We start from the raw sequence: 72089 nt of genomic DNA on the forward strand, positions 1-72089 counted from the left end.
TGTGGAACAAGACCTGTTTCTTGAATAAAGTGCGTAAAAAGCAGAAGCAGCCCCGTTCCACACTATTCCACTTACTCTTTGGAAATTATCACATGTATAAGGATCTTGTACGCATTTTCATAGATTTCTTTTGTTGGGTTCCAATTATTCGCCTGTGAATGTGGTCCCGGAAGCTGTTCCGTGTCTGTGCATTTTACTGTAGTGTCAGTTGGACAACTGCTTGGTTACTGGCATGTGTTTAGAGTAGAGTATTGAAGTAATACTGTGTGCAATATTTGTTCATTTGTGTGAACAGGATTTTAAGATATGACCTTGTGAAAAATTATAAGTTTCTTTTTGAGGCCAGTTTATATATTGACGATGTAAATCAATTTGACTATGATGTAAGACGATAAAAAGATGATAAAAAGTGGCGTATGGCCGATACGTCACTATGAAAAACACAAAATTTCACTTTGTAACGATACGCCAAATTTAAGTTCTGATATTGACATCAAGAGAAAGTGTTTACAATGTACCGTCGGGTACCTCCAACTATTCTTTCATGTTATGCTTAAGTAGTATTTGTAAGGACCTGTTTAAACGTTAACTTATCATGTCACTGAAGGAATTTAGGTATATGGGATGGTCAGTATGGTCAATTATGGTGTTTGAGTGTGTGCGGGGGCGTGTTGGTGTGGTGTGGGGGTGAGTGTGTGGAAGGATTTATGTATGTGTGTATGTGGTGTTTGTTAGCGTGTAGGAATATATTACCGGTACTTATTTTAGGTGACAGTTCTGAGTACGTACGTGTGCAAGTCAAAGGTAAAGTCGGGTAAATGTATGCCGGTGCAATATCCACCATGCCCCCTGAACAAGTCAAAATTCATGAAAATAATTGTTAATCCAGAACAAGGAAAGTAAACAATTACCCAGCAAACACAAAACTTTTTTTAAGCTGGTTATATTTTGGGTTCGGGCTTAAGGGGTACTACACCCCTGTGGTAGATTTGTGACTATTTTTGCATTTTTCTCAAAAAATAATAACACACTGGTAACAAAAGTTATGTATATTATTGGGGCAAGGATTCCAATTACTACACTGAAATTTCAGTGCCTCAAGACAAGCGGTCCCGTATATATGATAAGAAATGAGGTACATCCTAGCGGTACCTTATTTCTTATCATAAATAACGAACCGCTTGTCTTGGGTCACTGAAATTCCAGTGTAGTAATTGGATTCCTTGCCCCTATAATATACATAACTTTTGTTACCACTGTGTTATTAGTTTTTGAGAAAAATGCAAAAATAGGCACAAATTTATCGAGGTGTGTAGTACCACCTTAAGTGAAAACGTTTTAATAACATTAAAATGTCGGGTTATATAAAGGTCATGAAATTCAGCAAATAAGTTCATCAGGATTGTCGGTAAAATATATATTTGAAGGTTTCTTTGTACAAATCCAAATATTTTGGTTGATGTTATGTAACTCAATGACAGTTTCGGCTGCTTCCGGATGGAGGTGGCGTAGATGGCGCTGTTAGGACTGTGAGGAACGTAACATTCTGCCTTCAAATATTTATGTCATGAAAACATTGTGTAGTAAAATACTACAAAAACATTTTTGAAATGTTGTCAAAAGTTTATTGTAAAACCAGTGGTGTAGCGACGGGGGCACGTGCCCTGGGCGCCACCCTTAGGGGTGCCGAATTGACCAATTCAGCATCGATTCCGCGCCCCTCCAAGCAATGAATGTCAAAATGTGCGCGCATTTAGGCACAAGATCATTTGAAAGATCAATTTAAGATCGATATTCAAGTTAATTATGACCAAAATTAATTCGTGGTAGGCCCTAATTGTCCAAATTTTCGCGCAATTGTTTCAAGAATGGGGGCACCATTATGTATTTTAGCCCTGGGCGCCACAACCACTAGCTACGCCACTGTGTAAAACATTTTTGAAATATATTTTGTTAACATTTAGATAATATTATGATACAAGTTCGGCAGCAAGTTTTCAAATATTATTTTTGAATGTTACGAAGGCATATAACCAGATATTTTCATGTTTTCTGTCAGCCTTTTCTAACCTTTTGCGAAAAATGTGAAAAACGTTTTGTGTTTGCTGGGATATTAGTCAGGACGGCAGCTCATCGCAGTAAGTATATTTGAGTAGTTTATTTAGTTATCAATTTTAGATTTATATAATCATCATTTTACAAGATTTTATGCATCCCTTAAAAGCTTCGAGACCCATTGAACTATAATTGTAACCTCTGCCATACGACGCGTGTCTAAGACGCGTGTTTGACGTACTCAATTCCTCAACACGTGACAAACACACGATTATACAGGTATTAAATAAAACACTCTCAAACGTCATTCCATGAAAGAAGAATATGTGACATGATCAAGGGAAATGAGTCGAATGTCGCTAATATTGATTTTGAGATATTGGCAAAAAAGTGTTAAAATTCTTTTGTTTTATATTGTTTTCAGCGATTGATGAATTGATGTAACTTCGCAAAGAAAAGTCATATCAACATAGGGTTTTTAGTTTCTGAAAGCTCTAAATGTCCTCTTTGGAAACATGTAAAACTGATTTTCGACCAGGGTCGACATGTGACTCATTCCCCTTTATCATGACACATTATATAGTTTTAAAGCAACACTTATCAATATATACAATACTTATGGTTAGATATTGGGCTTGAACTTTGCACTAAAGCTATTTACGGAATGAAACATGTATTTCACAGCTTCACAACTCATAAGTCCAAATCAGCAGACATCGTACCTTCGTTAACATTTATTAAAAATCGTTATGTTCTAAATGTTGCATGCAGATACATTTTTATGGTCGAAGCACATAGACAGCAATATGCTGAAATACAATCCAAAAATAAAATGACCGTATCCGAGTTGGTATATATAACAATAACAAATTATTAATTCCATTGTCCAACTGCTGAAAATCTATGTTTGTTTGTTTGTTTGTTTGATTGTTTGTTTGTTTTTGGGTCGACCCATTTGGTTCGATTGAGTCACATTAGTTATTTCAGATTTCAGATTACAGTTGGGTTAGTAGATAGGAGTCGCACCGGTTGTTTATCTGTAATGACTGCATTAATGATCAGTTATATGGTAACGTATAGACGAACTTAGCAACCACCTGTTGTTGTTTTCAGACGTCCAGATTCAATATCACCATTAACGTATGCCAGACACACACCTGGTTTATGATAAACCTGAAAGAGAAACCGATAATGAGGAAGAGTAACTTGTTTTGACATGAATGCACCAATCATGTATAGAAGGACAATGTAAGCTTCAAGCCAACAAACCATCTGGATACAAAAGATACAATAGTGTGTCTTTACATGTGGATAAATCTACGTTCATGAAGCACACGCGGACTCAGTTTTTAATCTACTTTTCCTGCAGATGTTTTATTATTAAGTATTACATTCGAAGGACAGAAAGTGGTACTCGTATCAAGGATTTTGAGTAAGCATGTGAAAGGGTCCGATATGCAATACGTTTGGAAAGGGAAAGGTGTTTAGTATTCAAGGTTGGTGTCTCCGTTAAAGATCGTCAGAAAATCAATTTGCATAGTAAGCATAATGAATAATCTTTATAATCAGGCTATATGTACACATACTATGGTCTGAATAACTACTACCACTGTAGCTGAAAAAGTCAAGATCTGAATTTAATGATACTCTGCACCTGAGTAGCTGCACCACCTACCCGACATCTTCTTCTTCCTATATACGCGCTGTACGAGGGGGTATCAAAAGTTTTAGAAATCGCCCAGAAGTGAAAGAGCTATATCAATGAAATTTTGTCAGTGCAATCACTGGTCCTTATGTACACTATGGTCCAAAAATGGTCTCATAAGTATGTTAACTTTTTTTACAGGAGCTAGATGTCACTACCTGCCTATGTAACCGCATAACCAGCAAAATGGAGAAAATTGAGGCATGCAGCATGATTAAGTTCCATTTTAAGGGTTACAGTGCCCAGAAAATCTGTGATGATATAAAAATTCCTTTTCCAAAAAGCGACAGTGACATATCACAATCACCACCGAAGATAACTTTCATTTCATCATCAATTTTCACTGCAACCCTTCAAAGGCAGGATCTTAATAATGCTGCTTGCCTCAATTTTCTCAATCTTGCAGTTTATGCGCAGTAACTGGGGCAGCAGGTTATTGGCATCTAGTGCCACCTGTAAAAAAAGTAAACATACCTATGAGACCATTTTTGGACCATAATGTACATAAGAACCAGTAATTGCACTGACAAAATTTCATTGATATAGCTCTTTTACTTCTGGGCGATTTCTAAAACTTTTTGATACCCCTCGTATCTAAATTTTGAGTCTGTATTAAGTGCACAAGGAGGGCTTTCAGAGCTACTTCCAGAAACAATTTTTATGTCGCAATTTTGTCAAAATATATCCGGGGTTTTTTTTACTAGACTAAATGCTCGTGTCAGGAGTCGGAATAACTATTGTCTATACTTATCAATCGCAAAAAGCATTAACCTATATAAGAACACAAAAGAGAGAGATATGAAAGCGACCATAAACATAGCACAAGGACACGGTTTTGTTTTAATAATATTGAATCTGAGATGTAATTCTTTATTGTTGTCTACAAACGATTCTTTATTTTTTGTAAGAGAAAAATAACCCTTGGTGGTTTCACACGAAACCCTCGGTTCCAAACAAAGCCTATGACTGATTGCTCCTGATTTCGTTTCGCCAGCTGAAAATTCTAATTAAAACACACTATGCGAATTTCCTTTAAGATGTATTTTATAATGTCAAAACGTAGTTTTTAGAATGATTATTAAAGTTTTAAAAATAAACCTTTTTACCTATTTTACAAGCTACAAACTTGACATTTAATATGGAATAATTTTTCGCAAAATTCCAAGACTGGTCTGGACGGAGTCTGCATAAACCTCACGGGCTAAATATTAATTGGAGTGTGTCGGGAGATGGTGTAAAATAATTGTGTGATAGAAAATGTGCTTTCCATAAGTTTACATTATGGTGCTCATAATGTAGTGAATTTTCGTAAAATGGCGGATTAAAGGAGGCTGAATTTGAGCTTTGTCAGTGGAAAACAATTGCGGACTTTATAAAACATCGTTTTGTTATTATCAAATTTATAGGGGTTGTGGTGATATTTCTTAAACTTCGTCAGCAATTGGCATTCATCACAGCTGAAATACACTTGCAATGTACCAATTTGTTTTAAATAACATGGGAGGAGCTTAAAAATAGGGTTCTTAAAAGGCCCTCTGGGTCAAACGTTATAAACTTACGGTACAAAAACAACTGCGCGGTTTCCTGGTTGCTAGGTGTTGCAATTGGTAAACATGTCTTGTATCGACGAGAATATTAAATAATCCGCAATGTATGCTATAATCATTTTACAATATTACACATTACGAGAGAGTGCAAAGGTCGAAGCATGTAGTTATCATGTTTTAAATAATTTTCTGCCGACATTCCCGGAAGTCGATCATACAAAATATCACAAACCGAAGTTTACATACACCTGCTAATTTCCTTCATTTTGAACTTAGTTATGGGTCTGTTTCAAATCGAAATACCACAAAATAAGATGGTGGATCTTATAACGCAAGAATGCAAGATGGTACTTATCAGTCAAAATCCAATGGCTTGTTCACAGTTTCTTCTCTCAATAGATTACATTTTTGATATCAAATACTTACTAATTATACACACAAAGAGGAATGACGTGAATCAAATGTTTTGTTTGTCTCTATAATCAAATTTATGATTCGACTGAAATATGTGTCAAACTCCTCTTGCATTTCAGTCTGTATTTTGAAAATATTTATAGAGAGTGAAGCTTCCCGGAATTTCAACAAAATGTAACCTTTAAATTGGCAAGATTAAGATGGTACTACACCCCTTGATAAATTTGTGACTATTTTTGCATTTTTCTCAAAAAATAATAACACACTGGTTACAAAAGTTATGGGCAAGGAATCTAGTTACTGCACTGGAATTTCAGTGACTCAAGACAAGCGGTACGTTATTTATGATAAGAAAAGAGGTACCGCTAGAATGTACCTCATTTTTTAACATATATAATGAACCACTTGTCTTGAATCACTGAAATTTAAGTGAAGTAATTGGATTCAGTGCCCCTATAATATACATTTTTTGCTACCAGCGTGTAGTTATTTTTAGAGAAAAATGTATAATTAGTCACAAATTTATCAGGGTGCAACTGATTTTTTTATTTCTTCTTTAGTAATTAATTATATATATTGTGGACTAATAATAAATTTGAATATGAATCTCAACTTAAAAAAAATATACCAAGTGACAAAATACCTAAATTTGCTTCATGCACATTCCTGCGATAATATTGAAGAGACACCTGCAAATGAACAGACGTCATTCAATTGCAGACAATTTTATGCATACGTACTTACAGAACATTGCATCAGCTGCAACATGTTTCAATATTGAACGAAGCCATCAAATCCTTTTCAGTGTTTCAGTTAATGATGTCAGTTTATTGTCTTCTGTAGTTAATTGATTTGCGGTATGTGTGTGCTTTATTTTGATAAAATAAAAAAGAATGTCTGTATCTAGCGCCATATGAGGCAAAGCCCAAAGCAGGGCGCCAGAGTAAATGAACATTAATGTCGTCTTTGCCGATAAGGGGGCTCCGTAAATCATACATGCTTATTTCTAATTTCGTTACCCCAATGTACACAGACATACATTTGAAACTCATTCTCAACAATATAATGGATAATGAAATGTCAAATTGTGACATTCCATTCAACAATGTACAGTCATTTGCGTGCCATGTTATAAGAGGCTATGATGGTTTAGATAGTTTACACCGTGGTCAATATACTTCTAACCATAAACTATCTCACCCGTATCTGCTTTGATTTTAGAAAAATTAAGATGAACCTATTTTTCGTCAGGCTATCTCCTATTAAACGAAGATTTCAGAGAAATCTGTGCTTTTTATGATCAAAATCAAAACTGTACACCGATGGTAAATTTAGTAGTTAACCTACATAAATACATATTTGTAATCACTGTAACAGTTGAATTCATCGGCTTTGAAAAAAAATACAAAAATATTTTTAGACCACACAGAACTACTGAGAGCTCTAACCATGGAAGTATATCAAATTTTCATTGAAACAGATGTGAGTACAATCGTTTTGCGACAATTAGCAGTACCTAGATATTACTTCGGAACCGAGAAGTCGCGGCACTATTTTTACAATTAAATAATATTATGAGTCAACCTGACTATATTGACTGATAAGTTGAAATAAAATGAACGTTATTAATATTTATTCATTTCTCCGTGATGTCATTCATTTCTCCGTGAAGTTTCATGGTAAAAATAGAAAGCACGCATTTGTAATCACTGTAAAAATGTATGGCCTTATAAAACCTTTTTTAGAAGTCGCGGTACTATTTTCACGATTAAATAATATTATGACCTGATTATGTTAACTAACAGTATGACAGACAGGCAGACACACAGACAGACAGACATACAGACAGACAATGAACACAAACATGTGAACTGCTCAGATTGTGCACTGATGATCAAGGATAGAAAAAATCATAATTCAATAACCTAGTATATGATTCGTTTCCCGATATGCAATCGACGCTGCACACAATATCTGCTATCAATTACCAATGTTTTGATATCATTTGATTTCAACCAGTCTAATACAATACTCTAATTCAATCAAAATGTAATTTGATGTTCATGAAATCAGGTAATGCGAAATATTATACTAAATAAATGCACATTGATAACATATCTCTAAGCAAAACTGATATGTCTTCCGTTCCCGGCTATGTTTCTCCGTCTTAAAACATTGAAGGTCAAGTTCAAGAATGATGTCAGATATCAACACGATGATTTAAAACTAGATTAATCCGAATTGCGTTAATGTAGATCATCTTCTCTCTAAAGTGCTTTATTAACTCGCGTTGATTTACATTGATACTTTTAATGCGAATTGCGTAAATCTAGATCTTTTGGACTGCCGACAAGTGCTTTATTTACGTCGTGTCACATTCGTTCTTTAGAGATGTTTTTATTAGTCCAAAGTGAGCAAATCTACAATCCTGGCGAAAAATGTTGCCACACCAGAGCGTTAATTGGTCAACATCCTTCCCCGCTCCCCTATTGCAATGTTTATTTGGACAAAATCGTCATCATTTCTACATTACAGTCTCCCAACATTGCATAATGAGTGTAAGCTGAATGTGCATTTGCGACTATTATACAAAGATAATGCGTCACTATCACATACTTACCTCCGATTGCGTGCCTTTAACACCAGCAGCACGTGCTGGTGTGGCAACGAATTTCCGCTAGGATTGTAGATTAGTACTCTTTGCAAAGCTGGTTCATTTTAACACCGGCGTTGGTCACATTCGTGTTGGAATCTGGTAGAGTATTTATATAATGTACATACATGTATAACAATTGGTACAAATTCGAAGGAGAACGTTACCTAAAGTCTGCACAAAAAGTAACTCAGCTGTTATAAATACGCCTATAGCTTCAGAACTAATAATTATGTTCACACTATTTCAACATAAAAAGAAGGATGATTTATTTACGCGCATTTTGATACCCAATTTGTCCAATTTTGTTCAATATTAACAATATAGCAGTGTTTTGAAAGAAAGATACCCGATTTTAAAAGTTGCAGCTATTTGTATTGATTTGAAGTCAGTGCAAAGATAATAGGGGGGGGGGCTTTACGCGCTAACAGTGCAGGCATATTACCATTGATCGCTGTAAACTGCAACTTTTAAATTCGGGTATTCTTCTTTAAAATCACTACTGATTTGTTAATATTGAACAAAATTTGACAAATGGGGTATCAAAATGCGCGTAAATAAATCATCCTTCTCTCTATGTTAAAATATTATAAAAATAATTATTAGTTCTGACGCTATAGGCGTATTTATAACAGCTGAGTTACTTTTTGTGCAGACTTTAGATGTAAATAAGTACCATTTGCCAGTTGAAAGGATGCACTTTTACATTAGTCACAAAAGTGTATTGGCTACATCAGGTATTATCAGATTATACTAACGAATGTACCAAATGCATCAAAATAAACAAAATAATCATGACATTGGAAGAAACGGAATAAAGGGAGTAGAGGACGAAGTTTTTGGGTTAACTACCAGAATCGATCATGCTAAAACAGGACGACCAATAACAAAAGTGCGTATCACAATCTGTGCAAATATGGTAGCGCGCAATCCAAATACGGCAGCCAGCGCGCGCAGTTTGTTCGACGCACAACAACACGCAAATGCCGGTCAATTGTGTGCGACATTGGAACAATTACGCATTTTGCGGTCAATTGTGACATATTAATGACCTCGATTTGCGTTCGCGTTTTCACAAATAATTAAATGTAATTGGATCGCACGCATCGCGTTTATAAATGAGGTTATGAATACCTCTTGGTCTCGTTGTGTAGATACATGTAGTAGATCTATATATTGGCGATGTAAATCAAATTGACTATGATTTAAGACGTGTATAAAAAGTGGCGTATGGTCGATACGTCACTATGGAAAAACAGAAAATTTCACTTTGTAACTATAGCCAAATTTAAGAGGACTTGTCCAGGAAAATAGACTTATTTTTCAAATTTGTGGCAAAACGCAAAATCACCAATTTTCTTCATATTGTGTCAATCAATGACACTTTAGGGTGATGTATCAAAAATAACATTTATAGTGACACCAGCTTCTTGTTGCCATGGAAACGGCTAATTGTTCTTTTCCCCTTAAATTGAGTGATTTTGGCAAAATTATGTGTAAAATTTTCTGTCAATTCGATATCATTCTGGAAGAAAGTTAGAGCGGGTTCATTAAAGTTGGTGAGGGTAGAATTTAGGTCAAGGTCTTGTCTGTGTTTCAGGACCTAAATGGGAACTGAGGGCCTTTTGATTTGGGAGATACCACTTTTTCTAAGAGGGGTGGTTTGTATTATTTTGAAAAGTACATAAAACCTGTATGGTTGAAACGGTTGTAAGTATCATGCCAACGCTTCCATTTCAACAAACTTTTGTTTCCTGGAAGATTAAAGTATGCTTTAATAATTTATAGAAAAAATGGTTTGGGGAAATCATCTGTATGCTCACAGTGTTTCTAGAAATTTTCCTATTTTTACAATCTCTTATAGTCTATTTTGCCTTCATTTGTAATATTAGCATTGGGAAAATTACAATTATTGGAGATTGTAAGCCTAATGTATTGCAAATATAAATATGAAATTACAGAAATATCAAAATGCTGAAAATACAGTGTTTCTATAGTATTTTGTTTTTAATCATTCATTTTTAGTTCAAGATAAATTAGTTCAGGGATAATCTTACTAGTAGAGAACAATTTTGGATAACAAAGTATTTTGGTAGGATTTGACAATTTATAAAATACTAATGAATAAAAATTTCTCCAAAAAAGCAGTGTTTCTATTTTAAAAATTGGAAAATTGCGTTTTAAGTGTTTTATATTATTATTATTATTATTGTTATTGTTGTTGTTGTTAGTGTTATTATTATTATTATTATTATTATTATTATTATTATTATTATTATTATTACATTCATCGAATTTGGGAGAAAAAAATCATTTTAATTTACCAAAAGAAGTAATGTAACCCCCCCCCCCCTAAATTTTGATACCATTATATTTGGTACCAATGTATAGCTACGGGTCTCCTCTACCCAGCAATACCAAAATAAGTACAAATATTCCCCACACAATGTTGCTATGATGTCATAATGTGAGGGTGCCCATTAAAAGTTGGGAAATTCTGCCTATGTACAAAGGTATATAGGCAAAATTGATTTTGGGCAAAAAATTCTACAAAAATGCAATTTTAAGTGAATAATCTCCTCAATATAAAAGGAAAAGACACACTATTTCAACCTATAACTAACAAGTAAAAAGTCAGTAGCTCTTAGAATAATTTAAGAGCAAAATGAACATCATTGATTTTACTATACAAACCAATGGGTGCCTCACCAACCCCCTCTATAGTCATCTTTGACGGTCGGTTCTACCCGGTTAAGATGTTGGGGTAAACATTTTATCACTAAAATGAGCACAAAGGATGGATCTACGACTAGCTTAGGTCGTTTGGGCGCAGGCACATGTGTTTTTTATGACAGATAAAAAATGTTAGGAGAGGGGGTTGTTTTTCGTAGTTCTAGCTATAGGGGTAAAGCGGTTTTTAGTAGATAAACGGTCAAAAACTAAAGGTAGAAAATTGGTATTTAATGCAAATCTAAATAAATGGTCAAAATATTGAAAATGTGCACATTTTCAGAATTCACCATATAAATTTAATAGGGCATTAAGGGGTACTACACCCTCCATGAATTTGTGTCTATTTTTGCATTTTCTCAAAAACTAATAACACAGTGGTAACAAAAGTTGGGTATATTATAGGGGCAAGGAATCCAATTACTACACTGGAATTTCAGTGACCCAAGACAAGCGTTTCGTTATTTATGATAAGAAATAAGGTACCGCTAGGATGTACCTCATTTCCTATCATATTATACTGAACTGCTTGTCTTGAGTCACTGAAAATTCAGTGTAGTAATATACATAACTTTTGTTACCAGTGTGTTATTATTTTTTGAGAAAATGCAAAAATAGTCACAAATTTACCACAGGGGTGTAGTACCCCCTTAATGTCACAGAGCACTCAAACCTTGAGTGTTTTACTCAAAACATTTTATATTTCAGGAATATTATACAAAGATGCCACTAAGTTACACTCAAAAAGTAAAAAAACCTGAAATAGCGCGTAAATTTAGAATAAAAAGTCCCAAAACGGGCTGAAAATATATAAAAGTGCGGAAACTTTGACTTCATAAAAGTAGGAATTCAGACAAAAGTAGGAAAAGTGGCATCTCTGATTATAACAAAGGTTGATTTTATGAACATTCGGTAACCTGCCCTTGAAGGGAGCACACCACTAAACCAATGCGCCATTTGTGTAACCCTAATGAGTTCCGGTAAAATACAAAAACTTTTTGAGGTATTTGGGCTGCCCTTTAGACAAATAATCAGAGAGATTAGCGAATTATATCTCAAATAAAGTGTAGAGCCTATGCATGAATTTCAGTCGCCAAAAAAGGTCGCATTTTTATAATTATCGAGAAAATAGGTCCGCGAAATAGTCTTGAGCATATCAAAAACAGTGAGGGCGCTGTTTAGTGCCTCGTACCTGGGAAAACGAGGTTGAACTTCAGGCTGCCCATACATTGAAACACATGTTAAACTTTCATCGATTTGCAATCGACTGGTTGTCATAAAATATCTCAAAAGGTGCCCAAAAGGCCTCAAAACGAGCAAAGAAGACCAGAATTTTTACACATATTTCAAGGGGGGATTAAGCCTATGAGAAACTGAATACAGAACTTTCAACTGCAGATATTGTAAATATAATCCAAATATTATTATAATAATGTCAATTTTAGTTGTATGCAGCTATTCATGACAAGTCAATATCAAAGTACGGTTTATTATTAGTTCATCATGAACACCATCAGTGTTGCAAGAATGTGTTTAACTTTTTACAGATGTAGTACATTTTTTGCCAAAAAATGGCAACACTTACATGCGGAATGGCAACTCTGCTATTTTTTTTTTATATAAATACATTATACAAACTACACTAAACTATTGTACACGATAATAGTACAATTTTATACAAGTATTCTATGCGAGAAACAGCTTTATTATGCACCTAAATCCATTTACAAAATTGAAAGTATGCAACATTTTCTGGCAACACCCCGTTTACCACATGATTTTCCCCAAACTAATTTGTTCCATTTTCAATGTAACAATGTCCCATCAAGTCAACCCTAAAATGACAAATCAAATGAAGCGTTACCATACGGGTTATGAAGCCCAGAAGTTAGGCCTAAATGGGAATATTCAAAATTATCAAAAACACCCTATTTAAAATAAATGGTATAGCCCAATTCTGACCCCATTCTAATTTGTTATGCAATGTATTTGCTACTAAGCCTTCCATCTATATCGGAAAAATTATAAGAAAATATTGAGAAATTTTATGTGTGAGGTACAGTTACTCTAATAAAAGGGTATTTTACTGCTCGAAAGTGTGACAATTGGTTAAATAGGCTAATAATGGAAAAAATGTCCGTTACTATGGCAACAAGATATAAATTGTCAAAATAAAACCACCAGTGTTTATATGAGACAAAGGCCTCTTACCACTCAACTTATAAGGAAAATCTATTTTTGGCCGTTGCCACCCAAAAGTCGAATTTCCTGGACAATGCCTCTTAAGTTCTGATATTGACTTCAAGAGAACATGGAGAAAGTGATTACAATGTATACCTCGGGTACCTCCAATAACCTAACTATTCTATCATGTTATGCTTAAGTAAGGACCTGTAAGGACCTGTAAGGACCTGTTTAAACATTAACTTATCATGAATTTAGGTATATAGGATGGTCAGTATGGTCAACTATGGTGTTTGAGTGTGTGCGGGGGCGTGTTGGTGTGGTGTGGGGGTGACAGTTCTGAGTAAGTACGTGTGCAAGTCAAAGATAAAGTCGGGTAAATTTATGCCGGTGCAATGTCCACCATTCCCCCTGAACAAGTCCAAATACATGAAAATAATTGTTAGTGAGAAATCCAGAACAAGGAAAGTAAACAATTACCCAGCAAACACAAAACGTTTTTAAAACGTTTTAAGCTGGTTATATTTTTGGTTCGGGCTTTTTAACGTTTTAATAACATTAAAATGTCGGGTTATATAAAGGTCATGAAATTCCGCAAGTAAGTTCATCAGGATTGTCGGTAAAATAGATATTTGAAGATTTCTTTGTACAAATCCAAAAATTTGGGTTGATGTTACGTACCTCAATGACAGTTTCGTGCTAAGACTTAGCACTTTCTCATATTGACTGACCAATTCCTGCACATCGTCGGCTGCTTCCGGATGGAGCTGGCGTAGATGGCGCTGTTATAGCAGGACTGTCATTGAGGTACGTAACATCAACCCAAATTTTTGCATGTGTACAAAGAAACCTTCAAATATCTAAGTCATGAAATTGTTTTAAAACAATGTGTAGGAAAATACTACAAACACATTTTTGAAATGTTGTCAAAATGTTATTGTAAAACCAGTGGTGTAGCGACGGGGGGCAAGGGGGCACGTGCCCTGGGCGCCACCCATAGGGGTGCCGAATTGGCCAATTCCGCATTGATTCTGCGCCCCTCTAAGCAATGAATGTCAAAATTTGCGCGCATTTAGGCACGTGATCATTTGAAAGATCAATTTAAGACCGATATTCAACTTAATTATGACCAAAATTAATTCGTGGTAGGCCCTAATTGTCCAAATTTTCGCGCAATTGTTGCAAGAATGGGGGCACCATTAAGTATTTTAGCACTGGGCGCCACAACCACTAGCTACGCCACTGTGTAAAACATTTTTGAAACAATATTTTGTTAACATTTAGATCACATTATGATACAAGTTCGGCAGCAAGTTTAAAAAAAAAAATTTTGAATGTTATGAAGACGTTTTATACCCTTTATATAACCAGATATTTTCATGTTTTATGTCAGCCTTTTCTAACCTTTTGCGAAAAATGTGAAAAACGTTTTATTTATTTATTTATTTATTTATTTATTAGACTTTATCACTGGTATATACAATAATTATAATATAACATCAAAATATATTGCACATGAATATTCAAAAGTACATACAAAAAAAAAAGGAAGTGTAGATAAAATTTTGCACCAGTGAAAGGCAAGGACTAACAGGTGCAAAGCACCTCTAGGACAGTCCCACCAAGGATCAAAACAATGAGGACACCCCCTCCCCCTCCCCCTCACAAAAAATTTGAGGAAAAAAAAAAAAAACCCTACACAAGCCTACAACCAGAACACTGGCAACATGTAACCCAAGAGCATGTGTTGTAAGGATCAAAACTCTCCTCTAGTTTGTTCTTGTACCACTCAGAGAGCTGGCTCTTAAAAGAGCTTTGTGTTTGCTGGGATATTAGCGAGGACGGTCAGCTCACCGCAGTAAGTATATTTGAGTAGTTTATTTAGTTATCAATTTTAGATTTATATAATCATCATTTTACATAGATTTTATGCATCCCTTAAAAGCTTCGAGACCCATTGAACTATAATTGTAACCTCTGCCATACGACGCGTGTCTAAGACGCGTGTTTGACGTACTCAATTCCTCAACACGTGACTAACACACCATTATAATACAGGTATTCAAAAAACACTCTCAAACGTCATTCCATGAAAGAAGAATATGTGACATGATCAAGGGAAACGAGTCGGATGTCGCTAATATTGATTTTGAGACATTGGCAAAAAAAGTGTTAAAATTCTTTTGTTTTATATTGTTTTCAGCGATTGATAAATTGATGTAACTTCGCAAAGAAAAGTCATATCAACATAAGGTTTTTAGTTTCTGAAAGCTCTAAATGTCCTCTTTGGAAACATGTAAAACTCATTTTCGACCAGGGTCGACATGTGACTCATTCCCCTTTATCATGTCACATTATATAGTTTTAAAGCAACACTTATCGATATATACAATACTTATGGTTAGATATTGGGCTTGAACTTTGCACTAAAGCTATTTACGGAATGAAGCATGTATTTCACAGCTTCACAACTCCAAATCAGCAGATATCGTGCCTTCGTTAACATTTATTCGAATTGCCTTTTTCACTATTAAAAATCGTTCTTAATGTTGCATGCAGATACATTTTTATGATAACGCATAGACAGCAATATGCTGAAATCCAATCCAAAAATAAAATTACCGTTTCCGAGTTAGTATTATATAACAATAACAAATTATTACTTCCATTGTCCAACTGCTGAAAATCTATGTTTGTTTGTTTGTTTGTTTGTTTGTTTGTTTTTGGGTCGACCCATTTGGTTCGATTGGGTCACATTAGTTATTTCAGATTACAGTTGGGTTAGTAGATAAGAGTCGCACCGGTTGTTTATCTGTAATGACTGCATTACTGATCAGTTATATGGTAACGTATAGACGAACTTAGCACCCACCTGTTGTTGTTTTCAGACGTCCAGATTCAATATCACCATTAACGTATGCCAGACACACACCTGGTTTATGATAAACCTGAAAGAGAAACCGATAATGAGGAAGAGTAACTTGTTTTGACATGAATGCACCAATCATGTATAGAAGGACAATGTAAGCTTCAAGCCAACAAACCATCTGGATACAAAAGATAGTGTTATTGTGTGTCTTTACATGTGGATAAATCTACGTTCATGAAGCACACGCGGACTCAGTTTTTTAATCTACTTTTCCTGCAGATGTTTTATTATTAAGTATTACATTCGAAGGACAGAAAGTGGTACTCGTATCAAGGATTTTGAGTAAGCATGTGAAAGGGTCCGATATGCAATACGTTTGGAAAGGGAAAGGTGTTTAGTATTCAAAGTTGGTGTCTCCGTTAAAGATCGTCAGAAAATCAATTTGCATAGTAAGCATAATGAATAATCTTTATAATCAGGCTATAGGTCCACATACTATGGTCTTAATAACTACTACCACTGTAGCTGAAAAAGTCAAGATCTGAATTTAATGATACCTTGCACCTGAGTAGCTGCACCACCTACCCGACATCTTCTTCTTCCTATATACGCGCTGTATCTAAATTTTGAGTCTGTATTAAGTACACAAGGAGGGTTTTCAGAGCTACTTCCAGAAACAATTTTTATGTTGCAATTTTGTCAAAGTATATCCGGTTTTTTTACTAGACTAAATGCTCGCGTCAGAAGTCGGAATAACTATTGTCTATACTTATCAATCGCAAAAAGCATTAACCTATATAAGAACACAAGAGAGAGCGAGAGAGAGAGAGAGAGAGAGAGATGAAAGCGACCGTAAACATAGCACAAGGACAAGGTTTTGTTTTAATAATATATATCTAAGATGTAATTCTTTATTGTTGTCTACAAACGATTCTTTATTTTTGTAAGAGAAAAATAACCCTTGGTGGTTTCACACGAAACCCTCTGTTCCAAACAAAGCCTATGACTGATTGCTCCTGATTTCGTTTCTTCAACTGAAAAAATCTAATTAAAACACAAAATGCAAATTTCTTTTTAGATGTTTTTATAATGTCAAAACGTATGGAATAATTTTTCGCAAAATTCCAAGACTGGCATAAACCGCACGGGCTAAATATTAATTGGAGTGTGTCGAGAGATGGTGTAAAATAATTGTGTGCTAGAAAATGTGCTTTCCTTAAGTTTACATTATGGTGCTCATAATGTAGTGAATTTTCGTAAAATGGCGGATTAAAGGAGGCTGAATTTGAGCTTCTTCAGGGAAAAACAATTTCGGACTTTATAAAACACCGTTCTGTTATTATCAAATTTATAGGGGTTGTGGTGATATTTCTTAAACTTCGTCAGCAATTGGCATTCATCACAGCTGAAATACACTTGCAATGTACAAATGTTTTTTAACATAACATGGGAGGAGCTTAAAAGTAGGGCTCTTAAAAGGCCTCCTGGGTCAAACGTTATAAACTTACGTTACAAAAACAACTGCGCGGATTCCTGGTTGCTATGTGTTGCAATTGGTAAACATGTCTTGTATTTCTTCTTTAGTAATTAATTATATATATTGTGGACTAATAATAAATTTGAATATGAATCTCAACTTTAAAAAATATACCTAGTGACAAAATGACTCAGCTTGCTTCATGCACATTCCTGCGATAATATTGAAGAGACACCTGCAAATGAATAGACGTCATTGCAGACGATTTTATGCATACGTACTTACAGAACATTGCATCAGCTGCAACATGTTTCAATATTGAACGAAGCCATCAAATCCTTTTCAGTGTTTCAGTTAATGATGTCAGTTTATTGTCTTCTGTAGTTAAAAATTGATTTGCGGTATGTGTGTGCTTTATTTTGATAAAATAAAAAAGAATGTCGGTAGCTAGCGCCATTTGAGGCAAACCCCAAAGCAGGGCGCCAGAGTAAATGAACATTAATGTCGTCTTTGACGATAAGGGGCTCCGTAAATCATACATGCTTATTTCTAATTTCGTTATCGCCAATGTACACAGACATACATTTGAAACTCATTCTCAACAATATAATGGATAATGAAATGTCAAATTGTGACATTCCATTCAAAATGCACAGTCATTTGCGTGCCATGTTATAAGTGGCTATGATGGTTTAGATAGTTTACACCGTGATTTTAGAAAAATTAAGATGAACCCTATTTTTACTTATATTAAACGAAGATTTCAGAGAAATCTGTGCTTTTTATGATCAAAATCAAAACTGTAGACCGATGCTAAATTTAAAAGTAGTTATCCTACATAAAGACATATTTGTAATCACTGTAACAGTTGAATTCATCGGCTTTGAAAAAAAATACAAAAATATTTTTAGACCACACAGAATTCTACTGAGAGCTCTAAACATGGAAGTATATCGAGAGTGTCTTCACCCTTCATTGAAACAGATGTGAGTACAATCGTTTTGCGACAATCAGCAGTGCCTAGATATTACTTCGGAACCGAGAAGTCGCGGCACTATCTTTACAATTAAATAATATTATGAGTCGACCTGACTATATTGACTGATAAGTTGAAATAAAATGAACGTTATTAATATTTATTCATTTCTCCGTGATGTGATTCATTTCTCCGTGAAGGTTTATTGTAAAATAGAAAGCACGCATTTGTAATCACTGTAAAAGTTTAATTTATGGCTTTATAAAAACTTTTTTAGAAGTCGCGGTACTATTTTCTCGATTAAATAATATTATGACCTGATTATGTTAACTAACAGTATGACAGATAGACACCCAGACAGACAGACAGACAGACAGACAGACAGACAGACAGACAGACAGACAGACAGACAGACAGACAGACAATGAACACAAACATGTGAACTGCTCAGATTGTGAACTGATGATCAAGGACAGAAAAAATCATAATTCAATAACCTAGTATATCATTCGTTTCCCTATATGCAATCGACGCTGCACACAATACCTGCTATCAATTACCAATGTTTTGATATCATTTGATTTCAACCAGTCTAATACAATACTCTAATTCAATCAAAATGTAATTTGATGTTCATGAAATCTGGTAATGCGAAATATTATACTAAATAAATGCACATTGATAACATATCTCTAAGCAAAACTGATATGTCTTCCGTTCCCGGCTATGTTTCTCCGTCTTAAAACATTGAAGGTCAAGTTTAAGAATGATGCCAGATATCAGCACGATGATTTAAAACTAGATTAATCCGAATTGCGTAATGTAAATCATCTACTCTAGAAAGTGCTTTATTTACCCGAATTGATTTACATTCATACTTTTAATGCGAATTGCGTAAATCTAGATCTTGTGGACTCTCGACAACTGCTTTATTTACATCGTGTCACATTCGTTCTTTCAAAATGATTTTATTAGTCCAAAGTGAGCGAATCTACAATCCTGGTGAAAAATATTGCCACACCAGAGCGTTAATTGGTCAACATCCTTCCCCGCTCCACTATTTCAATGTTAATTTGGACAAAATCGTCATAATTTCTACATAACAGTCTCCCAACATTGCAAAATGGGAGTGGGGAAGGGAAAGTGTAAGCTGAATGTGCATTTGCGACTATTATACAAAGATAACGCGTCACTATCACATATTTACCTCCGATTGCGTGCTTTTAACACCAGCACATGCTGGTGTGGCAACGAATTTCCGCTAGGATTGTAGATTAGTACTCTTTGCAAAGCTGGTTCATTTTAACACCGGCGTTGGTCACATTCGTGTTGGAATCTAGTAGAGTATTTATATACATACATGTATATTAATTGGTACAAATTCGAAGGACAACAAATAAAGTAAAAAAATGTGAATAACTACCATTTGCAAGTCTGCCAGTTGGAAGGATGCACTTTTACATTTAACTCACAAAAGTGTATTGGCTACATCAGGTATTGGTAGAAGGCATAAAATGCATTAAACAAAATAATCATGACATTAGAAGAAACGGAATAAAGGGAGTAGAGGATGAAGTCTCATAAATGATTTATGGTATAGTTTGATAGCAAATTGATAAATTGATGAATATGACACTAAAACCACAAGTATATTTTGGATTAACTACTAGCATTTCAAACTGCTCACTACATAACAATAACGTTAGCCATTACTAGCTTGTGAAAATCTGGATCTGGATTGGTTACCTGCATCTCAACAGAGGTTTGGACCTTTGAATTCCTAAGCTTGGTGCGCGGTGCAAAAAATATTCATGGAGTAAAATGGGTCCGGATGACAGTCTTGAAGGCCTTGAAGTCAGTAATGTCAAGTATGCTGTGAGAGAGGCTGTTCCAGTGAGGTATTGTCCAAGGGAAGAAACTGTTTTCGTAGCTGGTTGCTTTAACTTGAATTTGCATGTAGGTTGAAGGGTGATGACGTCTAGTTGGTCTGGTTGGTTTGGTCAGATGGTCTTGCCAGTCGATAAACACGACTTTTGAATCATTTCACACATCTGCTATTTTTCTCAGAGAAAATAATAATATAATTATGAATAAGCCTCCCATGGTTCAAAGCACTTCATTTATGCCTCAGGATTATAAAAGGCATTACCGCTCTTATTCTGCTGTTGTATTTTATAATGAAATAAAAGATGGATGAACTCAATATGGTACCTTAGAGCTGGTCGAGTAAGTGGACAATCATAGACCATAATGGAATAACACATGTTCAAATCTGAATTAAGAGGTATTGACAACGGTGTTTAAAACGTAATCTTTGTGGTGTTAACGTTGAATGACCGAACAGAGTTTCAACTCACTGGCTTAGAAATGCCTTCTTACTTGTGAGCGGAAATTTAATTGAATGAAATTAGTGCTTAATTTCATCGTGGAACGTAGATTGAATAATGGATGAAGGGATTGTTGGTCAGCTCGAGCTGTTCGTATACATACAGGTTGTCGCAAAAAACCTTAACACTCAGATTACGAACAATTTTTTGCAAGTTTTTGGTCAAACATATGCAGTATTTTATCTATTTTATCAGGTTGATCTATAGTATTGTATAGCTGCAAACCCCGAATTTTCTATATTAAATGTATCTTCTATCCAGTGATACCAATATAAGTACAAACATCCCCATATAATATCTCTATGTCGTGATAATGTAAGTGCGCCCATGTCAAATTGGGAAATAACGGAAGATTTTACACAAAATATTGGCCAATGTGGTTATTTCTGCTTTTTGATTCTGGAAATTGTTGCTAAATATTACAGGGATGAATATTTACAACTTATATACCAATTCTAAAGTCTATATCCTGTAATTTCTACACAAAAGAAAAAATCATGGATGAGTGCTATGGTTTACACGTAGTTGAATGCACCAACTCTTTGCGCAGCGGTAGAGACTTTTTGGATTCAGCATAAAGCCGAATAACTGTAAATACCCGTTTTGAGGTATATACGCTCGTACCGATTGTTTCAGAACATACAAGTAGTGTCAATAATTGGTGCACATTCACCTCTGTATTATACATTTCAAATGATTGCTCACCAATGTTCTCAATTGTTAGAAGGACCAATGGAATGATACCAAGATTTTCAAACGCCCTTTATTCACACCAGGAATTTTGCGTATTCGGCACTCTGTCGTGTTCATAACGATATGATGTGTCGTTGTACCCTACTCTTCTTGAAATCGACCAAAATGGGGTTTTTTCACACGTCTGTATAAACGCGCAGAAAATTGAAAATAGAACCGCGTCAGAATAATGGGCAATCTTGTTTGAAACACTATACTCTGTTGCCAGACTTTATGTTTTTCTTCAAAACAACAGTGACTTTGTCTTTGCAGTTTCAACATTGCTATCAATCAGGACGGTGCCTATGGACATAGGCAGCAAATAGAAATTATTTATCGAACAACGTCTTTGGGAAAGGAGAGGGAAAGTAGGCACGACATGGCGAGCAGGTATTTATGGAATATATTCCTTGGATTGGTTAAAATACTATATGCCTTTATTAGTGGAGTAGTTTATAATAAGGAAAGCAACTACCTTGTCTAAGGAAAAGAAATATTAGTCTCTGGGTTCAAGCAGTTCATCCTCAATCTTGCGTATCATTGCAGTCAATTATATCCCTGAGTAGCATCATTACCGACTTAGACTGATACAACTCAATGTACATTGTTTCATTATTATTGTAGTGTATTACAAAAAGCAAAGCTGAATATTATTTTTGAAAACATGGCTAGTTATTACAGGGTGTCCCCCCCCCTCCCAAAAAAACCAAAAAAACCCAGAACAGAACAAAAGATTGAAAAGTAGTACACGTACCATGCATGCATATCAAACATTCATATTTGATCTGCAACTTTTCAGAAATAGGCAAAAAGAGGGCGCAATGAGGGTTCTGTTTTTTGGGGGGCACGCTGAAGGTGTATTACTATTACTAACTAGGACATCGCACTAAAAATACCATCTTTAATAAAGATATTTTGCATAATCCTTTTGAGGACATTTTGCAAGTCCTTTCGAGGACAGTTTGCATGTCATTTTGAGGATATTTTGCATGTCCTCGGAAGTATACAAAAGGCCGGATAAACCCATTTTTGTCACAAACGCAAATATTACCAGGTACCGGGTGTCACTATTCTTCCGATGAACACATGTTCAACACTTACAATCCTTCTGAAGACAAACACGCACAAACTCCGTGTTTCATAATATAATTATGTCAAGTTTGGATGTAGTTCCGATCAAACGCTTAATGGAATTGAATCTGAGGTATTCTGAATTCTAGAGCTATATATACAAATGAGCAAACTAGAAAAGGTCCCAATTTATATTTGCCTTTGTTAAAACATACGATATGTATTTACCCGATTCGTAATTTCAGTTATAGGGGACAAATGGAAGCACTGGTGGTAGCGATAATTGCTAATGTCATTATGTTCAGTTACTTTGAAATCAGTTTATCAGACTTTATTCTCTGATTGTGATGCAGTAAACAATTAAATTGTAGAATACTTTTCACCCTCATACACTATTTATCACTTGATCAACACACCGTACTGCGTCGCATCCATTTTGACGACATTAGCGAGATAATATCAGTCACTTAGCAGTACGTTCCCGTACCAGCTCCATCATTCATTTTTTCATCGAGGAAACTTTCATAAACGTTACCATGGTTACCATATTTTAAAATCTTATTCAAAACAGTAATTCTATGTTAATATTCAAGCATTTAAATTGTTGATTTGTGATTCACATATTAAATCATAGTCTAAAAGACGACAGTGATCACATTAAACAAACAACAATAAATTGAAACTCCTCCATTTGAATGACATCTTTTCTCAATTCAAACTCATCAAGTATTTGCCTAGTGGTTAACTCGTTAGAATTTTTCCACACGATATTTTTAATACAAACACTATATATGGCGTGGATTAAGAACCAATTATTTTGGTCATGAAATACATTTGTGTACACATCGCATATGCGTGTGTTAGATACTTCAGGCAGTCTGGGAGAGACTTTTTCACGTAATTGCCATTGCCTTGGTTTTAAACTATTTTTCCTCATGTTAAGGTCATGACCTTCATCAAGTCCCCTGAAATCTCCTATAATGCTTATGGAACCACTTCAAATTTCAGTGATTAAAACAAAACAGTAAACGATTTCTTGCTTCCCTTGCAAATAAAATCTACTGTTATCATTATGTAATTCGGTGAGTGCTCCAAGAGGATGCTACGTCCTTCGGAGGGATAATAACTAGTTGGCCCAGTGTACAGATAGTAACATCCTATATCGCGCCATTTAGTTTTGATAACTGTAGTGTGAAAGGTCTCAACAGTTCCAATTTCTAAAGCATTTTGATAAGGACTAGTAATAGCTGCCGTCACAGATACAACTTTGTTGCTTTCCCACAAACATTCTATTCATTAATTTTACTCGCACAGTATAAGGTTGAATGTTGAATGAGACGCAATGCTTTTTGTTGCGTAAGGAAAAACTTGCTACATTATTGTTATCTATATATTTAGAGAAATAAAGCGTACATTGTGACAAAAGTAGAGTAATCAAACAATTTTAATTGGTTGGGTTATTGATAAAGAGGATGCATTAATTGACATTTAAATTATCGAGGACCGATAAAACCAATTACAACAAATCTACGACAAAAATATGTGCTACGACTTAAGTTTAACGATACAGATTGAATACATCTATTTCGGATAAGATAACGTATTCTAGTCTTGTATTGAATGTGTTTGTTGTGAAAGGTAATAAAGTTTTTCTGCATATTGCAATACTATTTTTTTAAGTGTGTATGGAAGTCGAGTACCAGCCTATATCCTTACTGACTGATTATGTGTTGTGTTGTGTTTGTGATTTTGGGTAATAATAATAATAATAATAATAATAATAATAATAATAATAATAATAATAATAATAATAATAATAATAATAATAAATAAGGCCTACCACTAATCAATTTTGGTTATTAGAAGTTGAATATCGGTCTTAAAATGTTCTTTCAATTGATTTTGTGCTGAAATGCGCGCGAAGCGCGTGAAAATTTTTACATTCATCGCTTGCAGGGGCGCAGAATCGATGCTGAATTGGTCAATTTGGCGCCCCTAAGGGTGACGCCCGGGGCACGTTGCCCCCCCCCCCCGTAGTTATGCCACTGCATAAGATTGAGTTGACAATTCGTGAAATATAGAGGTGCAAATCCATGAAGAGATTTGTAGGTAAGAAGAAGAATCTTGTATATGATGCGGGATTTGATAGGTAGCCAGTGTAGATCAAGTGTAGGATAAGTGTGCGTTTATTTTCAAACAGTGGAGTGAATCCTTTCCCAGTCATGAAATGCAATTTGAATTTTCTTTTACGCTCCAAAAAACATGATCCACGAGAAAGGTAACGATTTCGGAATGGGAAACCTGGTCACTAGCAACCAGAATCAACATCACCATTGGTAATGCTATGTATAATAAATTTAGGCTCTTTTGTCTTTGTTCTTCTTCTTGGTAACAACTCCTTGTTAGCAATTATTATGTCCAATCTCCTTAAATCAAAACAACGTGGGTAATGCCGATCAGTACGTATTCCTCCCAAAGAAAATCACTATTAATCTTTTATTCATATAAGAGTACAATACTCAATGGTCATGATTATATTAAAGACCCATTCAGTGATCCCAGCGCAAGTGTAAAAAAAATTAGAATTGTTTATAAATTGCTTAAAAGTGAAGGATAAGTCATTCAAATTGTCATTTGATATTTTTAAATGACAAATTTGGCAAAAAACGAAGAAAACAGCAGTACTGACGAAGTTACAGATTCGTGTAAAATGTCTGATTTTGTCTTAAATACACGGCTTTCGGCTGAACCACTCGCAGGCTATGTTAGCATCTATGACAATGACAAAGGTACCAAAGTCTGAATTTTGATGATTTTTACGATCGTCCGGATGAGCAAATCACTGATTTAAGTCCAATTTGTGTGGAACAAGATGTGGAACGATTTGATGTTCATACACTGTCTTCTAAGTGTTCAAGGATTCACCACAACAACAAAAATGAAAGTGGTTGTAGAATAGAAATAAATGGTGTAGCATTATCCTTTACACCTATGTACTATGCCCTCGGAAGTGTACACGTTTAAATAATGGGTTCGGCTTGGCATCATCTATTATTTACGTTTTTATTGCCTCGGACACATTACTTGGGTGTAAAGGATACTGCACTACCTTTTATTCTGTTAATTACTGAATTTGAAGATACTTTCCAAATTAGGGGATAGACATTTATGTCGTTAAACTGTTCGAGGTGCACTAATTATTCTTGATCCACTGCAGAAGCTTCAATAATCAGCGAACCCCAAAATTCCACAAAATAAGTGCACACATCTAAAGAGTATCCCTGGGAGGAGTAACTTTTCAATAAATGAAATGTCTGGATTTCCAAGTTTGCTTTCGAAAACAATTGGAATTCCAGTTGACAATGTTACTGAAAAAAAGCTTAGAGATGCAATTAAATTAATGAAAAATCACAGAATTGTCCAAAATGAGCTCTCAAATTGAGGTTTTCCGATTTTGAACTAATCTTTATTGGATTTTTTCACCTATGGACAATTTAAAAGTCTAGATTTCCAACAATTACGACTGGATAAAAAGTCCGGAAATCCGCACTCCTATAAGGGGTGTGCATGTATTTTCTGGAATAGCCCAATACCCAGAAATATCAATATACTTTAAAGTCTTACCAAATACTACTAAGCTTGCATAATGAGCTTTACAAATTGACTAGCTACACCGTTGGCCTTACGGTAAATGAGCACACATATGTCAATCATTACCAGTTTTATTTTATTTTTTATTCATTAAATCTTTAAATCTAGACCGGGTTACCATTATAATATCTCATCTGGGGTAATCTACATTAGAAAAATACAATTACACGGATTTACGAACACTTTGCAGTTTAGCCTCCTCCTTAAGGAAGTGGTTTGAACCATTAATTGGCCTAATGTGTTGATTCATATAAATAATGAAAATGTAAACTACTTTTCCTTCATCGTTGATGAAATATATTGCCACTTTCGGCGCTAGAAGTAAGTTAATTGGCTGTGTTGCTAAGATATATTTCAATATTAGTTTTCCGAGAGGGATTATTCAGCGCTAACCACTTGTCTATATTGTATAGGGCAACAAAATACAGGTCATACCTTCCATCGGAGCTGAGCGAACCAGTTTTATATGAAGTGCAGAGATGCAAAATATCGGTCATTTGAAGGAGTGATATCGTTATGATATTGAAATGACAAATATATATTTTCCTTTAATAATATTCTATTTAATGTAACCTACTCTTATCTTCGTATAATGTTTATACCACGGCAATAGCAACAAACTCAATCAAAATTCTGTGAAATAACTAAAAGCATAGATTAAGAAACTAAAATAATATAAATTATTTATTTAGCCTTTTGGCAATCCTTTAAAATTATTTTACTCATGGTTTAATCTGTTTTAAAGCCATGTTATAACATTTCCATACAAAATAGATTAGTATGTTAGCTTTTACTGTCAGATATAATCCCCTTTTGATTTTGAGCCGAACAACTAAGGCAAAACAAAGAAAATTGGAATTTACTATCAGCGCCGATGTCGCCAATACGTATCACTCCTTCGGTCATGTTATGGTACGATCCTTTGTTGTGTAGATCACCGTCCCGCACGCCATGTACGTACTGTGTCATGAACATCGCGTATGGGTTAGACTAATATTTCCATCGTAATAATAACACAACGGTTCCTGCGTTTTATTCAAAATCTCGGATTTTGACAAAACTACAGCACCTAGGGTCTTGATTTTTGCAGGGTATGTTGTTTTAATGATGTAGAAAATTTGAAAAATATTGAGGGCGTCCTCTCCAGCTTTAAGCTGTTTTTCAACTTTTCAATGTGTTTTTGTCATCAACGACAAATATTTGACCATCCCTATTAACATCCTTATCATACTTTGTTGAGAGGTTATGAGCTTTTATGATGCCAGGTTTCTTATTATATCAATCTTATTTCAAGTTCATTACAAAACAGAAACGAAAATTCTACAGAAATCTCTGACAAAATATTTTAGCATGTAATCCTAACCTGTACACTAATGGTTTAATACAGGTTAGGTACTTTAAAACTTGACTTTAAAACATTAAAGCTGTTGTGAAACTCTTGCAGAGGAATTCCGGCTCTTATAAAAAAAATAAACGGAGACTTACAGAAAATTATACCTCAATCAGATCATACAGCCTTTCGTTTCTTTAAAAAAAGCCCACGATAACTCTGTTAATTCCAAGGACTTTATAGATTATTTCTTAGACAGACTGTAGTTCAATTCGCTCCAAAGGGCAAAGATACCTTTCGTAAGTGTTTGGACTCCGCTGATACTGAGAGAAATAATTGGCTTAAAAAGTTGATGTTTTTCATGAACTGAAATGTTTTCGTGCACAGAAAAGTGGACTGGGGCTGCGAAAATGAAGGATTCTGGATTGGTTTTGTGGGTTTATTATAAGTCTCTGCTGATTTTATCAAATCATTCACTTTCTATGTAAATCAAAAAAAGAAAGGTTGGCAAATCCCTTCATCCCTTATTCAATCAACATTCAATTTTTTCTTAGAAACTCGTGACATTTGACGATGCAAGTTAGCCTCAATTCCATACCATTCAATTTCCGCTGACAAGCAAGAAAATATTTCTAAGCCAGTGAGTTGAAGTTCTGTCCGGTCATTCAACGTTTAAGTTCAAGCCATTGCTGGTCTATTAGGTTTTCAACACCGTTGTCAATACCTCTTAATTCTGATTTCCACGACGGATATCTGTTGTTCAATTATGGTCAATGGTTGTTTAGAGACTCGACCAGGTCTCGAAAGAACCATATCGAGGCATAGAAAACGTTTTGATAGCCTGTTTCATTAATGTATTAAAAATAAATACCTGGTGTGTGAAAAACCATTATTCAAAATATCGCACTGTGACTCTTACAAAGACGTCAGTGACGGCACATTATTTAGAGAATAAATGACTGGAATTTTTTTTGTTTTTACTATCTTCTACCTTGTGACTGCAGATCCAATATTTTGAGTAGTCGATGCCGTCTTCTTAGTCAGTTAATTATTATTTTGATAACTAAAATAAGTTACAAAACTTACGATCATGAAAGCTCCCCTCATTCTAAAAACCTCTTCACAAATTTAGTTGCGCGTAGTACGTGGCGTATTACGCACCACGCTTACGCTTGACAAGCGTGTGTTCCGTGACGACGCGGACCATATCCTCTACCATAGACATACAACCTAGACCTATGGGTGCCCATCCCTAACCATGGCAGTAGGTGAAGCCACGTGTCCAAGGTGATTTTGGTCGGGTGGTCGGACGTGGAGAAATAAGCGTCCACGTCTGGAAAGAAAGACGCGCTCGTTTGCGTGATTTCTGCGCCATTATCGCTCGCGTCGAATGCAACATGTTCTGTAGACGCGAACGTATCTGCTTGCTTGCGTCTGGGTATGCGTCCTTGTCAAAGTCGTTGCTAAGTAGTGTCGGCTTTACTACGCGAACCAAAGTCACTGGACTACGTGCTCGTTTGTCTGGGTCCTCTACCGTGTGATAGACGACATGCAGGAACTAATGAAATTCAGCTAAACCACATCCACTAACTAAAAAACTGCAATGATGTGCCCTGAGTGCGTCAAAAACGCTGCAAAGCGTAACACATTATACACAGAGCATTACGCTAGGTTATGCGTACAATATTTCCGAGATAGACGCTTTCACTACGCTGAGGATACGCGTAGAAATGAACAACTTGGCCAAAAAAAAATCCTTTAAAAACAATAATGTGCCCTCGGCAGTAAATATTGGGTTCGGCTGCGCCTCACCTCTTATTTACGTTTTTGCTGCCTCGCTCGGGTACATTACTTTTTTTTATCTTTCGACAGCCATGGTGTTACTGTTTATGATTTATCAAACATTTTCAGAATGAGGAAAATAATTTTGAAAATAAATAAATAAAAAAGAGGGGAAGTGCAAGTAAAAACAATTTGGCAGGCAAATTGACCTCAATCCTCCTTAAGGTAAAATGTAAATTTCTCAAAATGGTTGCCCAATTTCCCTTTACCTTCGGCAATCTTTCTGTAAAGCCTTAATGTACGATTTCCTTCAAATTTTAAATTTGTTATTATATACTCAAAATGCTGAAATAATGCTAGTAATAATTATCGGGAAGGGTTTCAGTCCATTTTGAGCTGAAACAACAAGGTAAAGTGAAAGAGAACCCTGCTAATTATTTTGGCCGTTTAACACGCAGTTCTATAGGAGGACATAATGTCATAATTCCTGAATTATGACATTATGTTGAACTTTGCTCTGTTGACCTATAAACACAACAAATTTGGTTGATTCCATTTAGGCGCAAGTTGGGACATGTGTAGATTACAAATACGCCAAAAAATCAGGTTTGAAAAAAAATCATCAATTTCATATTATAAGATCGTACATTATGGCTTTTTAAAGCCATAATGAAACTTAAAAGTTTCATTTTCACAAAATGTTCAATAAATTGGGTCAAACTGTTCCACAAGCACTTGGTTTTGGCGCAATCACAAAATAAATGCACCAATGATTTCTCAAAATTATTACAAAAACCACAAAGTGGATAATTAATTCTACCAATTTTAATGAAGGAACTTGTTTGGGCAAATTGCTTTGTGAAAAAGCCCGAAGTTGAGTTTCAATACTGCAAGAAAAGTTGTTATCATGAACTTCATTCCATCCGTATCCTGATCCATTCTCTTGGTCGGGCTGACGTCACAAAGGGGAAATAGCCTTGTAAAACTAGTGTGCGCATGTGCAGCGCATGTGCAGTTCCCCTTTCTCGAGCTGGTTGCTATGCGCGCGCTTGTGCAAAGGGGGACGAAGGGGACAATGTTCCCGGATGTCCGACCGAGTGAATATTTAAAACATCAATCCAAAAGCTGTTTTTGCCTCGGGTACTTATAATTTAGGTTATTTCTTATTCTATTACCCAGGCTGCCCCATTATTCAGAATTGATCTCTGATTTGTTAAAACAAATCACGTGAAAGATTTTTATTATGCATTTAATGGTCAAGCGCCGTAATATATTCTAAACATAGCATAACGCTTTGTTACCCGCACTATATTTCTGCAATACTCGTTGTCACTTACGCTTTGGATACTCCAACACGTTCCTTCTTGAAATAAAAAGTGATATGTTCTCTTTAAATCGCACTATTTATGTAATAATAGAATAGAAAGAAAAGGTGTAGCATTATCCTTTACACCCAAAATTGCCGAAAAACGGCTTGTCCTCCCCTCTATCATGGTCGGTCCCTTCACCCATGTGATGACCCACGCTACGCCACTGCTGATATCTCTTATTGTCACATGCTCCAAAGTGACATTGATGCGTTTAATTGGAGCAAAACATGGGATATCCATTTTCAAACCTCTAACTGCCAGATCATATCAATCATATAAACACAGTTCATTATGATTATAAAATGAATGGTGCTATAGACAGTGTTGGTCCATCAAAGATTTTGGTCTTTTAAACATATTTCGTAATTTTTCACTTGGGATGATAAAACGCACCAAACGCTTCAATGCCCGTCATAATGTATCCAGGACTTTGTACTCTGCCTTGGTTCTAGTGATTTAGAATATCGCAGTCCCTCTGGAGTGGTATCTCAAAGCAAAACATCCAGAAAGTTGAGGAGGTCCAGAGAAGGGCAACTGAATTCATTTTAGATTATCCCGAGGCTGAGTACAAAGAAAGGTTAACCGAGCTCAATCTTCTTCCATTAAGTTTTAGAAGAGAATATGTCGATCTCTGTCAATCTAGATGATTATGTAGTTTTTAATGGTATTAACAAAGACCATCCCACGACCAGCTTTCTTAAACTGAGTGCCACAAGATGTGCTTTTTTCCGCTCCCTAGTATTATCAGATCCATACATTCTGTTGCTTCATATCGTTATGAATTCGGCAGAGTGACGAATCGCGAATTTTGAGCAAATTGAGTTTTTATATGCTTATGATTATATTTCAGGTGGTCTTTTATTTCCACCAAAAATTAATGGTAAATCTTACTCACCGACGTAGTTATTGAAATTTTGATTTGGACGAATCGCGCCTAAGTGCGATAAATGAATTCGGCAGAGAGACGAATCGTATACTTAGCTGTACAAATTATGTTGATCTATAGTATTGTATAGCGGGAAACCCCGAATTTTCTATATTATATGTCATATACTAATATATTTGATACCAACGTATAGCTGTAGGTATCTTTTATCCAGTGATACCAAAATAAGTACAAACATTCCCCACATGATATTGCTGTGGTTTAATAATGTGAGTGCGCGCCCGTGAAGTTGAAAAATCCCGGAAAATCATACGCAAAATATAGGCCAATATTGTTATTTTTCTTTAAAATCCTCGAGTTTTTGCTAAATATAACAGGGATGACTATTTATAACTTACATAGCAAGTTAAATCTACATAGCCTTAGGAGAACCAGTAATTTCTACACAATAGCCCCAAAGCAAGAATGCGTCCTATGGTTTACACGTAGTTGAATGCGTATTCGACCTCTTTCTGCGCAGTGGTAGAGACATATACAGCATTAAGCCGAATAGCTCTTAAAACGCGTTTTGAGGGATATATCGATTATTTCAGAACATCCAAGTATTGCCAATAATTCGTGTACATCCACTTCTATAATATACATTTCAAATGAGTGCTCACGAATGTTCTACATTTTTAGAAGGACCAATGGAATGGTACCAAGATTTTCAAACGCCGTTTACTCAGAACAGCAATTTTGCGTATTCGGCACTCTGCCGTGTTCATAACGATAAGCAACAAGTTTTGGCGTTTTACCAGTCCAAATTTGCTCGCACCTTTGATGCAACTTGTGTTTGCACTTGGACCTCTTTTTGTAATTGTCCAAATTGCAGGCAAACTTAACTACACCTGCATATTCCCCCTCTGATTTATTTTCCCTTCCCTTATTTTTGGATTTTGTGGGGCGGTCTTAGAGAAGCATAGTACCTGTTCGCTCCAGCTATTCACAGGATTTTTTAATGTGCTCCTTTTATGTTATTGTGTCATTTTTGTATGATGTATCTTATGTGCAATATAATATTTTTGTAATTCTGTGCCAGTGTAATAAATAAATGAATAAATAAATGAAATAAATGAAATAAATGAAATAAATAAAATAAATGAAATAAATAAAATAAATAAAATAAATAAAATAAATAAAATAAATAAAATAAATAAAATAAATAAAATAAATAAAATAAATAAAATAAATAAAATAAATAAAATAAATAAAATAAATAAAATAAATAAAATAAATAAAATAAATAAAATAAATAAAATAAATAAATAAATAAAATACCAAATTTCTACAATGAAGGGAACAAAATAGTTGACACACTGTGATAATATGGATCTCGTCATTGCCACACAGTTCAGTGAGGTTAGTATAACTATGTTTGATGACAAAGCTTTTCCCTTTCCTCCCCCATTCCTCCTCAATCAATGTTGGGGAGCCTGGAGAGTCCAATGTCAAAAGTGCTTTCATCAAAATTAAATGTGGGGGAGAGGGGAGCCATTTATATTTAGAATGTCAACATTGTTTTCCTCGATTGTAATAATCACTTGAAACTGTTTCCCTGAAGGAATCACAGAGAATGGATGCCTAGTACAACAGCAGGTATCAAAAACATTACTGAGTAACAACATACACTAGTACTGGTTCAGCGGATATCGAAATAGTCTTTGATATTTTGTAAATAGGTTTGAAAACTGTTTATCCTGACCTCACTTATTAAATGGAGGGCGTGCAAAACATGGCATCCTTGAATAAAACATTGCAAATTAATGCTGTTTTATTGCAACATAATTCAATACAAAAGGAGAATGGTTCACTTTACTTTATTGGAATCAAGTTACTGTTCTACTCCTCTTTTCAGATGAATATTTTCGTTTTCATTGCAAGGTTACAATTGAATTCACTCCATAAGATTGATACTTCCTTTTATCTGATTCACAAAGCAGCTGCTGATTATTCTTTAAGGGCTAGGTTTCTAAATTCACGTGAAATTTGAGCTAGACTATCATGTTATTTATTTTTGTTAACAATGTATCTACATTAGGTGCCCGGATTGGGTGATGTAAATAACACAACCAGTTTCCTCCAATTGTTTGTCTCTTAAGATAGATGGGTTTCCCTTTGGTACTTCTTCCCTCGTAATTGGTACCGATCACGTAATTTGATTTTAAATTTTCCATTCCAGTGCCGGATTAACCAAATGTACGTGGATAGAAGCAAAGTAAGAGCATGAACAAACGGCAAACAAACAACAAACGTACTTAGTACATACAATATATCTTTGTGTGTGTGTTTTCCTTTGGACTGATACCTTGAACATAATTATTGGAAACTGCTATGAATGGGATCGGGTAGTGTTTTTGATCTTGGTGGGGATAGGTTTAAAACCCTTTTCGATAATGGAAGTAAGAATAGTTCTTTGCCCTATAACATCTATATATTAAGTGTATTCGAAGTATTGTTGGTCGAAGCAGCCAAAAACTCGATTTTCATTATCTAAATCAATATGTTTTATTAGGTTCATCTGGATTGTCAATTATAACTGTTTGATGGGAATTCATACTATGAAATCCATTTTTGGTGACATACCTTGTTACAGTGTCATGCTGCTACGCAGCACTTCATCAGACTGGCAACCTTGCTTCTTCTTCTTTCCTGAAGTTGCTGCCGGTGGCGGCGCAGAAGCTGGTCGTCGCCTGATCCAAATTGCCTCTCTAATCTGTGATCTAATATGGAACTTTTGACATTTGTCTTGACAACTACTTATTTCAGTATCCGTGACAATATCTACCAATAAAAGTTTGGTACGGTCATGGGTTCACAGCTGACAGGCAGCAGCTACATCCCCCATCACATGCAAGCATAGAATGTGGAAACGCTACGTCGACGACGTGTTCGAAATTATCACCAAAAATGGATTTGATAGTATGAATTCCCATCAAACAATCTAAATCAATATATTATTGAAAAATAACACTTTGATGTTTTGCAAAACTTCATTTTACAATCATTTACTTTGAACACTTGATTTATTGTTGTTAATGAGTTATGTACGTTTTACAAATGTGTTGTTGTTTCAGCCCTCTTTACAACATAACTCAAGAACCACGTGACCTACAACCTGTGGTATTTTAATTGTTCTACACGCTCGCTGCATGATCGATGCAATTTTGCCAAGGCTCAGTACCATTCGCAAGATGCTGTACATTGTACATTAATCCTCGTAAATGCACATGTATTGTAAGCGACATAATGCAACATAGATACATTCAGGATGACAAATGAATGAAGACATCGCGATGAGGCTTTGTGTAAACTGCGTAACGAAGTTAGCTCGATCGATCGACTCGCAATGTGATTTACCCATACCAACTTCAAATTAATGCGCCATATTTGATATTGCATGCCATACGAGGGTTGGTCAATAAGTCCTCGCAACTACTATATATCTCCGCTCAAGCATGACTTTGATGACTGTTACTTATCATAAATACAAGTTTGTACCTTTGTCTTTCAAAACAAATGTGTAATAGCGAGGTTGCATACTTGATGACGTAATCACATTAGCATAAACACAGTAGCCTATGGGCACTGCATGATTTATGCTGAAAAATAGTGGGGAAAATACCGAGCCAAATTGAGGTATAGTTACATAATTCCAAATATCTCAAGAATAAAAGTATAGAATTTGGCGTGGTTTTGCAATGGTTTAGACCGATAACATAGGGTTGATGCTATACTCTTTATAGACCTATACCATTTTTGTTAAAGGTCAGGGATCATGTTGAATATCTCCATTTTTGGTTAGGCTTTGTCAGCCATTGGTCAATTACGTAATAAGAGATAGCAAGATTTATCAACGACAAAATTTAACAAATGGTATCTGATTCGATTGGGTAACTGCTGATTATTAAAAAGGGAGCTTCCGGTGGGGAAATCACAAACATTTCTCTATTAATGAAGCCTTTGTTTTCAAAATGTCATGTTTTTGTAATCAAAGTAGCACACCATAGAGAGGCTCTAGATTGAATACGAATTATGAATTTCAAAAGATTCGTTTAATTTTAGCACGAGACTCAGTATAGCAAATCACTCACACTGTTACTGTCCCGCAATATTGTATTTAGTCATATTTTTAGCGCTTTTTTGATGAAATTTTCCTTTTTTCATACATTTTTGGCACTTTTAATCATATATACCAGCAACGCATGCGCATATTTACATTTTTATTGTAACAATTTCTATTGTCCTGAATATGACCTCTCACACCATACCAATAATCATATTTGTTTTTCTTTCATTTTGGAGATAATTTTGATTAATGTGTCTACCTTGAGTGCTCGTCTCTCATGATTTTCACAGCATTTTTGGGTTGTCGTTAAGGCCTATTTTTGATGCCTTTCAAAGACGGTCCTTTTCTTCATCTGTTAATGGATACATTTCTTCTCTCGCAATTATCAAGTGAATATACTTAGATTACCTCATACCAAAAACAAAGCTTGTAAACTGCTTTGGTCCTTACTGCTGCTACTTTTAATTACACGTTCCTTAACTACAATTCAAATTTCCCGCCAATGTTAACAATTGTCAGTGCATTTATGACTTTATGCAGTGACTTTATGCAAATGAGGTTACGTAATTTAAGGTACTCTAATAGAAACTGTTTATGTGTTTTGAAAGACAAAGGTACAAACTTGTATTTATGATGTCATCAAAGCCATGCTTGAGCAGAGATATATAGTAGTTGCGAGGACTTATTGACCAACCCTCGTAGCTCTAAAGCTGCAGCACCCATAATTGGTCAATTCCAAGCAACCTCGCCCAAATGGTCAAAATTTAAAAATCAACTCAAGTATGTGATTTTGGTCTCATATTGTAGCTAAAAGCTATATTTTCTGAAAACGTACTTTTTTCTGAGGAAATGGTGTTCGTTGTTAGAAAAATTTGCATATTCTTGACTGGTAAAAGCAGCAAAACTAAAAACACAGCAACTGCTCTGCACTGTAAAATTTTGGAAACAAATTATGCATGTGAATATAAAGTTTATAAGTAACTCAAAATATAAACACCTGAAATTTTCATATTTTATAACGGGTAGCTTCGTCAGCATTGTTTGAATACCAATTTTATGATTAAAAACGTCATTCCGCAACGCAAAAAGTATCATTTATTACCACTGCAATTTTAAAATAAGGTTGATTTTCATTGAAACAAGAATGCAAAGCAAATTTATTCATCCCTATCCAATGAAACAAAAATGATTTTCAAAAAGTCTAATTTGCGGTGGTAACGACCAATTAAAGTTGCATCATTCCGCAACGTTTTATTTAATACCCTATGGTAACTGTTTACATCATAATGTATTTGAGAATAAATATTTAAGAATTTAAGATAAGAATAAAAATTATTATAAACTTTTTATCGTGTTTATGGCTCTGTGACTATTCCAATTTTTCTCAACCTTTATTGTACAATTAAGAGCATTGCATATAATGTAGTTATGCACTCCTGTACATTGTGTCCTTCATACTAGACAAGGACATCAACGAATTAAAAGTATCATCTGGAATTTGTTTCTTTTGTCTCAAAATTTGTCATAACTGCGTTTTTCTTTTTTGCATTTGCAGTCCCACGTGCATACTTTCTTTGCACAAGCTGTTCAGTTGATCTTCCATATCCTTCACCGATGTTGTTGTTAGGGCAACGTCATCTGCAAATCTAAGATCTGTTAACATCTCCCCGTCAATGTTGATTCATTTTCTCTCTAGGTTGGAGTTTTTGAAAACCTCTTCCAGTGCTGCTGTGAAAATCTTTGGTGATAATGTATCTCCCTGTCTCACTCCTCTCTCTATTCTCACCTCCTCGGAAACATCATTATCTATGTGTATTTTGGCGATGGCATCAGTGTATATATCTTGTAGGATGCAGATGTAATTTTCATTTATTCCGATCTTCCTCAGTGCATCAAACATATCCGTATGCTCTATGGAGTCAAATGCTTTCTGATCTATTTGGTCTATAAAACCAAGACATAAATCGAGCTAATTTGAGACTAATTAGCCCAAAATAAAAGTGAATTTTGCTACTTGAAGGGCACTGTGGGCGAAGCGCACAAATTGTTGCAATTTTACCCTATTTTGGGGCCCGGGCCCATCTGGCCCATTGGTAAATCCGGCCCTGCGTATTATAGAAGAATATGCAAAGCTCAAATTAACAGCATCTGAATGTTATACCTCTTGCATTTGATAGCCCCAAAGATGAAAAGATGGTTCAACTTCGACCATATCTTGAAGAAAAACATCATCAACCTTTAATACTAATAAACCTGGTAATAAATGTATCGGTTTTCGGCAGTGCAGATACTGAAGAGAAGGTTATGATCAAATTTAAATTTTTGACATTTTTCAGTGTCAGTGCAAGCACTGGTTAGTATTAGCTAGACCTTGGTTATACCTACAGCGATAATTGAAGGGGTTTTCATTATGCTTAGTGCTTACTATGCAAATTGATTTTCTGACGATCTTTAGCGCTGATGCTAACCTTGAATACTAAGTACTTTTTTCTTTCCAAATGTGCTGCACGTCGGACCCTTTCAAATTTGTACTCAAAATCCTAGATACGCCACAATTTCTGTGCTTTTCAGACATCTGCAGGAAAGATCGATTTTAAAAGATCAAATTGAGTGAGCGTATGCTTTATTAACGTAGATTGCCCACGTGTAAGACATCCACAATAACATTGCCTCTTGTATCCAGATTAAGGTAGATTAGCCACGTGTAAAACATCCACAATAACAATGCCTCTTGTATCCAGATTAACGTAGATTAGCCACGTGTAAAACATCCACAATAACATTGCCTCTTGTATCCAGATTAACGTAGATTAGCCACGTGTAAGACATCCACAATAACATTGCCTCTTGTATCCAGATTAACGTAGATTAGCCACGTGTAAGACATCCACAATAACATTGCCTCTTGTATCCAGATTAAGGTAGATTAGCCACGTGTAAAACATCCACAATAACAATGCCTCTTGTATCCAGATTAACGTAGATTAGCCACGTGTAAAACATCCACAATAACATTGCCTCTTGTATCCAGATTAACGTAGATTAGCCACGTGTAAGACATCCACAATAACATTGCCTCTTGTATCCAGATTAACGTAGATTAGCCACGTGTAAGACATCCACAATAACATTGCCTCTGGTATCCAGATTAACGTAGATTAGCCACGTGTAAGACATCCACAATAACATCGCCTCTTGTATCCAGATTTTCGTTGGCATGAAGCTTACATTGTCCTTACTATAGATGATTGCCACATTCATGTTACAAACAAGTTACAACTAAGTAAAGGTTTCTGGTCTTATGTTGGTCTTAACACAGAATTTATATTAAAATTTTTTAATATTTAGCATTGCAAAGATATGATAAAACCATCTGTGAGGTCAAACTTGGGCAAAAGATGCTCAGTTTTTTTTACCTAAATTTTTGTCGGGAATCGTAACATAAAATTCTTGTGTCAATTAAAAAAAAACTAGAAAAAACATCTAGGACCCTTTTTATTATTATTATTACTATTATTATTTGTTTTATTTTGTTTTGACTGACCAACAGAAATATTCACCAAATATGGTTTTTAAATGCTAAATTTTGCTCAAAAATCATGAACAGCATGATTTTTGCCCAAATTTCAGTTATTTTTGGTGAAGTTGATCAAAATAAAAAATAAAAAATAAGAAAACAGGTCCTAGATATTTATATCTAGTTTTTAAAAATTAATACATATTTTTTGTTACGTTTCCCGAAAAAAATTGGGTAAAAAACGGGTTTTGGGTGGATTTTCTCCCAAACTGAGCATTGTTGCCCAAATTTGACCTCGTAGATGGATTTGTCAAGTCTTTGCCATTCTAGACATGTATACTTTTAAAATACATAAAACAGCGTAATTATGTTATAACAGCATGATTTATTACTCGGAGTTTCACGCCTAAAACGGCGATCATCAGATAAATAGCTGAACACTGAACTGTAACTCCAAAACAAAACAAATAAATTCACAGCGTTGAAAGCGTTATTTGTATTTTATTACACGCCCTACTACCTAATAGTATCGAGCACTATTTTCAACTGTTTTGATTAACTATATATTTTATGTATACTTTTATATACTTTATAACCAACAATTTGAATGTAGACTTATCACAAGTGACTATCAATCCAGTCATTCCAGACAAACAACTGGTGTAACCAATATGACTCTTATCCATTAACCCGGTTGCAATGGTAAATCTGAACCACCAGATTTCCATTTATGGGCAAACGAAGGGGTAATATTTGCATTGTTACTAATATACCGGTATTTATATTTGCAACTCGGGCACGGTAATTTAGATTTTGGGTTGAATTTCCGTCTATTGCCATGCCGCCGTATTCTTTTACCATCATATATCTGCACTCAACATTAGAACATTAGAACATAACGATTGTTAAAAGAGCAAAAATGCGATAAAGGCACGATATCGGTGATTTACATTTCTGGGTCATGTCTTAAGTTTGGATGAACAAGCTGTGAAATACATGTTTCATTTCGTAAAAGTTTTTGTAAATTTAACATCAAAGTACCCCAATTTTTAACTAACTTGAATTGTTATATATTTTTATGTCTGCTGCTTTAAGAGTATGTTCTTCATTCTTGGAATGTTGTTTGAGCGTATTACCTGTATATAAATTGTGTGTTTGTCACGTTTTGAGGAATTGAGTACTCGAACCTCGCGTCTGGGACACGCGTCTCATGGCAACGTTTACAATTATAGTTCAGTAAGGCTTGCGGCGTTTACAAAACGCCTACAATACCTGTAAAATTCCTGTAAAATGATAATCATATGTGATGCGATCAAGCAATATCAGTCGGAACTCGGAAATATTAATTTTTCAGTTTCTTATAGGATAGTAAAAACATTAACAAAATCCCACTGAAATTGAACACCCTGTTCCAAAGATAAACGGTTCACAAAAATAACTCCTCCCTAAAATTACAAAACATTTGTTTGCATAACTTGACATACATATCGTGGATTTGAACAATTTAAAACCTGTGAATAAAGGAGTTGTTTTTCTACCCTCCCAATGTTCTTTCGTCTGAAAATCTTTTTGTTTTGGCCAAAAATAATCACGTTTTCTAAAAATGATTCTTTCAAAAAAAGTTGCACTTTTCAACATCCTCATTTATGTCAAAATTAGCTTCAACAAATCATTATTTTGCACTTCGTGATGGTTGCATGGGTGACTAAGAGTTCAGAGACAAAAAGGTGAAGGAAATAAAAACAATTAAATCAGTCGTAACATTGATACCGAGAAAGATTTGTACATTACATGTATGGGATGTTGAAAAGCGCAACTGTTTTTAAAGCATCATTTTTGAAAAATGTGATTATTTTTTACCAAAACAAAAAGATTTTGAGAAGGGATAACTTTGGTAGGGTAGAAAAAAGATGCCTCTATTCACAGGTTTTTAAATTTTTCAAATCAACAAAATGAATGTTAAGTTATGCAAAGAAATGTTTTGTAATTCCTAAATTGTTTTTACCATTTTTGAAACGCCGGCTCAATAAAAGTGTCTAGAAAAACCCCGTACATGTCAATTAGTCATTGTTTTTTTTTTGACTGGGTAATCATATACATAAAATGATAAAAATTAAAGAAAACAAGAAACACCATTAAATAAATCAAAACATTGATATCGAGAATGTTTTTGTACATTAAATGTATAGGATGTGGAAAAGTGCAACTTTTTCTGAAAGCATCATTTTCGGGAAATGTGATTATTTTGGGCCAAAACAAAAAGATTTTTTCAGGAAAGAACTTTGGGAGGGTAGGAAAATTTTTCCTTTATTCACAGGTTTTTAGATTTTTCAAATCAACGAATGTATGTAAAGTTATGCAAAGAAATGTCTTGTAATTTTAGGGGGGAGTTATTTTTTGTGAACCCTTTATGAGCAATATTAAAGTTTCAAAAATAACAGGAAACTAAGGAAATAGTTCCTTTGTTTGGCTATATCTCAAAATCAATATTTCCGAGTTCCTACTGATTTTGCTTGATCGCATCACATACGTATAATCATGTTATAAAGTTGAAATCGTAAATGATACCTAAATTAACTAATCAACTATCAACGACAGTTACTTGCTACGATGAGTTGGACGTTTGCAGTGGACGTGTTGTTCAGTTGGGGTCAGGAATTGGGGTCCTCGGAAGTAGATTAATGCTAGGCAAACGCAAACACACCCCCACACGCACACCCCATCCTGACCATCCTATATACCTAATTCCTTCATCATGTCCTTCCCTTTCTGTCTTCTGAGATAACAACACACATAACACGACATGTTAAAAGATTATTACTTGGACATTTCAAATAAATTACTTAAAAGCATAACATGACAGAATAGTTTGGTTATTGGAGGTACCTGAGGTACATTGAAAACACATTATGTTAATGTCAATATCATAACTTAATGAGTTTTCAATCTTACAGAGGCAACTTTAAACATGCCATTTTATCACGAATGTGAGCTAACGGTAACACGGTTATATAATGGTCGTTTATTAAACAATTCGCCTTAGCTTCTGTAAACAGATGCATCATTAGGATTGTAGATCGGATTAATTTAATTTTTGTTTAACAAATCCAAAAATTATTTACTCACTGATTTGAGCTTTCGTCATCCAGGCTGATTGCTTTATTACAAGTGATGATCCCAATGTGTTCGTATTAAATATGTTAAATGGCTTAAAATGGGAAACATGGCTTTTCTGATAAATATATGGGCAAAATATAAAGAACACTGAATGCTTAATACGCCCGTCTTTGAGAACGGGTCCATATTATCTACTTGCTGTGATCTTTCCGATTACTCTTCATTAATGAATCGATAATTATGGTCTATTGTCATTTGGTATAATACATGGTTCAAAAGAACCCCCCAAAAAAAAAAGAAACCCCATTTCTTTGCATAACTTGACATACATTTTGTTGATTGTAAACAATTAAAAAATCTGTGAATAGAAGAATCGTTTTGCTACCCTCCTAAAGTTGTCCCATTTCCCATTCCCATTTCTTTGGTCAAAATAACCAATTTTTCCAAAGAAAAATGCTGTCATCATATCCCATGTAATATAAAAAAAATCAATATCAATGTTATGATTGATGAAATGTTGTTTTTTCTGTCTGTCTCTGATGCCCATGCAACCATCATTCAGTTTAAAAAAATGATTCGTCGACATTAATTTTGACATGAATGAGGTTTTCAAAATGATACAATTATTAGGGAGTAGAAATCCCGGGCAGAAATGAGTTTTCCACGTATACATTTAACGAAAAGGTAAACATTTACATGTAAAAGGTAGGCTGAGGCATCTTACATCTTAATCTATCAGTGATGGCTTTCTTGGATAAAGGCGTAACAATCATAATGTGGCCACAAGAGATTGGTTGCAGTTAAGAGGCTGGATGCTGACAATTCATCCTCTTAATTCAACCAATCTCTAATTAGTGCCATTTCTTCTTGTACGCCTTTATTCAAGAGAGTTTAAAGTTATGACATGTATTTTGTTGCCCTACACAACATAGACAAATGGTTAGTGCTGAATACTCCCACTTGGTGAAATAATATTGAAATATATCTTAGCAACACAGCCAATTAACTTACTTCTAGTGCCGAAAGTGGCAATATATTTCATAAAGGTTTAGATTTTGATTATTAATATGACTCAACATATTTATGGTTCAAACCACTTTCTAGGTAGGAGACTGAAATGCGATATACTAGTATTAGTAAATCCGTATATTGTATTTATAGTTACTATATCGAACTTTTTTCTATGTGATATTATTATGTTAACCCGATCTAGATTTAAAGATGAAATGAAAAATCTAAAACGTGTAACGATTGACAGATGTAGACCCATTTTACAGTAAGGCCACTGATGTAGCTGGTTAACTTCAAAAGCTCATTTACTATGCAAGCTGATATAGTAATAGTTGGTAAAACTTATGTAAGTATGTACATGTGACGTGATTTGTTAAATCTGTACAAATGAGCTCAAAAAATAATTGGTATAATTTCGAACAGTGTGTACCCAGTAAACACAAAAAAAAACAAAAATGTTTTTAAAATGTTATAAACGTGTTATATCCATTAGGTCTCATTAATTTTAGAAGAATAATGGGTTCGTTTTGCTTTTTCAATTTAAAACTTATTTTCTACACAGCGTTGTTTAGCATAATCCTTGTCTATGAAGTTCACGAGTGGATATTCATACGTAGTGGTCGATAAAATAATAGAAGAGTTTTAACACTGCACTATTTTTTCGCTAACCTGGAACGTTTTCAATAGTTCGACTGCTGATGCCCTGCCCAAGGGGCTGCACTAAATCGTAACATCCTATGACGTCATTCTATCAATCATATGACGTCATCAGTGAGGAATATCCCGATTGTAGACAAGATATCATTACAGTATCACCAGCTGCTGAAGACGCTAGTCGAACTAGTGAAAACGTTCCGTAGTGTAGTGTTGAAGTTAAACTCTTCTGTTATTATATTAAGTTCCAGTTTAAAGCGAATCCATTTTCGTTCTAATTGTCTGCGGGTTTTTCGGCACATCGAATCTCATCGTTGGACCATGAAGAAGATTACCTTTATTCCAAAGTTTTGGTAGATAATGTTTATCGAGATCTTCTCTTCATATTTCTTAATACATGTACATAATTGAAGGTTGCAATTATCAAATTCAATATCAGATAAATGCTGAATGAAAGCTGAAATGTTATACTAATATCCGCTTTCCAGAATGCTTTCCATAAAGATACAAGTTGAAACATAAACAACAAGTGTGTAAATAGAAAAGTATATAATAAAGGTTTATTCTGCTCTTTGCAATATCATAAAAATGCCTTAAAAGTAATTTTTTTTTCTGCAAATTCTGCTTATCACACAATACTAGACAAAAAGGTTAGTATATGGTTTTTTCTGCTCTTTGTAATACTACTCGTATAAAAAATGCCATAAATGTAATAAAGTTTTTCTGCTTATCACAATATAGAAAAAGGTCTATATAAAATAATAGATAGTTTGTAATAGTATTGCAAAATTATTAATCAGAAACCATTTATTACTTTAAACACGTGTAATCATTTAATATTATACTAATACATGCCTAGTAACGTACCTATGTGAGCTATACCAAATAAAATTAGTCGATTTCTATCGTTAAACTCGATGCATATTAAGGTCGTAGCACACAATTGTTCGTAGATTTGTTGTGATCGCCTTCATCTGTCCTCGATAATTTAAATGTCAATTAATATTATCCTCTTCATCAATACCCTAACCAATTAAAATTGTTTGATTAGCCTACATTTGTCACGATGTATGCTTTCTTTATTTAACCTAGATAATAATAATAGTAATAAAAATCCTTTTCCAATAAATATTGTCTCTGTCGATTGGTTTTGTTCAAAAATTCTACTCGTAGTCTCAGCCCTCCGGAGGTAGATTAAGCATCTTAAAGCTGAGTTTATACTACATTGCTGAGCGACGAGCGATTGTTTTGACACGATTTTAAGCGCTTTTCCCAACCAAGCAATAACCGTTCTGCCTCATTGGTCAGTGACGTAGTGTACATTTAGCTCTATACAATGCGTATAAATAAATTACTACGAAGGCAGCTAGTGTGTGTCCTTTTTCAAAGTACTTTTTAGATGTATTCTGAGAGACTTTTTATACTAAATTTACAATCATCAAAAATAATTGATGTATAAAGGATTTGCAAGCAATCATGTGACAAGATCGCTCTCAAACTGTATCTAACACACGCGATTGTGCACAAAGGTACTTATCAAAATAATTATTTCGTAATCCACACCAATTATTATTGTTTTTGTATCAAAATACCTTTTGAAAATGGTAAAAACTAGATAAATACCTGATGAGTTTGAAGCGAGAAAAGATGTCACTCGAATGGGATTTTTATAAATAATTGTTGTTTGTTTAACGTGATCATTGTCGTTTCTTAGGCTATTAGGTTTAATATAAATAATAATTATATTAACCATTTATAATAGCTTCCTCGATGAAAAAGAATAATGGGTGGGGTACAAAAGCATCTTACACTAAACATCCACTGTTGACACAGATTTGACGTAATCTAGGACCTATAACACGTATTTTAATACGTTTAACAACAGCGAAAATGCCTCTCCAAGAGTCATAAGCACATACACATCCCCCACCCCCAGACACCTCACACACATACCCAAATCTAGCTATACTTGAAATAATATAAAGCTTTTGGAAAAGAATGCTTATACACTACGATAATGATGAAATAACGTACATTGATTAGTGAGTTGAAATCTTAAATAATGTTACTCGGGTACGTTATTGACTGCAATGATACGTAAGATTGAGGATGAACTGTTTGAACCCAGAGACTAATAAATTATTATTTCTTTTTCCTCAGACAAGGTAGTTATTTTCATTACTGTAAACTACTCCACAAATAAAGACCCTTTAGTAATAGTATTTTAACCAATGCGAGAAATAAATTATATGCTCGCCATGTCGTGCCTACTTTCCCCTCTCCTTTGCAAAAGACGTTGTTCAATAAATGATATCTTTTCTGCCTATGTCCACAAGCACTGTTCTGATTGATAGCAATGTTGAACCCGGAAGGACGAAGTCATTGGTGTTTTCAAGAAAAACATCAAGTCTCGCCATACAGTATATTGTTTCAAACTGAGATCGCCCATAATGCATTTTTATTTACATGTCCATGGTCTACGTCTTTCAGAAGTCGCTTACCTGCCTACAGTGCACATACTAAAAGTTGGGCTGAGGTAAATTTAGTCAACCTTGTGGAAGATTTTGTGAGATATATTATGCAGACCCTATCGAATACTACGTCATTAAAACACTGACTGGATGTTTATAGCCCCGAAACTTTACACTGAATCTCTGGGCGAGGAACAGCAAAAAGCGTAGCTTATTGGTCAAACCTCAATCGCTTGGCGACTCAATTTAAATCAAGTAGATGTCCAGTCAAATATGAACAATATGGTTTGGTGTGAGAGGCAGACATCTTGACAATGTGAGTGGTGCTGAAGATGTATGTATTAGTTGCTGGCGATACGTTGGGCCAATTTTGGAAAATCCTTGATGTCTTGATGTAATGTTTTGCTTATTGATTTAAAGCCATAATGTACGATCTCGATATCCATCCAATAACAATTGTCAGGAAAGGCATTTTAAGCCGAAATAACAAAGCAAAAGTGAACAACGCTTGCCTATTTAGGCGTTTGACATCATGGGGGGTACTTAATGTCTGAATACGACACTATGTTAATACTGTTCTGTTCACCTGGCAATTACAACGAATTTGGCTTATTACATTTAGGTGTAAGTTAGAACATGTGTAAACATTGATATTATGTCAAAACGTCAGGTTTGAAAAACAATTTCATATTATAAGATCATACATTATGGCCTTAATATTTAAAGCGTAACTGAAACATGGGATTGTAAGATAAAGGCTGAAACAGAATGCCCAAATCAATTTTAGAACTTATTGTCACTAGGTGGGCAAAACCATTATGTAACTCCAAAGGTCAAATGCAAAACCTCATATGTAAAAAGTGAGATATATTAATTATTTAATCAGGGTAGCCCCTTCAGTATCTGGTAGTGATCTCCAAGGGGGCCCTGGGTAACAAATATTTAAATTGCACATCAGATCAAGTTAAATTGCATTATATAATAACATTGTACAAATTTATCAAATTGATCAATTAAGGATAGTACAAATGTTTACAATAATATTCTGAAATACAGTTTTTAAAAGTATGAAGTCATTGAAGTAAACTTTCCACGGATATCTTGTGGGAGTCCATTCCAAGCATAACATGATCTGTAGTGAAAAGTTCTTTTGCCACGATTTTATGTTCCTTAAGGTATTAACATACAGGTAAATAGACGTCGAGAAATAATTATCATTAAGTTGACACACACAAAAAAGGATTTGACCAATTATACATTATGAGTAGGAGCTCTACGAATATTAGAACGATTCCAAATAACGAAATTCAAATAGTTTTATATCTTGCTATGAATCACAAAATATGCCTATAACGAACTAAAGCAAGCTCTGATCCCTATTAAAGTCCCTGCAGATTTTATCAAATCATTCGCTTTCAATGTAAATTAGAAAAAAGAAAAGATTGAAATGACCAGCTACCATCCATTATTCTGATTCGGACATTATTATGTTGTCCCATTAATGGTCAATGGTTGTCCAGACACACAACGAGCTCTAAAGTACCATATAGAATAAAAGCTGTAATGCCTTTCAAAAAGCGTGATGCATTAATGTGAATGTCATGAAGTGGTATGAAACATGAGTAATTTTTATCTTTTTAGTTTTCGTATCTAATTGTTATTTTTAAGTGTTAGCCTGCTAGGTGGGGGTGGGGGTGTGTGTGTTAAACACTTTTATTCGAGTCTTTTGTACCTCACTGAAAAGTTAAAGGAAGCGAATCGGTTTCATAGGTTATATCAATTTCTGGCATAAAATAAGTTTTACATTCAAGAGAAATTGCACGGCTTTTATGACTTGTTGACTTCCGTCTAGACGAGAGTTTAGAAAATAGTCTACCGTCGAAATATATCATTACTAACCAGGGTTGCCAACCTGAAGCATTGCGCACTTTCTGTTAGAAGCATGAGATATGGTAATTATTTACTTCTCGATAGCATTCCTTTCGAATTTTCCTGAGTTGTATAAATTAATGTTCTTCCAGGTTCCAACATATATTTGACCAACGACAGTATAAAAATAAAGCAGCCTTGCAGTATAGCAGTAAAGCAACGCAGGTAAATAAATCACTTCTCAAGAGAAAATGTTCTGCATAATTATTTGACTGATTCGGATTAATCTGGCTTTAAATCATCGTGCTGATATCTGAACTCATTCTTGAACTTGACCTTCAATGTTTTAAGACGGAGAATCATAGCCTGGAACGGAAGACATACCAGTTTTGTTTAGATATATGTTATTAATATTCCTCATTAATGGATTTCATGAACATCAAATTACATTTTGATTTCATTAGAAGAGGGAGTATTGTATTAGGTTGGATGAAATCAAAATGATGATATCAAAAACATAGGTTGTATCGACGTTGTATCAACGTCGAAATCCTAACCTGTGCCCACTACGCGCAGTATAAGGTTATTGAATTATGATTTTGTCTGTCCTTGAATATCAATTGACAAATAGTTGGTATATTTGTTTGTTTTCATTGTCTGTCTTTTTGTCTCTTTGTCTATCTGTCTATCAATAAACAAATATACCAACCAAAACGTCATAGAATGGGCGGGAACAAAAAGGTATACAGATATATTCCAGCTTACATCTTCAAATTATTAATGAAAGGATGTTTTAGACCATATTATAATCATTTGTGCCAAAATATTGCTCACAACAGTATTACATTATGCTTAAATATGGTGATACAGGTGATGATGTCTTGATCGTCCAAAAGTAAATTGACTTCAGAAGTTGGGTTGCATACCTAGATAGAAATTCTTCCCTGAGTGTCAAATTTGTTTTAGGATAATATCATTTCACGTTTCCATAAAAAAGTGACCATAATTCTGAATGAATTGTATTCGAAAATAAGTAAGCGTGACCTTTTGATTTCTTTTTCCTGACATACCCTGGTGACGTCATCGATAAATAAATGAATATTAATACCGTTCATTTATTTCCGACTCATCAGTCAACCTAATCAATTAACTTGTAAGATTTTATATTGATATCAAAACTACAAATCATTTAATCGTGTTAATAGTGCCGCGACTTCTTGGTTCCGAAGTAATAGCAATGCACTGCGGATTGTCTAAACACACTTGTACTCACATCTATTTCAATGAAAGGTAAAGGCACTATTCAATGTATCAAAACGTAACTGAGTGCCAAGTAGAGACTGTAACAATACAAATTATAGACTGCAATTTCGCTTTTTAGAAAAATATGGAAGAGATCATGCCAACAATTTTATATACAGTGGAATCAGTAATATCATAACTACTGTAACAGAAAAACTTTACTTGGTTTCTTTACTAGTTCAGGCTCAACAAACGCTATTCTTAATTAACTAAATCGTCCCAAACACGAGATGGGCCACTTTGGACATTTTCGCACATATCAAGCTTGCGTCGCGTATATCGACTTTCATGATTAACAATTGCATTTTTGGCTTTACAGGAAACAAATAAATAAAAGGGGTCATGGCGTAAATGTGATATGCATTATAATCAGTAATAGCTTGGCTAATATAACAGAAAAACTTTATTTGGTTTCTTTCCTAGTTCCGGTTCAAACGCTATGCCTAATTTTACTCAATCGCCCGAGTTGGGCCACTTTTTGCCATGTTCCCATATATCAAGTTTGTACCGCGTAAAATGAACTCGCATGCTTATTTTCAAAGATCTCAGAACAAAAGTAAAGGATTTCATGTATTTTTTTTGACATAATTGACATAAGTAAATAAATAATATAATTTAATTTATAAATTAAAATACTTCTTCAAATGCCCCCATTGTTTAGAAATACCGATCTGAAGAGCATCGAATATTCATGTTCAACCATTATTCAACCTAATTCAGGACTACTTTATACAATTGACCATATCTTTGTTTGTAGACACCGATTTTATTGAGCTTAGGAAAATACGTTGACGACCAAGTAAAATTCAATACAATAAACAAGTGACATATTTGCCAAATATTATTTTTTTAATTGTATATTTTTTATACGAGTGGACAAGATATAATCACAGCATCACCATCTGCTGAAGACGCTAGTCGAACTAGTGAAAACGTTCCAGGTGAGCGAAAAATAGTGTAGTGTTGAAGTTAAACTCTTTAATCATTCTATTTTTTTTAATTTATGATTTGTACTGATAGTACAATATGTCTGAAAACCTTGTGTCCTGACCTCTTTGCTTGTAGTGATCAAATGGCGGGCGTGCAAAACATGGCATCTTTGAATAAAACATTGCGAATTTAATAGCGCTGTATTCAATCAAAGAAAACGTGAATGATTCACTTTACTTTTTTGGAATCAAGTTACTGTTCCACTCCTCTTTTCAGATGAATATTTTCGTTTTCATTGCACTGTTATAATTGAATTCACACCATAAGATTGATACTTCCTCGTATCTGATTCACAAAGCAGCTGCTGATTATTCTTTAAGGTCTAGGTTTCCAAATTTACGTGAAATTTGAGCTAGACTATCATGTTATTTATTTTTCTAGCCATATATCGACATTTACGGATGATGTAAATAACACATCAAGTTTCCTCTGATAAGGTGGTTCGTAAATTTGCCAAGGTACACCAACGGGTACTTCTTCTTTCGTATTATTTGTACGGATCGCGTTGAGATGCTGATTAGTGGCGGCGGAAGAATTACAATTTAGGGGAGGCTCAGGGGACGTGCATATGTTGTTCCTGTTTTACTCTAATTTTTTGCACCTGTGAAGCGCGCGAAAAATTTCAATTTCAGGATATTTTAACCCCAAATGAAGGTGTGTTTTGCTATTTGATGGACCAGTGCACACGCGTGAAAACTTGTGCAATAACGATTCCCCACACCCCGTTTCCGCCGTCTACTATGATGAAGATGCTTTATTATTATTATTATTATTATTATTATTATTATTATTATTATTATTATTATTATTATTATTATTATTATTATTATTATTATTATTATTATTATTATTATTATTATTATTATTATTATTATTATTATTATTATTATTATTATATGTCCGGAGCTTTTACTCTGGTATATCTTCCTATGCTTGTCATGTTTCCATTTGTAATTTCATGTTTAATTGTGCGATGCGTAATTGTTCTTCTTAAGTATAACAATTAAGCATCATTAATTTGATCTCATGCACTATGTTTGAATGTTTCTATGTTCCAGTGTATGATGCTTAAGCCTCTTCCCTTGTCTGTACGTAAATACATTGCATCTTAATAAACAAGGGAAGAGGCTTGCGCATTGTACACTGGAACATATACAGCCTGTCTCAAAAAAAATTGTGCAAGTGAAAAGCGCCCTCTTTGGCAATTAGAAAATACCGTCAAGGGCACAGTCTTAGCTCTCAAATACCGTTTGTTCTGTTCAATTTGCTCTTTTTAATCTCGAGATATGTTTAGTTAACAAGGAATCGGTAAAATCACAATTGTGCCACTTTTACTAGGGAATAGGGCTGTACATGTAAATCAATGATAGCTGATGTTGATGCGTCTAATGCACTCCCCCTTCGGGGCGCGTGCATTAGACGCATCAACACCAGCGCGCGTGCATTATTTTGTTTAATTTCATTAATTTGTCAAATTTCATGAACTTGTCAAAGTTTATTAACCTATAAGTGTGCAATATTTGTTTATCTTTTAACATGTCTTGAATGACACAGAGAACAGTATTTACCATGGTAAAATCATTGACATGCACATGTATTTAATTTTACAGCAGAATGTGAAATATTTATTTATCGTTTAATTTGTCGTTTTTGTATTGTTGTGTAATTGATGCATTCTTTTGATTTCACGAAGGAACTCTTGATAAACTTGATGCTATCATTGATTTACATGTACATCCCTCTTCCCTAGTAAAAGTGGCACAATTGTGATTTTACCCTTTCGTTGTTAAGTAAGCATATCTCGAGATTAAAACAAGCAAATTGAACAGACTAAACGGCATTTGAGAGCTAAGATTATGCCCTTGACGTTGATTCAAGCATTATGTCACAACAGTATTTTCTAATTGCCACAGAGGGCGCTTTTCACTTGCACAATTTTTTTTGAGACAGGCTGTAAACATTCGAATATTACAAACAAGCGCACGAGATCAAATTAATGATGCTAACTGTAATTCTGAATCTTCAGAGATTATGGGTTATGTATTGTTATGGGTTTGGCAGAATAGCGAATACCATTTCGTCAGTTTGTTAAAATTAATAATACTAGTTCTGAGGTACATAATATTATATATGTACTGATATTATATAATGACGATTTAAACTCAAATTGATTCGAATTTCTCACGAAATTGTTTGTTACCTGCACTGGCAATAGTATCTACTAATCGATCGCACAAAGCATCTAACCTAAAAACAAAACAGAGAGACGTGAATATGATAAAGACGACCGTGAAAATAACACAAGGAAAAGGCTACTTCTACTGAATCTGTAAACCAGTTCTTTTTAGTTATCAATAACGTATTATGTTTCTCCCTGTTTGGTCAAAGCGACAGAACACTATTGATTGAGGAGTTTCTGACTTCATTTCGTCAACTGAAAAACATCTATAGTTTCAAGGACACATCTTTCATGGAAAAGTAACACACTTTAAGAATCTCTTTAAAGATGTTTTAAATACGCACGTATTTTATATTTTGTAATGTATCTTGAGAAACAATATCGGTTTTCGGCAGAAGGGTAGGTTATTATCAAATTCAGAGTGTAACTTATGTGACTTAGTAGTTAGTTAAGTTATAGATATCCCTTTATTATGTATACCTATAGTGAGAATTTAAGTGTTTGTCGTTATGCTTACAGTATATGTAAATTGATTTTCTTGCGATGCTTAGCGGAGATGCTAACCTTGAATAATAAACAGTTTTTCTTTATAAATGTATTATACATCGGACCCTTTTACATGCCTACTCACAATTCTTGATATACCAATCACTTTCTGTTTCAAGAAAGAATGAAAAAGATCGGAATAAATGAGCGTGTTTGTTATTAACGTCGATTTAGCCATGTGTAAAACACACACAATAACATTATCTCTTGTATCAATATGGGTTATAGCTTACTTACGTTGTCCTTCTCTAAAGATGATTGGTGCATTCATGTTAAAACAAGTTGCTCAACCTCATTATCGGTTTCTTTTTCAAGTTTATCAGATAAACAGGTGTATGTCTGACATATCCTAATGGTGAAATTGAATATGGACTTCAGAAAAAACAGGTGGTTGCTAAGTTTGTCTATACGTTATCACATTGATGCAGTCATTCCAGACGAGCTACCTGTGCAATCAGTGTAATTCGTATCTATCAACCCTGTTGCAGTTAAAATCTGGACGTGACTCGATCGAGCTAAAGTAGTCGTTACAAACACACAAATTTGGAGAGATGAATAACTTAAGTCATCCACATCAGGGCCAACCAATCATCTCTGAACAAGGACGGAGGGCGCTACAAGTTACCAAAGGTCTATGATCCGATCATTACGTCACACGTCAAGAGTGCTTGATTGGGTTATTCTGCTTAAGGGCATAGCCAGCTTTCTTGGACAGGAGGCAAAACAAAACATTTTGGGGCAAAGAAGAAAAACATTTCCCGGTTGCATTATTTTGAACTGGTATTATCGGTGATATATAAATATATCGGGAGTTTCAGGGCTTTATGGGGACAATGTGGGCATTTTAAAATATTTTGGCCCATGATTGGGGTATTTTGTTTTTTGTCAGGGGGAACATTGCCCCCGCCCTTCCCCTCATCGCTGGCTACACTACTTATTCCGCTGTCGAATCAAGAGTTAAAATCTTTCTAAATATGAATTACTAATTTCATATGGATTTCAGCATATGACGTTATCATTATTATCAAACCTAGCATCTGCGCTCAACATTGCAGCATAACGATATTTAAAGTGAAAATGCAATTGGAATAAATGCCGACAAAGGTACGATATCTAGTATTTTGAATTTCTGGTTCACCTTTGTTTGCACCAAAAAGCATGTTCATTCTGTAAAAGCTTTCATAAATCTTACACCAAGCTAAGCCCGACATTTAAGTATTGAATTGTTGTATATTGTTGTATGTGCTTTACTTTATTATAAGAGTATAATTCTTCTTTCTTTGAATGATGTTTGAGCGTGTTACCTGTATAATCGTGTGTTTGTCACGTTTTTGAGATTTTGAGATTCTGGGACACGCGTCTTATGTCAGATGTTATAATCATAGTTCAATGGGTCATGCGGCTTTCAAAAGACGCTTTAAATCCATGTACAATGATGATTATATAAACCTTTAATATAGAGTTAGACCTACTCAAATATAAATGACAGATACTTGCTGCGATGAGCTGATCGTTCTCACTTATAATATTTATTTTTCTTGTTCCGGATTTCTCAGCAAAAACATTTCTATATGAATCTTAACATCAAGCACCTACATTCGTTACACCTACCCTCACATACATACACATACAACACATCCCACCCCCACACACGCCAGTTGACCATACTGACCATCCTATACATGTACACCTAATTCCTTCATCATATCCCTCCCTCTCTGTCTCCTGAGATAGCAACTATAATAACACACATAACATGACAGCCTGAAAGGTTATTAAATGCAAACAGTTCCTAATAATACTACTCGGACATTTCAAATTACTAAAAAGCATAACATGACAGAATAGTTAGGTTATTGGAGGTACCTAAGGTACATTGAAAATACATTCTGTTAATGTCAATATCATAACTTAATTTGTTTTCAATCATACAGAGGCCACTTCAAGCGTGGTATTTTATCACGAATGTGAGTTTGAATGATAGTTGAAGGTGTCATGGTCGTAATATTTTTTTTTCAAAAAGTCGTTTATGTAATTATTTTGCATTGGTGCTTTTTAATTGTGAATAGTGGTACCAACATATTTATTGATCCCGCTGTCACGTCACAGAACAGATTCATTTTACACCACATAGGTGTCAAGCCTTGCATTGTTGTATTATGACCCTTCGAGGCCAAAAAGTCGACTTTAAATAAATAAATCGAGAAAGGTCAGAAATATCGAAAAAATATGAAGAAAACTGAACTTCACCCCCCCCATTGGATTCGAACGGAATTCCTTATGCGAATTGACTCTGTTGACATACAACGCAGTGTCTAGTTTATTCATTGTAGGGGTTATTTGCTATGTTAAGTCACCACGTCGATTTTGGTCTATCGGTGCCCGGTTAGGTACCAATTACTGATGTAATAAATTGTGTCAAGCATAATAATTAACATATGCATAGTGTGATCGATTTTTATTTAAATAAAAGACGAAACCGCTATGCAAATGTTCAGTGAACGATAGAAAGAGCCAAAAAAAGTAAGCGTAGCCATAAACTTCTTTTCTACGCGTATTATTCATTATCATGACTTCTTTTTCCTGACATACAAACAACAGAATAATTATTTGACTTTATAAATTAAAATACTATTTCAACTGCTCCATTGTTTAGAAATACCGATCTGAAGAGCACCGACCAGATGGTTCATTATTCAACCCAATTCAGTCACTTTTGCTACATGAAAGTGGCTCAAGCTGTTTTAGGACTACTTTATACGGTTGGCCATATCTTCGCTTGTAGACCACCGATTTTATTCAAACAAAATTCAATACAATAAATAAGTGACATATTAACCTAATATTATTTTTTTTAATTGTATATTTTTATTATGACTTGTACTGATAGTGTCTGAAAACCTTGTGTCCTGACCTCTTTGCTTGTAGTGATCAAATGGCGGGCGTGCAAAACATAGCATCTTTGAATAATACATTGCAAATTAGTGCTGTATTCAATCAAAGAAAACGGTTCACTTTACATTGTTGGAATCAAGTTACTGTTCCACTCCTCTTTTCATATGAATATTTTCGTTTTCATTGCACTGTTATAATTGAATTCACACCATAAGATTGATACTTCCTCGTATCTGATTTACAAAGCAGCTGCTGATTATTCTTTAAGTGCTAGGTTTCTAAGTTTACGTGAAATTTTAGCTAGACTATCATGTTATTTATTTTTGTTAACAATGTATCCAATAAGTGCCCGGATGGGGTGATGTAAATAACACGACCAGTTTCCTCCAATTGTTTGTCTCTGATAGCGATGGGTTTCCCTTGGGTACTTCTTCACTCGTGTATAGTTGGTACCGATCGCGTAATTTGATTTTAAATTTTCCATTCCAGTGCCGGATTAATTGTTATATCTAATCGAAGATGACGTACGTGGACAGAAGTAAAGTAAGAACATGAACAAACAGCAAACAAACAACAAACGTACTTAGTACATACAATATATCTTTGTGTGTGTTTTTTTAGGTCTTTTCCTTTGGACAGATATCTTGAACATATTGGAAACTGCTGTGGATGGGATAGGGTAGTGTTTTTAATTTTGGTAAGGGTTGGTTTAAAACCCTTTTCGATAATGGAAGTAAGAATAGTTCTTTGCCCTATAACATCTATTAAGGGTACTTGAAGTATTGAACTGGACAAAGCACTGAGCACTCTCACTAATTGCATCATGGATATCAAACTTTGGATGGACCGCAACATGCTTCAATTAAATGAAACAAAAACTGAGTTCTTTGTCATATCCAGCCCACGATTCGAGCACTCTATATCAGAGGTGAGGCTGAATATTGGATCTGATGTTATTGTTCCATCTACTACCATAAAGAATCTTGGTGTTGTGTTTGACATTGACAAAACGTTATCAATGTCAAACCAGGTCTCTTCGATATGCAGTTCAATAAGCTTCCACCTCCGCAACTTAGCGCGTATCCGAATGTTTCTAGACCAAGCTGCCTGTCAAGATGCAGTTCGAGCCATTATAACATCTAGGCTTGATTATGCCAACTCCCTGCTTTATGGTATTACATCGAAAGACTCAAACAGACTCCAACGTCTACAGAACCGTGCTGCCAAGCTCAGCTCAAATAAATGCACTTAATTTAATGCCCACGTGACCAGATGGGCGCTGACATTACAGCGTCTAGACAGGATGTCTGGAAAAGTGACATTTGGCACAGCGGGTGGTATTCCTGTGTATTTCAATTGGAAACGTGGGATGCATGTCCAAATTATCTAGCAATTTTTTTTGCAACTTTGTAGTATTATTGTAAGAGTTTCAGTTGATAACTTTTTTTCCGTCGATCAAAACTTTCAAAATTTTCAGCAATTTTGATGATATTTGTCTCTTAGCATTATAGCACATCTACTGATCACTAAAGATTAACTTTTACACCCTGTTATGACTGGTGCACTCAGCCAGTATTAGTGTGACTGCATGCAGGTCGTTATCAACAGAATCCATGCGCGCATAGCTAACCCCATTCACACCCCACACCCCCCCCACACACACACACACCCACACACACCCACACACACCCACATAGAGACCATGCGAAAGATGGATTTTTAATGTCATAAGAAATCCCGTCGTGCAAGCCTCAGCGCATTCAATGCTACGATAATACACTATACCAATGGCAGATAGACACTAACATTCACAGATAAACAAATTAAATATTTGCAATTAAATATTCATGTTTTTGAACGATTCTGAATTGTATCAATGAAAATGCAGCGATAACGTCATTGGGTCAACGCTTGTTTTATGGTTTATGGAATGATATGGGGCTGTAATGTTCAGCGAAAACCTGAAAATGTGCTGAGTCTTGTGAATCTAGACGTTGTGCGTAGCACACAATCAATCACTGTGCGATTTTTATTTGTTTCTTTGTTTGTTTTGCTTTCTATTCCAGCACTCCTGATTGGTTGTTATTTCCGATAATGTCTTTTAATTGGCTTGAGGCAAAATGAAACATGTGAATATCATACATGTAACAGTATCAAAGTTGATATCTTTTTTTTTAATAGATTCATCAGGTTTGTTCAGTAAATAGACATTTTGGATTTTAGTTTGACAAAACCAAGTGAATATTTGGTACTCACTACAATATTTCGTCCTGCTCGTCGGAGGACTTCATCAGGTATGACTGATATGGTCATCTGATCCACTTTCCCGGGAAACAAGTTTGAGTGGTTTCCGGAGTTGCTTAGTCTCTTTTGCAGACTTCAAAAGTGGATCGTAGACGTGACTTTTAAGAGGTATGTGCCCTCCTCTCTGTTTAGGGTCTTGGTACCCCGTCCCCTTATCTCCATTGCTTCCCGAACTTCTCTAGATCTTCTGTCGTGCTCCCGCCCAAGGATCTTAGATTCTTCCCAGTCTATAACGTGGTTATCCCTTGCAACATGATCTGAAATGGCTGATTTTGTCTGTTCTATTTCTGATGTTCTGCGTTCCGAGCGAGTGTAATTTTTCTCATTTGCCTTTTTCACTTCTGCTTGATGTTCAGCAAGTCTGGTACCGAACATCCGTGAGGTCTCACCGACATAGGAAAGATCACAATTTTTGCATCCGATTTCATATATGCAATTGCCGGTTTTAGATTTTTCACGTTTGTCTTTTGGGTGGACTAAGATTTGTCTGAGAGTGCGGTGGGGTTTCATTGCTGTGTTTTTTTAATACTCTTTGGATGCGCTCCGAAAGGCCGTTGACATAAGGAATGACCACCATGCCTTTGCTCTTTTCCTCGGCGGTCTTGGTTTTCTTTGATCTCGGTTTTTTAGCATCTTTGGTTTTGTTTTGCATTGATTTTTTACTTTGTCCATAGCCCAATCTGGGCAACCACAATTTTTCAAGGCTGCACGCACTCGCTCTTCTTCCTGTGTTCTGTCTTCCGTTTCTGTTACGACGGAATTCATGCGATCAAACAGTGTTCTAATCACACCCATTTTTTGGTGGAGAGGGTGTTCTGATTTAAAGTTTAGATACTGATCAGTGTGCGTAGGTTTACGGTACACTAAAAGCTTGATTGATCCGTCTGATTTTCTGACAATGAGGGAATCTAGAAATGGGATTTGACCATGGATGTTCGGTACCAGACTTGCTGAACATCAAGCAGAAGTGAAAAAGGCAAATGAGAAAAAGTACACTCGCTCGGAACGCAGAACATCAGAAATAGAACAGACAAAATCAGCCATTTCAGATCATGTTGCAAGGGATAACCACGTTATAGACTGGGAAGAATCTAAGATCCTTGGGCGGGAGCACGACAGAAGATCTAGAGAAGTTCGGGAAGCAATGGAGTTAAGGAGACGGGGCACCAAGACCCTAAACAGAGAGGAGGGCACATACCTCTTAAGTCACGTCTACGACCCGGGTCTACGATCCACTTTTGAAGTCTGCAAAAGAGACTAATCAACTCCGGAAACCACTCCAACTTGTTTCCCGGGAAAGTGGATCAGATGACCATATCAGTCATACCTGATGAAGTCCTCCGACGAGAAGGACGAAATATTGTAGTGAGTACCAAATATTCACTTGGTTTTGTCAAACTAAAATCCAAAATGTCTTGATATCTTTTGTATGCCAAAAGCTACATTTCTTTTCTTTTTGAGAACCTAATTTCAAAAAGAGAGTTAGACTCAATTTCCAAGCAAATGATAATGGACATCATTATCATTATAAGTTTGTGCCAAAGAATTTCTGTACTTTTATTTTATCTACATTTATGTTGAATAATAATTATTATAAACTTTTTATCGTGTTTATGGCTGTCTGACTATCCCAATTTTTCTCAACCTTTATTGTACAATTAAGAGAATTGCATATAATATAGTTATGCACTCCTGTACATTTGTCCTTTGTACTAGACAAGGACATCAACGAATTAAAAGTATCACCTGGAAATTGCATCTGGTTTCGATTAATAGAAAGCGGAAATAGCAAATAGGCATACACACTAGGATCCACAACATGCTCAACTATCATGGCACAGTTCTTTAATCCTAATACAGTTACACATTCATTGAATGACCTTTGAAAATTTGGGTACACAAACTCATACTCAGCAACTTGATGTCAAATTTTGCACTATGATTGTTTAATTGAGGTTATTCAACTATAGCATTGGGATGAGGCCATTGTGGTCCATAGTGACAGTGAATATTATATCTTAATGCTAGTTCTGACGAACATAATAGTTTACTTTTTTGTACTGGAATTATTTTAAGATGCTTTAAAGCCAAATTGATTCGAATCTGTTTGCATCATCAACAGTAAGCCTTCACGTGAAATCTGCACAACGTCACCAGTCATACTAACTTCCTGTATAAAAAAAACCACATTTAATAGGTTCTTTATTACCTGCCTCTACAAAATTATTTAAAGCATTACAACAAAAAACCATTTAACTTACATAAAAACAAAAAAAAAAGAGATAATTACTGAATCTGGAATCCAGTTGAAATTCTTTATTGCTATCTATTAATCTATTAAAGTTGCTCTCTGTTTGGTAATGCGACAGAACACTATTGTTTCCAAGGACATCCCTAAAAATCTCTTTTAAGATTTTTATATTATACGTACGTATTATCAGGGCCGGAATCATCTTTTGGGGGCCCTGGGCCATGTCAAAATTTGGAGGTCCCCCATACTCACCGTGAGGAAGGCATGTGCCTTGAGTGGCCAAGGTTTGGTTTTTGTATAAGATCGACAGTGACGGCGGATGCATTAAAATTTAGAGGGGGACGAGCATATTTTGTTCCGATTTTGCTTCAATATTAGACTAATTTAGCCCAAAATGAAATTGAATTTTGCTACTTGTAGGGCCACTGTGGGGACTCTAATTAAGAGGCCCGGGCCCATCTGGCCCATTGGTAAATCCGGCTCTGCGTATCTGAATGTTTTACCTCTTTCACACGATAGGCGGCTATTGGGACATTTGTTTTGTGCAGCCCCAAAAATGAAAATATTGGTTCAACTTCGAACAACCTTTAATACTAATAAACCGTAAGATAAATTTATCGGTTTTCGGCAGTGCAGATACTGAAGAGAGGGTTATGATCAAATTTAGATTTTTGACTATTTTTCTTGTCAGTGCAAGCACTGGTTAGTATTAACTAGACCTTGGTTATACCTACAGCGATAATTGAAGGGTTTTCATTATGCTTAGTGCTTACTATGCAAATTGATTTTCTGACGATCTTTAGCGCTGATGCTAACCTTGAATACTAAGTACTTTTTTCTTTCCAAATGTGCTGCACGTCGGACCCTTTCAAATCTGTACTCAAAATCCTAGATACGCCTGCCACTTTCTGTTCTTTTCAGACATCTGCAGGAAAGATCGATTTTAAAAGATCAAATTGAGTGAGTATATGCTTTAATAATGTAGATTAGCCACGTGTAAAACATCCGCAATAACATTGCCTCTTGTATCCAGATGGCTTGTTGGCCTGAAGCTTACGTCCTTACTATAGATGATTGGCACATTCATGTCACAAACAAGTTACAACTAAGTAAAGGTTTCTCTTACGCGTTAAATGTTGGTCTTAACACAGAATTTATTTAAAAAAATGTAATATTTAGCATTTCAAAGATTTGATAAATCCATCTGTGTGGTTAAACTTGGGCAAAAGATGCTCAGTTTTTTTTACCCAAATTTTTTTTCGGGAATCGTAACATAAAATTCTTGTAAAAAGAATAGAAAAAAAACATCTAGGACCCTTTTATTATTATCATTATTATTTGTTTTATTTTATTTTGACCAACAGAAATATTCACCAAATATAGTTTTTAAATGCTAAGTTTTGCTCAAAAATCATTGAAAAGTATGATTGTTGCCCAAATTTCAATTATTTTTGGTGAAGTTGATCAAAATAAAAAACATAAGAAAACTAGATATTTATATATAGTTTTTAAAAATTAATACATACTTTTTGTTACGTTACCCGAAAAAAATTGGGTAAAAACGGGGTTTGTGTGGATTTTCTCCAAAACTGAGCATTTTTGCCCAAATTTGACCTCGCAGATGAATTTGTCAATTATTTGCCATTCTAAATATGTATACTTTTACCAACAAATTCAAAGTATAGACCTCTGGCAAGGCAACCATTACTAATAGTTTCACGGAATACCCTCACTTACGATCATTGGGTATACCGATCATCAGACGGAGTATGTATACTTTTATATACTTTATAACCAAGTATGTATACTTTTATATACTTTATAACCAACAATTTGAATGCGGAGAAACAACTGGTGTAACCAATGTGACTCTTATCCATTAACCCGGTTGCAATGGTAAAACTGAACCACCAGATTTCCATCTATGGGCAAACGAAGGGTAATATTTGCATTGTTACTAATACCGGTATTTATATTTGCAACGCGGGCACGGTAATTTAGATTTTGGGTTGAATTTCAGCCTATTGCCATGCCGCCATATCGTTTTACCATTATCATCAAACCTGGTATCTGCACTCAACATTAGGACATAACGATTGTTAAAAGAGCAAAAATGCGATAAAGGCACGATATCGGTGATTTACATTTCTGGGTCATGTCTTAAGTTTGGATGAACAAGCTGTGAAATACATGTTTCATTTCGTTAAAGTTTTAGTAAATGTAACATCAAAGTACCCCAATTTTTAACTAACTTGAATTGTTGTATATTTTTATGTCTGCTACTTCAAGAGTATGTTCTTCTTTCTTGGAATGTTGTTTGAGCGTGTTACTTCTATAATCGTGTGTTTGTCACGTTTTGGGGAATTGAGTACTTGAACCACGCGTCTGGGACACGCGTCTCATGGCAACGTTTACAATTATAGTTCAATAAGTCTTGCGGCGTTTACAAAACGCCTACAATACCTGTAAAATTCCTGTAAAATGATAATCATATGTGATGCGATCAAGCAAAATCAGTCGGAACTCGGAAATATTTTCAGTTTCTTATAGGATAGTAAACAACATTATCAAAGCTGGATGTTGCAGAAAATCCCATTGAAATTGAACACCCAGTTCCAAAGATATGAGCAATATTAAAGTTTCAAAAATAACAGGAAACTAAGGAAATAGTTCCTTTGTTTGGATATATCGCAAAATCAATATTTCCGAGTTCCTACTGATTTTGCTTGATCGCATCACATATAATCATCATATAAACTTTAAATCGTAAATTGATACCTAAAATAACTAATCAACTATCAACGACAGTTACTTGCTACGATACTTGCTTCTCATATTCAGAACTCTGACAGTTAAATGCCACTAATATCAGGTGAAACTATATGATTTAGATGCCAAATGATCAAAAACTCAACATAGGTTGACGAGACTTTTCTTGTTTTAACGCACTGAACCGTAAACACCTTAAAATGGCAGTGCGCCCTCGAAGTTGAAAGTTACAATATGGTAGGGCGAATATTTACTAAAAACCGAAGCCGTGCGTATGAATTTTGTTACTATTACAACAAAAATGTCATATAATGAGAGAAAATATACCATTTTGAAGCATCAAACTCTAAAAAGTAAATTTTTGGCAATATAACTTGATCAATTTCAGCGATTTTAATGCAGTCTTTTCAGATGCCATGCAAACAAACAGTTACTCGTCGTATTTCCATTATCGCCCAGGCCTATTAGTGGCATGTAACCATAAGATCGACATTGTGTGGGATTCATCAAAAATGTAGAAGGGGACGAGCATTATTTTGTTCCGATATTACTATGATATTACAAATTTAATTTCAGACTATTTTAGTCCGAAATGAAGGTTAGTTTTCTATTTGAAGGATCAGTGCGCGCGAGTAGGGTAAAAATGGTGCAATTTTACCCTATTGTTGCTCAAAACATGGCAATTCGTGGAGCTAAAATGAAGAAGGGCCCGGACCCATCTAATCCAAGTGTTCACTTCCCTTGTTCCGGATTTCTCAGAAAAATAACTTCATGGTTTTTCCCAAACGTTAACAAACACGTTTACATTAGTACACCCACACACATAGCCCTTGTATATTTCCGAGGACCTGAAATCTTGTCGGTGGGTTGCCATAACAATTCTGCAAAAATCGGTACAGCGAGGACGTTAGCTATAGAGAGGATAGGAGTACTATTATAGGAACCCGTTTTGGACGTTTGCAGTGGACGTGTTGTTCAGTTGGGGTCCGGAATCGGGGTCCTCGGAAGTAGATTAATGCTAGGCAAACGCAAACACACCCCCACACGCACACATCATCCTGACCATCCTATATACCTAATTCCTTCATCATGTCCTTCCCTTTCTGTCTTCTGAGATAACAACACACATAACATGACATGTTAAAAGATTATTACTTGGATATTTCAAATTACTTAAAAGCATAACATGACAGAATAGTTAGGTTTAATATTGAGGTACCAAGGTACATTGAAAACACATTCTCTTAATGTCAATATCATTACTTAATTTGTTTTCAATCTTACAGAGGCCACTTCAAACATGGTATTTTATCACGAATGTGAGCTAACGGTAACATGGGTCGTTATATAAGGGTCGTTTATTAAACAATTCGCCTTGGCTTTCGTAAACAGATGCATCAGTAAGATTGTAGATCGGATTAATTTAATTTTTGATTAACAAATCCAAAAATTATTTACTCACTGATTTGAGCTTTCGCCATCCAGGCTGATTGCTTGATCACAAGTGATGATCCCAATGTGTTCGTATTAAATATGTTAAATGGCTTAAAATGGGAAACATGGCTTTCCTGATAAATATATGGACAAAAGAACACTGAATGCTTACCGTCGTTTTATCTTTTCAGTTTCTGTTTCCGTATCCGTAATAGTTTTTGTAAGTCATTGTTATTCTGAAGTGGTAGTCTCCCAGGTATGACCAATCTTTTATTCTAGCCTTTTGTTAGTTACTGAAAATTTGAAGCTCGTGAATTTCAGTTTTCGTTTTGGTAAGTTATATTGATTTTTTACATAAAACCTCGAGATGTGCGGTTGGGTGCTAATCTAGACAAAAGAAGAGTCTAAATTTTACGGTCCTAAATTCGCGGGAAATTGTACGGCTTCAATTGACTTGTGTTTGGTGTATATGCACTTACGCCTAGACGTAAGTGCCTCGTAAAAATTGTCTTGCGTTGAAATATATACTAACCATATTGCCAAGTTATAAGCAAAATAAGCATATTGGCGATGAAACGAGCGTCTAAAATAGTCAAATATCTCCCAATGAGGCGCGTACAAGTGGTGAGTTGGTAATCATGTTTTATATTGAAATGCAATACAAAGGAATTGCATTGGCGCAAAGATAATGTATTCTATTCATTCGTACCAATGGTAAGCTAATCTGATAATTGGTTGGGTCTATATGCAAGGCTCGGGTTTATTTTAAACGTTTATATTTTTGCAGAGCTTATTTTCAGTCATGAGGATCATACTGATAAATTTCGCAAGGGATGGAGAGAGGGAGAGGGAGGGAGGGAGGGAGGGAGGAGGGAGGAGGGAGGGAGGAGGGAGGAAATACTTGAGACTGAACAAGGGAGAGTGGGAGGGGTGCGGAAGAAAGAGAGGAGAGGGAGAAACTGAAAGACTAGAAAGAGAAGAACTCGAGAGGAGTGAGTAGGGACTGGGGAGGGAGTGGGGAGACTGATCATGGGGGGGGGGGAGGGGGCAGGAGGAACAAAATAGGGAGATAGACATTGATGGAAGGGCGACACTGTGGCCATGCACAAGTGCTTTGGGGTTCGACAGGCTCATAAGCGGACCTTTTGTGATTTTAGGGCTTATTTGCAACGTTTTTACCGAAAAAAGTGGATTTTGTTATTCGGATTGGCATGCATTTTGTGAAATTAATGTAGATCAATTTACCAATGTCAAAGAGAGAGGGCGCTATGCCACTAAAAAGACTGGTGTTAACATAATCTTTTCTCGCGGTTTTATTGACATAAGCAATCACCTGTATTGAAATAAGCTGATTGGTACTACATCTTCTCTATTCAGAGTTAACAATGAAGTCAGATTACAGTAACTTACTGAATCCCTTGCGTTTTCGTATCTGAACAAAAGACTTACGGAAACTGAAAAGATAAAAAGACCCCTAATACGTCCGTCTTTGAGAACGGGTCCATATTATCTACTTGCTGTGATCTTTCCGATTACTCTTCAATAATGAATCCATAGAAAACAAATGAATCGATAGACGTAAAAAATATGGTATTTTGTCATTTGGTATAATACATGGTTCAAAAGAAATCCCCCAAAAAAACCCATTTCTTTGCATAACTTGGCATACATTTTGTTGATTTTGAACAATTAATCTGTAAATCGTTTTGCTACCCTCCTAAAGTTGTCCCATTTCCCATTCCAATTTCTTTGGTCAAATAGCCAATTTTTCCAAAGAAAGCTGCTTTCATCATCCCATGTAATATACAAAAAAACTGTCTCAATATCAATGTTATGATTGATGAAATGTTTTTTCTTTCTGTCTCTGATGCCTCAGTTGCCCATACAACCATCATTCAGTATAAAATGATTCTTTGAAATGAATTTTGACACGAATGAGGTTTTCAAAATGATAAAATCACTAGGGAGGAGAAATCCCAGGCAGAAGTGAGTTCTCCACGTATACATTTGACGAAACGGGTAAACATTTACCTGTAAAAGGTAGGCTGAAGCATCTTACATCTTAATCTATCAGTGATGGCTTTCTTGGATAAAGGCGTAACAATCATAAAGTGGCCACAAGAGATTGGTTGCAGTTAAGAGGCTGGATGCTGACAATTCGGCCTTTTAATTCAACGAATCTCTAATTAGTGCCATTTCTTCTTGTACGCCTTTATTCAAGAGAGTTTCAGATTGTTGCAACTGTTTCAGTCTATCATTTACAAGTAAATTTCGTCTTTCCTTGCCAACGCAAGAACTAATCATCACACTACAAACATTATTTCTCCTCTTCTAGTGATTTTACCATTTGAAACAACTGCTGAATAAAAACTTCAAAGAAAACATTTAAACACGATAAGAACACACAAGAAAATGTTTCTGGTGTGGTTCAAGGTCACCCGGTGCCTCTTTGGCGTTCTTTCTTCTGAGCCCCAAGACCTTGAAGGACCTGTGTCTTCTAAACCTGGTAATTGCGTCCACCCGGCATCCATGAATCATTCTCCCAACACCATTTTCCTAATACCCCGCAAAAACAAATTTAACCAGTTAGCGACCATTGTATTCGCTGTAGAAGTGACGTAAGGCTACCATAGCAATAGAGGGAATACAACTTTCGACTATATCGCATTGCATTGCAACGTTCACGCGACACCTATGCATTGAACTATATCATGCTGATCACTCGCACCTGTAAGATTAGTATCTTTGCAAAGAGCAGTATTATATTCAATCTATGATTGCAGACATACACAGGTTTTAAAAGTCAGATATGTTACCTGCTTATGCGAAAGATTAAAAAAAATCGTGAAAATTATGGCCTATATTTTTGTTCACTTCATAAAAACTTGTTTCTCCCAGCTCCGCTTATAGTTATGATATGTATTTTGCTGCCCTACACAACATAGACAAATGGTTAGTGCTGCACTGAATACTCCCACTTGGTGAAATAATATTGAAATAAAAATTTATATCTTAGCAACACATCCAATTAACTTACTTCTCGTGCCGAAAGTCATGAAAGTGGCAATATGTTTCATAAAGGAAAAGTAGTTTCGATTTTGATTATTAATATGACTCAACATATTTATGGTTCAAACCACTTTCTTAGGCAGGAGACTGAAATGCGATATACTAGTATACGTATATTGTATTTATAGTTACTATATCGAACTTTATTCCATATGTGATATTATTATGTTAACCCGATCTAGATTTAAAGATAAAATGAAAAATCTAAAACGGGTAACGATTGACAGATGTAGACCCATTTTACAGTAAGGCCACTGATGTAGCTGGTTAACTTCAAAAGCTCATTATGCAAGCTGATATAGTAGTAGTTGGTAAAACTTATGTAAGTATGTACATGTGACGTGATTTGTTAAATTTGTACAAATGAGCTCAAATAATAATTGGTATAATTTCGAACAGTGTGTACCCAGTAAACACAAAAAACACAAATATGTTTTTAAAATGTTATAAACGTGTTATATCCATTTGGTCTCATTAATTTTAGAAGAATAATAGGTTCTTTTTGCTTTTCCAATTTAAAATTAATTTACTACATAGCGTTGTTTAGCAAACTCCTTGTCTGTGAAGTTTACGAGTGGATATTCATACGTAGTGGTCGATAAAATAATAGAAGAGTTTAACTTCAACACTGCATTATTTTTCGCTCACCTGGAACGATTTCACTAGTTCGACTGCTGATGCCCAGGGGGCTGCACTAACTCGTAACATCCTATGACGTCATTCTGTCAATCATATGACGTCATCAGTGAGGAATATCCCGATTGTAGACAAAATATCATTACAGTATCACCATCTGCTTAAGACGCTAGTCGAACTAGTGAAAACGTTCCATAGTGTAGTGTTGAAGTTAAACTCTTCTGTTATTATATGAAGTTCAAGTTTAGAGCGAATCAATTTTCTAATTGTCTGCGGGTTTTTCGGGCAGATCGAATCTCATCGTTGGACCACGAAGAAGATTACCTTTATTCTAACAGTTTTAGTAGATAATGTTTATCGAGATCTTCTCTTAAAACAGATTCATATTTCTTTATACATGTACATAATTGAAGGTTGCAATTATCAAATTCAATATCAGATAAAGCTGAATGAAAGCTGAAATGTTGTACTAATATCCGCTTTCCAGAATGCTTTCCATAAAGATACAAGTTGAAACATAAACAACAAAAGTATATAATAAAGGTTTATTCTGCTCTTTGCAATATCATAAATATGCCTTAAAAAGTAAAAAAGTTTTTCTGCAAATTCTGCTTATCACACAATACTAGACAAAAAGGTTAGTATATGGTTTTTTCTGCTCTTTGTAATACTACTCGTATAAAAAATGCCATAAATATATAATAAAGTTTTTCTGCTTATCACAATATAGTAAAAGGTCTATATAAAATAATAGACAGTTTGTAATAGTATTGCAAAATTATTAATCAGAAACCCTTTATTACTTTTCAATTTAAACACGTGTAATCATTTAATATATACATGCCTAGTAATGTACCGTAATGTGAGCTTATCCCAAATAAAATTAGTCGATTTCTATCGTTAAACTCGACGCTTTAATATTAAGGTCGTAGCACACAATTGTTCGTAGATTGGTTGTAATCGCTTTCATCTGTCCTCGATAATTTAAATGTCAATTAATATTATCCCTTCATCAATACCCTAACCAATTAAAATAGTTTGATTAGCCTACATTTGTCACGATGTATGCTTTCTTTATTTAACCTAGATAATAATAATAGTAATACAAATCCTTTGCCAATAAATATTGTCTCTGTCGATTGGTTTTGTTCAAAATTTCTACTCGTAGTCTCAACCCTCCGGAGGTAGATTAAGCATCTTAAAGCTGAGTTTATACTACATTGCTGAGCGATGAGCGATTGTTTTGACAAGATTTTAAGCGCTTTTCCCAACCAAGCAAAAACAGTTCTGCCTCATTGGTTAAAAACTAAACGCTCAGTGATGTAGTGTACTTAATTTACTAGAAAAACTAACAAAAATTACTGCGAAGGCAGCTATCATGTGTCCTTTTTCAAAGTACATTTTAAATGTATTCTGAGAGACTTTTTATACTACAATCATCAAAACTAACGTATATTGATGTATAAAGGATTTCCAAGCAATCATGTGACAAGATCGCTCTCAAACTGTATCTAACACACGCGATTGTGCACAAAGGTACTTATCAAAATAATTATTTCGTAATCTACACCAATTATTATTGTTTTTGTATCAAAATACCTTTTAAAAATTGGTAAAAACTAGACAAATACCTGAGTTTGAAGCGAGAAAAGTTGTCACTCGAATGGGATTTTTATAAATAATTGTTGTTTGTTTAACGTGATCATTGTCGTTTCTTAGGATATTGTTTAAAATAAATCATATATTAACAATTTATAGTTTCCTCGATGAAAAAGAATAATGGGTGGGGTACAAAAGCATCTTACACTAAACTCTTTACATCCACTGTTGACACAGATTTGGGATCTAGGACCTATAACACGTATTAAACAGCGAAATACCTCTCCAAGAGTTATAAGCGCATACACATCCCCCCACCCCAGCCAACTCACACACATACCCAAATCTAGCTATACTTGAAATATAATATCAAGCTTTTGGAAAAGAATGCTTATACACTACGATAATGATGAAATAACGTACATTGATTATGGTTAGTTAAATTCTTTAATAATGTTACTCGGGTACGTTATTGAATGAAATGATACGTAACATTGAGGATGAACTGTTTGAACCCAGAGACTAATATTTCTTTTCCTCAGACAAGGTAGTTATTTTTATTACTGTAAACTACTCCACTAATAAAGACCTATAGTATTTTAACCAATCCGAGAAATAAATCCTATGCTCGCCATGTCGTGCCTACTTCCCCCTCTCCTTTGCAAAAGACGTTGTTCAATAAATAATATCTTTGCTGCCTATGCCCACAAGCACTGTCCTGATTGATAGCAATGTTGAACCCGCAAGGACGAAGTCATTGTTGTTTTCAAGAAAAACATCAAGTCTCGCCATACAGTATATAGTTTCAAACTGAGTTCGCCCATAATGCATTTTTATTTACATGTCCATGGTCTACGTCTTTAAGAAGTCGCTTACCTGCCTACAGTGCACATACTAAAAGGTGGGCAGAGGTAAATTTAGTCAACCTTGTGGAAGATTTTGTGAGATATACTATGCAGACCCTATCGAATACTACGTCATTAAAACACTGACCACCATCATGGATTTAAGAGAACAATGCATCAGCCTGTTCCACCAACATGACTGCCATTTCAATTATTATGTCGTTCCGTTTGGTTTATTCGATAGGGTCTATTAAAGGGCGGATCCGACTCCCCTAAAAACTAAAATGACGTTTTTTAGGTGATTTGAACAAAATTGGTAGCAATATTATGATATTTTACAACTCCAACGGGGGTACTGGGTGCCTACCTCATTGTCCCCTGAATGCCCAACTGTGTTGTTTTTGGCGTAAACTTGGGTCATGCCGAAAAATGATCAGGAGTGGGGCCCCTTCAAAAATCTGGATCCGACACTGTAAATAAGGTAATGTGTAACTTTCACTTTAGTAGGGCTTACAGATTATAACAATGGAGTAGGCATCATTACTTTCATCACTCAGTTTCTAAATTGAAAGTTTGACTGGATGTTTATAGCCCTGAAACTTTACACTGAATCTCTGAGCGAGGAACAGCAAAAAGCGCTGTAGCTTATTGGTCAAACCTCAATCGCTTGTAGCTTAGCGACTCGATTGAAATCAAGTAAGTGT

This window comes from Amphiura filiformis, chromosome 20, assembly GCF_039555335.1.
Source record: "Amphiura filiformis chromosome 20, Afil_fr2py, whole genome shotgun sequence".
NCBI classification, from domain to species: domain Eukaryota; kingdom Metazoa; phylum Echinodermata; class Ophiuroidea; order Amphilepidida; family Amphiuridae; genus Amphiura; species Amphiura filiformis.